The 66,699-nt window shown below is 40.9% G+C and overlaps 2 protein-coding genes across 2 annotated transcripts; both read left to right on the forward strand.

Moving 5' to 3' along the window:
- Positions 1-7,948: 7,948 nt before the first annotated feature.
- LOC145064680 (uncharacterized) lies at positions 7,949-9,394 on the forward strand. Its single transcript, XM_079012083.1, has one exon. It carries the CDS (start codon positions 7,949-7,951, stop codon positions 9,392-9,394), a length of 1,446 nt encoding a protein of 481 aa, XP_078868209.1.
- A 24,197-nt stretch (positions 9,395-33,591) lies between these two features.
- Positions 33,592-34,342, forward strand: LOC145061852 (histone H2A.6-like). The gene is made up of 2 exons (XM_079009429.1): positions 33,592-33,880; positions 33,997-34,342. Exons 1-2 carry the CDS (start codon positions 33,689-33,691, stop codon positions 34,207-34,209), a joined length of 405 nt encoding a protein of 134 aa, XP_078865555.1. The 5' UTR covers positions 33,592-33,688; the 3' UTR covers positions 34,210-34,342.
- The last annotated feature ends 32,357 nt before the right edge of the window (positions 34,343-66,699 follow it).

Consider the following 66,699-nt stretch of genomic DNA (forward strand, 5'->3'; position numbering starts at 1 on the left):
CATGCTAATGTGCATGGGTTTCCTGGATTGTTAGGAAGCTTAGATTGTCTCCATTGGGCATGGGAAAATTGCTCTACGTCATATCATGTGCAATTTACCCGAGGTGATCATGGTCACCCCACGGTCATACTTGAAGCAGTTGCATCACAAGATCTGTGGATTTGACATGCTTTTTTTGGTTCCCCTGGTTCGATTAACGACATCAATGTTCTTAACCTTTCACCTATATTTAACAACATATATGATGGATCTGCACCAGATTCTTCTTTTGAAGTGCGTGAAACGTCATATAAGTACGGTTATTATCTGGTCGATGGAATATATCCTGAGTATGTGTTGTTTGTTAAATCGTTTACGTGTCCACGTGATTCTAGACGAAAAAAATTCAAGAGAGCTCAAGAAAGAGCTAGGAAGGATGTTGAGCGGGCTTTTGGAGCTCTGAAGAAACGGTAGTTCATATTGAAAAAACCAGCAGTTAATTTAGGCGAGGAAAAACTTCAAGAAATCATGTATACATGTCTAATACTACATATTGAAGACGAAGGAAGAACGATATGTGCGTTTGACGAGGAATAAACCATACCAGAGACACAATCAATAGAAATTGGTGGCGAAGAGTATATGAACAGGGGAGCAGAGATATGTTGCACTGAAACATTTCACAATCTTCGCAATGACTTGGTGGAACACATTTACGGGGTTTAAAACATTAACCTTGATTTGGATCCACCGAATGACTTCGAATATGAGTTCTCGGAGAACGGTTTTATGTAGTTTGCTTTAGTTAATTTATTTGTGTTTTTTTTAAGTTTCTAAGATTATTTTAATGTCATGTGTGTTTTTTTTCTTTTTGTAATGCAATGTAATGTTTTTTGAATTTTCAATGTAATGTTTTTTTGAATTTTCAAGTAATGAAAAATAATGTTTTTTATTAAAAAAATAAGTTTTATTAAATTAAAATACTTAAATAAATAAATAAATAAATAAAAGTGTGGCGCCACTCCCTTGGTGTGGCAAGAAACCACACTTGTGTGGTAAAAAATGACGTGGCGCACATGTGGCGGTCAAGGGAGTGCGGTTTCGGTGACACCATTCCCTTCAGCCTTAATGCATATAAGCAAAATAATAAAATTAAAAGAAAAAAAATCGAGTCAAATTAAAAGTAGATGAGATAGCATTGGTTCATGCCTATATTTGAAAGTCAAAAAATATGTAAAATGAAAAAATAAACAAATAACATACAACCAAAAAGGGTTAATTGGTGTTTTTTATTTATCAGGAATCATAAACACTGATAGTTTATTTTATTTACTTATTTTTATAGTTTATTTTAGAATTTTTAGATGTTTTTATTATTAATGCATTGTATATTCTTTATTTTCTTTATTATGGATCGTACCGGGTGCTTTTTATTTTGCATAAGGTATTTTGCAAGTTTTCGGTGTTCGTTGCGGCTGCAGTTTGATTGGAGTTGGGCTTAGTGGGCTTTCTGATGCATTATTGAGCTTGGCGGATCCACCAAATAAGATTTGGGCTTAAAAAGCTAAAGTCTTGGATGAAGTGGGCTTGTCAAGATGGATATTGGACTTTTATTTTGGGCTTGGAGCATCCATATTTGAAGCTAAATGATGATTGGTTGGTTTAAATCACATGGATGTGGAGGGGACCAAAGGAATCTTTGGTAGTGGAAGGGTGGAGTGAAGGAATGAGAGCCAATAGCACTACAACAACACCTGCGCGAGTGGAATTTTCGTCGCACGGGTACCCGCGTAACTGCCCAGTTTGGGCATTTTGGTCATTTGGCACACCATAACCTGGGGGGATCAGATCTATCAACCACATTCTCGATTTTTCACCATTGGAGACCTGTAGGAGGCGATTTTGGAGCTTGAAGACTCATTTCCTTTCATCTTTCCAAGATATTAGTAGTTTCTTTATGCAGTTAGACTTTTGTGATTGTTTTTCTATTGTCATGAGTGGCTAAACTCTCTATATTTGTTAACTTTGGTTAAAACCTTTGAATTCTTGTGGGTTTTTGAAGGATTCATGCTAGATTATCAATTATCTTATGTTTATGGTTTTAGATCATATTTCTTATGCTTGTTTATGCTTTGATCATGAGCTTGGCACTTGAATGAGCAATTGTGACAACTGTCAATTTCGGGTTAAGTCAAAGTCAACTAAAGTCAACAAGTCAAACCGGTCGACTCAATTAACCCTTGTGTACTAGGGCTTACGTTAGGTAATTACTATACAACTCGCTACACTAATGAGAAATCATCAATTGAAAAGTTCGTATATCTAGATTTCCTTAACCTAAAACTATAGTAAGTAACGAACCAAATCGATAAAACAATGTTGCATACTCATCAGGAGTGTGTAAGACCCTTAAACATGGCTTAATGGGGTTTTCAGACCTTGCGTTGCGAATCCAGACACTCAAAAAGGTCACAAACGAAACCTCTCCCAATCTCTTTTACTCTATCTCTCTCTATTTAGAATCTCTCCCAAATCTCTCTAAGTATGTGAAATCTCTCCCAAATCTCTCTCAAAAGTTCCTTTAACTTTTTGTAGTCTTTAGGGTCATCCCGACCCTTAACCGGGTCAAAAACCGCTTAAAACAGGGTAAAAACGGGTGAAATGGCCTTAAGGAACCGAAACCTCCTCTTAAGAAGCGAACCCTCTTAGGGCCGAAGGTCCCCTATAGGGACCGAACCCTGCTGGACCGAACCTCCTCTCGGTCTATTTCGCTTCTCGCCTCGCCTAGGTTCGCTTCTGACAAGCTCGCGCCTGACAAGCTCGCCTTCGGTTCCAGCCTTCTCAGGGCCGAACCCTCGCACCTTCGGTCCCATGCGAGAGGCTTCGCAGACTTCACCTTTTCTTCCCGGTTTTCGACTAGTTTTGCATTTTAAGCCCGTTTTTTTATCATTTTAACGCGGGATTTTCATCCAAAATTATATTTTAACATATAAGACCCCATATTTATTAAATAATCACGTTTTTGGGGATAAATCTTATCCAAGAAGAGTGGGTGAAGTACAAGAGGTGGAGTGTTGACTTTTCTTTGTTTTATGACACAAGCAACCACCACACCCACTCCATGACTAACCCACACACCTCCCCACCATACCTTGTCACTTCCTTGTACCTTTTCCCTCTCTCACAAGTTATTCCCACATTCTTAGAGCTAGACACTCATCCTCTCTCCTCATTCTCACTCACTTGCTCTCATTTCACCAAAGATCAAACTCAACATTTCTCTCTAACTTTCTCCCTCAATTTCGGGATTACAAGGCTGATCATCAAGCTCTCTTACACTCTTGGTAAGTATAATTCATCCTCCTTGTGATGATTACACTTCATTCTACTCCAATCATAGATTTCTTACACAAATACCATCACATTGGTGTTAGAATCTCGAATCTTCAAGGCAATCTTCTTAGTGTTCTTGAGTTGAACACTCCTTTTCTTCAACATCCATCCACTGAAATCACACAAGGTGAGTTCATAACCCTACATTTTCATGTTTTCTTAAGTTTTTAGGGGGGGATACAAGTTAAAACACCAAGAACACAACTAAACTTTTTCAACAACTTTCATCAAGAAAGTTTAACTCTATTCACGGACTGTTTTGGTCAACTTAAACATTTTAGTTTTCAAAATTGTATTAGATGCAAATATTTCAGGTTTATACCTTTAAAATGACTACTTGCACATCTCCTTACGATTTTTCGATGATTTATGGTGATTTTTACAAAACAGCCTATCATTTCAAGAACAAATCCGGACCAGTCTGTGACTACGGATATTTTCACACAAGTTAGAGAGCACTAAAAATCATAATAAAATTGATGAACAAACTAGACTCATTTTCCAGACTCTCGGAATTTACAAATTCTGATTTGGACCTTTGATGATTTCTATGAATTTTCTAAAAACAGAATAGAAATGGTAATACTAGAAAAATGTTTTCAATTTCATTTGCACCTTGTAACTTGTTGAGCAAGGTGTGTACCTTCATGTGATGATATTTTATTTCCATATATGTCATTTTGTCTTGTTATATAGACATACATCATAAAACAAATGGATTCTTACCTTCATAAGTATAGTAAATATATAAATGGTATTACAAGGTTATATCCATTGAAATACAAACATTGGTAAACTATGACAAGTATAGTTTATGCTCACTACCCCAACAATTATTTGATAAACTATAATAGGTATAGTTTTTGATTCATTTACATAATAAACACATTACTAAAGGTATTACATATACAAAAGGGTTACTACCACTACGAGTAATTATGATAAACTATAATAAGTATAGTTAAGTCTATTATACCCCCACAAATGAATATGCTAATTATAATCGGTACAGTTAGGGAGTATATACATTACAAACAATGTGATATACTATAATAGGTATATTTTATGTTTCATCTACACTACGAACTCATTACAAGAAGGGATTCACTATCACCACCACTTTTGATAAGCTATAATATGCATAGTTCATGTTCACTACCACTATCGCTATTTAATGAACTGTGATATGTATGGTTTATGTTCACCATCACCATCACATTTGATAAACTATAATATGCATAGTTCATGTTCGCTACCACTATCACTATTCGATGAACTATGATATGTATAGTTTATGTTCACTGCCATTACTATTATTTCATACACTACACTAGGATTTGGTTTCGGTCTTTGGTTTTAAGACTACATTCTATCTAGAATTGTTATTTTTCAGCTATAATTTCTAAGTGTATATGCTAGAGTTATATAGAATCTAGTCGTGATTGACTTAGAATTGGTGGGTCCGCTTTATTTCCTGTTCCTTGTTTGGTTGTGGGTCTAGGGCAGACCCATTACATTCGACGTTTTATCTAACTTTAATTTTATATAACTTATATATACTTGGAGACTATAGAAGGAAACTATAGAGAATTCTAGGATGCACTATTTCATAACATAGAAACTTTCAATTCACTCTTTAAGGAAAATATCGGATTTTCTGGAACAACTTACAAGGAAAACAATTTATTTCTCAATTAAAACTCTTATGAACTCACCAACCTTTGTGTTGACACTTTTTCAAACAACTTGTATTCTCAGGAAATCGCTAAACAGGTAATCATCTGCTTTCGAGGACGGGGCGCTAAGCCGTTAAATTCAAAACTTATTTTGTCATCATGATGTAATTGATTTTGAAACATGTAAACTTACTCTATGATGTAACTCTTTCAATTATATTGATGATGGTTGTGTTTGCTTTCTTCACTATTACATTCGTTGTTATGATACTATACATGAAGTCATCCACTCCCGAACGTTTCCGTCATTCTGGTTTAGGGGTGTGACAGCAATTGTTAGTTTATTTCTTTGGTTTTGCATTGAATCAACGAATTAACTTAGAACAAGGGCTTTATGATGGTAAAAATCATCTCTAGTTTATGAATCATAACTCCTTTATGGATGTGTAAGTATTGACATCCTCTAGGAATTGGGGATTTCTTCTTTCTTAAGGCTAATTAACTTTTTGGGTTTAATTGCTTCAATTAAACCCTTGATCTTGATTAAGAAGGTGTGTTGTGGGCTTCCCCAACCTCCATACTACCAAAGAGGAATCTTGGCATATCATGCTTCATGATTGCTATAACCAATTTGGGATGAATGATAAGCTTCATGTTGAATCCTAATGATAAACACACAAATGTTCATTGTGTTGAATTGCCTTAGTTAACCAACTCTCTCCAATATTTAAGCATCTCACTATCTTTCTTAATTGCAAGTTTTTAGTTATTCAAGTCTTTTAGTTTTCAAGTAATCAAACACCCCCTTGTAGTTTAATTGTAGTTAGTTAGTCTATTTACAATAGTTCTTTTGGATTGCATTGGTGATTGAATACAACCATTTCCCCGAGGATCGATACCCATTTTTACCATTATATTATGTTTTATTTGCAAAAAAAGGGTGTAATTTGCTTGGTGGACTTGACATCCCATCAAGTTTTGGCGCCATTGTCGGGCAAATTGATTATTGTTATTTGATTGTTTATGCCTAGTTCTACAAGAACCGGTGAACTACTCTACAATTCGGAAATTGAAAAAGAAGAAAAAATATTGAAAAAGCTAGCAAAACAAGCAAAGCAACAACAACTCGTTCAACTTCTTCCTCATCTCCACTAATCAACATAGAAGATCAAGTTCATACTTCAAGTGATACCGACACTGAGCCGAATTCTCCAATTGTTGGTCAATCCTTTGAAGACATTCCATTTGAAAACTACATAGCCATGAACCAAACTCCAACTCATAATCCCAACCCAAACCCAAATAATCAAGATGCTAATACCCCACCCCATCAACCAAGACAACAACCACAAGAACCTCTCATTGATATGCCACCTTGGAATCAAGCCCCTCATCAAAACCAACCCAATTATCAACCACCACTACAACCACAAAACCAACACTTCCACCAAAACAACCAACCTCAAAACAATGCTTTGCAAGTTCAACAAGTACATTACCCAAACCAACCCAATTACCAACACCCTCCAATGTACCAAAACCCAATGTACCCACAACAACAACCTCTCTACAACCAATACCCTAACTACCAACCTTATCCACCACTAATCTACAATCCCCAACAATACCCATATCCACATTACCAATAACCACCCAATTACATGCAACAATATCCCAACAACCCCAATCCACCCAATCCCCCTCAAGAGTTGACACTTATACAAATGATGGAAACGGATGTTACTCATACACCTCTTGCTATTGTTTATCTTGTAAACCGCCGAGGAATTGAATTGAAGTCAAGTTTCATACATCAACTTACCAAGTTCCATGGATTGGATAGAGATGATCCTCAAAATCATTTGAAGTCATTTCATATGATATGTGTTAGCATGTTGCCCGAAAATGTGACATTGGATGATTTCAAGCTAACCGCCTTCCCGCTCACCTTGGAAGATAAAGCTAGAGAGTGGTTATTCAACTTACCATCAGGATCTATTAACACACGGGAAGAATTACTCAAAGCCTTCAATAGCAAGTTCTATCCCACATCCCGGATATCAAGCCAAAGAAGTGACATTTTGGGGATTCGTCAAGGGGAGAACGAGACATTTCATGATTTTTAGGAGCGATTCAACAACTTATGTACAAGTTATCCTCAACACAACATACCAGAACAACTACTTCTTCAACAATTTTATGAGGGTATGAATGAAAAAGATCGAAGGATGATTGATGCTTCAAGTGGTGGTGACATCATCAACAAGACACCTCACGAAATCCGATCACTTTTTGACACCATTTCTCAAAATCAAAGGAACTTTGGGACTCGAAATGAAATGAAGAGAAGTTCTACACAAGTTGTTGGTGAAGTTAGCAACACTCAACACTTGGAATCAAAGCTTTTATATTTGACTAATGTGTTAAGTCAAATGGTGGTGGGAAGTGGTCAACAATTGATGGTATGCGATATTTGTGCAATGACGGGGCATTATACATATAAGTGTCCCTCACTTGGTAATGAACCGGAAGATGTGAATGCAATGGGAGGATATCAAGGTCAACCAAGACCCATGGGATTTCAAAACAATTTCAACCCCAATTAGAGGAATAACCCAAGCAACCCATACCCACCAAAGCAAAATCCACCAAACATTTTGATGAGACCTCAACATCCACAATACCCTTCCCAAAAACCTCCATATCCACAAACTTCTTTTAACCCTCCAAATTACCAACAACCTCCACAACAAGGCCAATCAAGTGGTAACCATCAAATGATCCTTCAAGAACTCGTTACTTCTCTTGCTCAAAGCCAAAGCCAATTTCAACAAGAGACCAATAACACCTTCTCAAACATTTAAGCACAAATCGGAGACTTGGCTACCGCTCTCAACAAGATGGAACAAAGGGGAAAACTTCCATCTCAAACCGAGAAGAATCCCAATGTGAGTGCAATAACTTTGAGAAGTGGGAAAACACTTGGAGAAAGCAACCCTAAAAGAGTTTCAAGAGAAGAAGAATATGAGGTCATCATTGTTGAACCTTCAAAAGTTGTAGCTCCCCTAAAGGAACCGGTTGTGCCAAACTTTGATCAACCTGACTCTTCCAATAAACCCATCAAACCATTGGTCATACCACCACCTTTTCCATCTCGGTTGGCTTCTTCAAAGAAACAAGCGGAAGAAAAAGAATTTCTTGAGACTTTCCGCAAAGTTCAAATCAACATTTCACTGTTGGATGCCATAAAGCAAATTCCGCGTTATGCCAAATTTCTTAAGGATTTGTGCACCAATAAGAGGAAGTTAAAGGCAACTGAAAAGATCCAAGTTAATGCAAATGTGTCCGTGGTTATCCAAGAGAAATTACCACCTAAATGCAAGGACCCGGGCATGTTTTCAATTCCTTGTACCATTGGTGATTTGCATGTCGAAATTGCAATGCTAGATCTTGGAGCCTCAATCAATGTCATGCCATACTCAGTTTTTCAATCTCTCAATGTTGGACCTTTGGAAGAAACCGGAGTCATCATTCAATTAGCGGACAAGTCAAGTGTATTTCCAAGGGGCGTGTTGGAAGATGTACTAGTGCAGGTCAATCAACTAGTATTTCCCGCGGACTTCTATGTCATTGACCTTGAAGAGAAACCCCCTTCCAAGTCTTCCATGATCCTTCTTGGAAGACCTTTCATGAATACCGCTCATACGATAATCGATGTCCATAATGGGAAGATCACCATGGATTTCGATGGAGAGACCATTCACTTCAACATCTTTGAAGCAATGAGGTATCCTAGCAATATTTCTCCATTGTATCGAGTCGATGTGATTGAACCAATCACCCAAGAACTATTCGAGTTATCACATGGAGATATTTTGAAGATGGTGCTCAAATTGAGTCTTGATTATGAAAGTTTGAAGCAAACATTGAATATGTACGTATTGGACTCCGAAGATGAAGAGATTGTGAAGAATTTAGAAGTTACCAATTCCACAAAGAAGGATGTTTCTCAAGTTTCCTTATCTCATTCTCCAAACAAAATGCCCCCTTCCATAATCCAACCACCCACACTTGAATTGAAAGTCCTGCCTAGCCATTTGAAGTATGTTTATCTAGGTCAAGATGAAACTCTTACGGTGATTATCTCCTCTCAATTGAAAGACTTTGAAGAAGATCAATTGGTTGAAGTCTTGAAAGAACATAAAGAGGCAATGGGATGGACAATAGCGGACATTAAAGGGATAAGTCCTAATGTATGCACTCATAAGATCCTCATGGAAGATGATTGTAAACCTAGAAGAGAAGCTCAAAGACAATTTAAATCCCCCCATGATGGACATTGTTAAGAAAGAAATAATCAAACTCCTTGATGCGGATATGATTTACCCGATTTCCAACTCCAAATGGGTTAGTCCAATCCAAGTGGTTCCCAAGAAAATGAGAATCACGGTTGTTGAGAATAACAAAGGAGTAATGGTACCCACTCGAGTTCAAAATGGATGGAGTGTTTGCATCGATTATAGAAAGTTAAATTCAAGCACACGAAAAGATCGTTTCCCTCTTCCTTTCATCGACCAAATGCTCGAGAGATTGGCGGGAAAATCGCATTATTGTTGCCTCGATGGATACTCGGGTTTTCATCAAATACCCGTTGCCCCCGAAGATCAAGATAAGATGACCTTACATGCCCCTTTGGCACGTTTGCCTACAAGCAGATGCCATTTGGATTATGCAATGCCCCCGCCACATTCCAAAGATGCATGGTGAGCATTTTCTCTGAGTATGTTGAGAATATAATCGAAGTATTCATGGACGACTTCACAGTGTATGGCAATTCGTTTGACGAATGCTTGGATAATCTTAAGAAGATTTTGAAAATGTGCATTGAGAAAAAGTTGGTGTTAAACTTTGATAAGTGTCACTTTATGGTCAATCAAGGCATCATCTTGGGTCACATTGTCCAAAAAGGGAATTGAAGTTGATAAAGCCAAAATTGATGTCATCCAAACCCTTCCTTACCCAACATGTGTTAGAGAAGTGCGATCTCTCTTGGGCCATGCAGGATTCTATAGAAGATTTATTAAAGATTTCTTGAAGATCATGTGACCGATGTGTCTCCTTCTCCAAAAGGATGTTGATTTTGACTTCAATGTTGCATGCCAAGAAGCCTTTGACAAACTCAAAGACTTACTCACATCCGCTCCAATAATCCAACCTCCAAATTGGGAACTTCCTTTTGAAATTATGTATGATGCAAGCAATTTTGCTATTGGAGCGGTTTTAAGTCAAAAGGAAGGCAAAGCATCACATGTTATCTACTACGCCTCCAAAACCTTGGATAATGCTCAAGCTAATTACTCCACCACCGAGAAGGAACTTGTAGCTATTGTATTTGCATTGGAGAAATTCCGGCAATACCTTCTCGGGACAAAAGTGATTGTGTACTCCGACCATGCCGCCTTGAAATATTTCCTGACCAAGAAAGATGCCAAGCCACGGTTGATTCGGTGGATTATTCTCTTACAAGAATTCGATCTTGAGATAAAGGACAAAAGCGGTACCGAAAACCTAGTTAAGAATCACTTAAGTTCTTTGAATATCGGTGATTCTTCTTCTCCCATCCTTGATGAATTCCCAGATGAACACCTCCTATACATTTCAAACACTATACCATGGTATGCGGATCTTGTGAATTACTTGGTTACGAAATAAATTCCCCCCGTATTTACCAAGCATCAAAAGGCCAAGTTGAAGAGTGATTCCAAATATTACGTATGGGACGACCCTTACCTTTGGAAACATTGTCCGGATCAACTAATACGGAGGTGTGTTCACCAAAATGAGGTCAAATCTATCTTGAAGTTTTGCCATGAGTATGCATGCGGAAGACATTTTGGTCAAAACAAAAACCATGCAAAAGGTGCTCGAATGTGGACTCTATTGGCCCACAATGTCAAGAGATACTTATCTATTTTGCAAGAGTTGTGATAGATGTCAAAGAATGGGCACCATATCCATGAAGAACGAAATGATTCAAAGCCTTATTCTCATTTGTGAAATCTTTGATGTATGGGGAATTGACTTCATGGGCCCATTCCCCGTTTCTTTCGGTTATACTTATATTCTCTTAGCGATTGATTACGTCTCCAAGTGGGTTGAATCAAAGACTACAAGGCATGATGATTCCAAAATTGTAATTGACTTCTTGAAGTCAAACATTTTTGCAAGATATGGTGTACCACGAGCCTTGGAAAGTGATAGGGGCACTCATTTTTGCAACAAAATGATGGAAGCCATGATGAAGAGATATGGTGTCACACACCGGATATCAACCGCTTATCATCCGCAAACAAATGGCCAAGCCGAAGTGTAAAATCGAGAAGTCAAACAAATTCTTGAAAAGACGGTCAACACTACACGAAAAGATTGGAGCTTGAAGTTAGAAGATGCATTGTGGGCGTATCGAACCGCCTACAAACCTCCAATTGGTATGTCTCCCTTCCGCCTCGTCTATGGAAAGTCTTGTCATTTACTGGTCGAATTAGAACACAAGGCATATTGGGCGGTTAAAAGTGCAATTTCAATCTTGAAGAAAATGGAAAGTACCGAAAAATGCAACTTCAAGAAATATGAGAGTTGAGGAACGAGTCTTATGAAAATGAAAGCATCTACAAAGATAAGACGAAAGCGTTTCATGACAAGCACATCACTCGTAAGCATTTTATTTCGGGGCAAAAAGTTCTCCTTTATCATTCACGCTTAAAGTTATTCCTGGGAAAGTTGCGATCTCGATGGCACGAACCTTTTATTGTTATAAAAGTGTTTGATCATGGTGCAGTTGAAATTAAAAGTTTGGAAACAAATCAAATATTCAAAGTGAATGGTAATCGCTTGAAAGCATTTTATGAAGGCTTTGACACGGGAGAATTTGAAAACATAACATTGGAAAATCCGAATTACAAAGGTTGATGGAAGCGGAGCTATGTCTTGGCAAAGACGTTAAACAAATGCATTGTAAATAAATAATATCCGCTTAAAGTTTTGGGTAATTCTAAGCTTGAAGTTGGCCTAAAATTAAACATATTGAAGTCTAGCAATGATCTTGGTGAAGTTTGAAAAATGCCAAAAATCTGCACTTTGCACGGGTACCCGCGCAGCCGTTGCGCGACCGACCTACAACCGCACAAATCCGAGTCCAAATTACCCCTACATGGGATGCAATCTGTGATGTGCGTGCGGCTGAAGCCCACCCGTGCAGGCTCTGCTCGACCTGAATATCCACCCTCGCAACCACTTGCGCGGCCAGCCTTCACCCTCGTAATCACTTGCACGACCAAGACCAACTTATCACTTCCCTTGCCCGACCATTATACCAGCACATACTATCCATATACGACCCACACCCCGCCCTTAACCGCATTTGGCCCAACCAACTACCCGATCCATACCTGGTGTGACCCAAAACTGGACCCGACCCATTCATACCACTAACCTTATACCCCATTAACCCGTCGGACCCCCCCTTCCCCCCTTGTGCCTCCCGTCTTCAAACGAACAATAGCCACAACGACTCCATCACCTCGCCGCCTGCTGCCGCATCTAGTCAACACTGCCGATCGGCACTGCCAAACCCGCCACCGCGTTGCCGTTCCCCACCCTCATCTGTAATGACCCAATTTTCACGTCCAAAAATTTCGTTATAAAACATTACATAAAAGCATTAATAGTTAAAACATTGTTTGATTAAACCATTTCACATCGAAAACCAAATTGAAAACCACAACATTCGATCAATCAAATATCAGAGTATCAATCCCAGAATAAACTCATAACTGTGGAAACAAGAGAGTGTCTGTGTGTGACATGCTGCTACCGCGCCGGCTCCTTTCCCCTAGCTGAGGAGGTACCTGAAACCAAAACTGAAAACCGTAAGCACGAAGCTTAGTGAGTTCCCCCACTGTACCACATACCATATAATCTCATAACATACACATATTTTCAGGCATATCTGGTTGCCCGACCTACCCCCTTCGGCCCTCTCGACCGGATATTGCCTAGCGTATCTGGGCGCTGGACTCCCCTTCGGTCCTCTCGACCGGATACTGCCTAGCATATCTGGGTGCTGGCCTCCCCTTCGGTCCTCTCGACCGGATACTGGGGAACTATTTCTCCCCTCTACTACTACTACATAACATGTATCACAATATCATAATCTATCTAACATGGCTGGGTATGACTACCCCTTCGGCCCTACCGACCGGATACCTCGGGGACTATCTCCCCCTACTGTCACTAGCACATAGCAACATATCATACTAGCACATAAACACAACACAGGTAGTAGTAATCCCTAGATGAATATCACAGAGACAATCATCTACATACAACTCCTATTGGTGGGCCGGCATTGTGGCCGTAGACCCACCGCTACTGGAAGGTAACTCACCTCGAAGTAGCTGCTGATCTGATCGGGAACTGACTGTCTACTGCTGCTGCTGCTGCTCCGGAAATCCTCCGGCTGCAATTCCCACAACATACTCAATCAAACACTGCTAACTGTCCTTTGGGTAAAATGACCATTTTACCCCTGATCATGCCCTAAGTCAAAGTCAGAGTCAACTTTCAGTTGACCCGAATCGCCGAGTTGGCTTTCCAACTCGTCGAGTCCCTACCCAAACGATTGTCCTAAATCCCGTTTCTACTCGTCGAGTTAGGCGACGACTCGACGAGTTCTCCTTCTAAACTGATATTCAAGTCCTTCATCCTACTCGCCGAGTTGTATGAACAATTCGTCGAGTTCATCTTCATCCGATGAACACTTATGTTAAGACTCGCCGAGTTGTATGAACAGCTCGCCGAGTCTATCTTCATCCGAAGAACACTTATGTTGCGACTCGCCGAGTTGTATGAACAACTCGCCGAGTCTGTTCTTGATCTAAGGAGATTGCCTTGAACTCGCCGAGTCAGGGCATTGACTCGCCGAGTTCCTCCATAGATGAGTTCAGCTTCCGATTCACTGAGTCACACCCCGTGACTCACTGCTCACTCGACACTACGAAAAGGGGACAAACTCAGAGACTCGCGAACCGACTCGCCGAGTCAGATGAACGACTCGCCGAGTCGTTACCATGCAATTACTATATGGTCGATTCTGCTTGAATCCAGTCCATGCCATTTACAGATTTGGGTTCCTAGAGCATGAATGACACGTAAAGTTTCCAACTTTACGTGTAGATACTCACCAATGAGGGATTTAGGGCTCAAAATGCCTCAAAAGGGTAGATCTAGGGTGAACAAGCAACATGGGTCCATAAAGGTAACAGATCTGAGCTCCTGGAGCTCAATCTTTCCTAGATCTAGAGGCCAATCAACTTATTACGACTTATATTGCACATACAAGCTTGGGGATTGGCTCAAGAAGGACTTAAATGAACTAATAAGCATAGAAACATGGGGAAAACGGGTTATACCTCAAAGGAACTACTGAGAGAGCACAAACATGCTTAGATTCTTTCCCTTCCTCTTGATCTACTTCCCTTATGCCTCAAAACCTTCAAGATCACACAACAATTGCTTCAAACTCTAAATGAGCAACTTAGAACGAGGGTTGGAAGCTCTGGGGGTGAATGGGGGCTGGCTTGGGCAGATATGTTGTTTAAATAGGGTGCAAACCCTTGAAACTTAGGGTTTCACCCAACAGCTGTGACTCGTCGAGTCCAGGATATGGACTCACCGAGTCGCCAACTTAAACGTGTCCCAGGTCCCGCATCTACTCGTCGAGTCGGACCTATGACTCTCTGAGTCCAAGGCTAAAAGAAGAGAAATACTCAAATAAGATTTACGTACCAGGAACCAGGTGCTACATCATCTCCCCAGCCGACCGCCGCCACTCATTTTGACCAAAAATTTCAAAAATTTTGTTTCTCATTGGAGTTTCAAAAGATTCAATCTTGCAGGTCACATTTAAGCTTAGGGTACGGTTTTAGCGAATTTCTTTTCGGGTTTCGACACTCGAAATTGGTACATTTCTTTTAATCCTTTTGCATTCAATTTCTAACTTTAGGTTGATTAGAATTAGACTTAGTTTGCTTTGAATTTATTAGATTGCATTGAATTGTACCAAATTACAAGTTTGGAATATTTGCCCGATTTATATTATTGTTATTTAAATTGATTGGATTGGTGTGAGGGATAATTTTGGCCAATTTTTTTTTGTTTGTTAGGTTATATTGACAGGTGCAATGGCAAGGGACAAAACCATTCACGCAACTCATGGTTCTTCCCGTGAGTCTTCATCCTTGCGATCCATAAAAAAGTGTCAACTGAGAATACCGATCGTGAGGGTAACCTTGTCCTCACTAGCGCGCAAATCAAACAATTCAAGTCAAACCTCAAAAAACGTGCAATTCGAGCCACCAAATTTTACCACCAAAAATCCATGACGCACCTTGGCCTTGACGATTGCCTGCAAAAAATGTTCTTCAACATCGGTTGGCACGAGTTCCTCGCTCTTTCCATGTGCACGTACAAACAACCCACACTAGAGTTTCTTTCCACTTATGCACAGGATGACACGATGGGGGTGTTCACATTTAAACTCCAGGGTCGGCAACACCGACTCACATGCGACACCCTCAACACTATCATGGGCACATACGATAGCCACAACACCGACATCTATAGTTATCAGTGGACTCAATTCAAGAGCTTGCCCAAAGTAGAGTTTTGGACTCAAATCACAAGTCTTCCAAACTTCAATCCAAGTCGACAAAAAGATCCTTACATCATCCATCCTTGTTAGAGAATTGTCCACCGAATCCTCTCAACTTCCATCTTTGCCCGTCATGAGCCAGGACAAATCAACACGGTCGAGCTCTATTTCCTCTATTGCATGAGCCATCGGCGTTGGTCTTTGCCCGGTTTCTCCATCTTTTTCCTGGATAAATGTGACAACATCCGCATGAAGACCACTGGCGACATTTGCATTGGAGGTATCATTACCCTAATTGGTTTAGGTGTGGGCCTTCAATTTCCCGATTCTGAGTATATGTCAGTGGATAACCCACCTCTTTACCTCCTTGACTACATCGCTCTCACCCGAATGGAATTACTGATACCTCATCCTACCCGTCCCAACCATTATTATTGGCCCAATCATATCAAGGAACCAGTTTACATCTTGCCTAATCCTAGCATCTCCGCCTTTTCCACCAGTGACCCCGAAACTTGGTTCTTGCCTGAAGAGTAACACGATGATGATGATGCAGGAAATGATGATGAAATTCAGGTTGATAATTCCAATGCTGGTAGTCCATTTGAAGCCGAAGACCATTATGACCTCCCGATCCGACAATTGCCACCACCCCTTTATGGTCAGCCTTCGGGAGCACATTTTGAGCCACAACATGAGTACCAGTCTTATCCACAACGCAATGAGCCCGATCTCGAACACGAGTTTCCTCTTGATATCTACAATCAACTTTCTTCCTTGCGCCTTCAGGGCAATCGGAATACAACCGCCATTCGCCGCATCGAGGAGCAACAAACCCGCACCAACAACTACATGGAGGACCTTTGGTATCATTTTCGGCCCGAAGGCGGTTACCCCCTCATGGGCCTCCTCCACCTTGATCTCGGTATGATCCTTCCATACTCCCATCCCAAGCATTAAGGACAATGCTTCATTTTAAGCTTGGGGTGAGGTATTCTTATATTTTATTTTTTATTGCATTTAGGTTGTATATAGTTGCATTTAGAGTAAGTCATTTAGGTCATTCAAAAAAAATTGCATAAAAATTTCAAAAATATTGCATATTTTGTTTCTTTCTTTTCTAATTTTCATTCTTTTTAGATGCATTCTAGTTTAAGTTCATGCATTTTTGTTCTCTCTTGTCTTCTCATCCCTACATGTACCATAGCGTGGAGTCATAAGTATTGAATCATAGATTGGTCTCGGGTCTTGATATGGAATTCCTTGTATTGGATAAATGAGACACGTTTCGAGCCTCACAAACCATTTTGAGACCGCTTGTGTGGGGGTCAGATGCAGGTAGCTTGATTGGGTCTAGGTGCGTAGGGATGTGGTTGGTCATGCCAATATGTACGAGCAAAGATTAGCCCGGTATGGTATTTTGAAGACATTGAAGACTCACATTTTGGTTTTGGGGGGAGTACCCCTTAGTACTCCCGAGTCTCGTCCGATCCTTACTTAGTTAGATTCTCACCACTTTTTTAAGATAGGTCATCATTTTTTCTAGGGGTCTAAAGTAGATAGTTAGATAGATTTTTGTTTATCACACCTTGCATTGAGGTGCTTGATGAACTTTGAAGTGGGTCCCCCAATTCACATCTTTTGGGACCAAGTTTTTCGGTAACACCAATTTTCGAGTCATATCCCACCCTTTTTAGTTGATCTTGGCACATTTGTCAATGATTATTAGGTGTTCATGTTAGCCTCCATCATATGTTACATGGTGAAATTTCTTAGACCTTCAAAGAAGAAAGACAATAAGAAAAAAAAAATCTAAAGAGAGAGAGAGAAGAAAATTTGGAAAAAGTGAAGACAATAAAAGACGGGGAAGAAGATTCAAGAAAAGCAACACAAAAAGAAGAAGAAGACTTCTCTAAAAAAAGATCAAGCAACAAAGAAGATTGAAGACCAAACATAAGAAGTTCAATATTGAAGATTTAGGTTGTTAGGTTTAGATTTAGGTAAAGTAAATTTTTATTATTTTATTTTTAATTTTTGGTGAGAAAAGGCCCCGACGATGAGACGGTAGACTGTAAAGGACAGTACAAGGGAGAAGCCTATGAAACCGGATGTTTGCCCGGAGGTCGTGCTGCAAAGCCCTATTTCGTTATTATACACTTTAGCCTGAAAAATGTAGGAATTATAGTGTGTGAAAAGGCGCCTTTCCTTCATGCATTATGATATGCATTGGTGATTTAAAGTGCCCCCACTGGGCGTATCTTTGTTTCATTTGTCTTGCACACCGCGACTACATCCAGTCGTGATCTATTCGCCCATCAAGTGGTTGAGAATGTGGTTTATGGATCTAAAGCAAGGAACATTTTGAAGATGCTTAGGGTCCATGAAAGACTAATTTTGACCATGAAAGACTAGTTCATCCCGAGTTCATTTTAGTCTTATTCTAACTTGAGGACAAGTTAGGTTTAAGCTTGGGGTGATTTGATAGTTTATTTTATTTACTTCTTTTTATAGTTTATTTTAGAATTTTTAGATGTTTTTATTATTAATGCATTGTATATTCTTTATTTTCTTTATTATGGATCGTACCGGGTGCTTTTTATTTTGCATAAGGTATTTTGCAAGTTTTCGGTGTTCGTTGCGGCTGCAGTTTGATTGGAGTTGGGCTTAGTGGGCTTTCTGATGCATTATTGGGCTTGACGGATCCACCAAAGAAGATTTGGGCTTAAAAAGCTAAAGGCTTGGATGAAGTGGGCTTGTCAAGATGGAAATTGGACTTTTATTTTGGGCTTGGAGCATCCATATTTGAAGCTAAATGATGATTGGTTGGTTTAAATCACATGGATATGGAGGGGACCAAAGGAATCTTTGGTAGTGGAAGGGTGGAGTGAAGGAATGAGAGCCAATAGCACTACAACAACACTTGCGCGGGTGGAATTTTCGTCACACGGGTACCCGCGTAACTGCCCAGTTTGGGCATTTTGGTCATTTGGCACACCATAACCTGGCGGATCAGATCTATCAGCCACATTCTCGATTTTTCACCATTGGAGACCTGTAAGAGGCGATTTTGGAGCTTGAAGACTCATTTCCTTTCATCTTTCCAAGATATTGGTAGTTTCTTTATGCAGTCAGACTTTTTTGATTGTTTTTCTATTGCCATGAGTGGCTAAACTCTCTATATTGGTTAACTTTGGTTAAAACCTTTGAATGTTTGTGGGTTTTTGAAGGATTCATGCTAGATTATCAATTATCTTATGTTTATGGTTCTAGATCATATTTCTTATGCTTGTTTAATGCTTTGATCATGAGCTTGGCACTTGAATGAGCAATTGTTGGTTTATTTCTTTGGTTTTGCATTGAATCATTGAATTAACTTAGAACAAGGGCTTTATGATGGTAAAAATCATATCTAGTTTATGAATCATAGCTCCTTTATGGATGTGTAAGTATTGACATCCTCTAGGAATTGGGGATTCCTTCTTTCTTAAGGTTGATTAACTTCTTGGGTTCAATTGCTTCAATTAAACCCTTGATCTTGATTAAGAAGGTGTGTTGTGGGCTTCCCCAACCTCCATACTACCTAAGAGGAATCTTGGCATATCATGTGTAACACCCAAAGTTTTGAAGGCCAAGAAAGGAAAGAAAACCCTAACTTTAAGGGGGACTCGGCGAGTCCAAGCGGGATCCGGGTCGAGGAGTAAGTGACCGACTCGGCGAGTCGGCCAAGGAGACTCGGCGAGTCAGGTATGTTCGAGGAAAACCCTAAATTTCGGGACTTGGGGCCTATTTAAGCGCCTCATTCTCTCCCATAGGGTTCCTTTACAGCCCCTCTAACCCATAACACCAAACCCTAGCCGCCATATCCGTTTTTGAGCTAATTATTGTCTTGAGGAGTGCATTTAAGCTTGAAGAATGAAGAAGGATCTTGAAGGTGCAAGGAGGGGGCTATAGATCTGAGATTGGGAAGATATTTCTGAACATCTAAAGGTATTAAGTCATTTCCCTTCCTTTAGATCTATTTTGGTTGTGAGTTTTGGGGCTTTTAGCCATGAGTAGTGACCCATTTGAGTTGGAAGTCGGATCTGGAGTTGCTACTTCAGATCTAAGTGTATTTTGGTCTTGGAAAGCATAGAGTTTCAGCCCTTGAGTTGATTATGGAGCCTCTTTGCCTTAAACCCTAGTTTATGGTGTATTTTGCCTAGATCTCCTTCTCTACACGTAAAGTTTGCAACTTTACGTAAGGAATAGGCTTGGGAAGAGTAGATCTACAATTTGGAGTCCATGCATGACTCAAAAGTCCTCTGCATGTATAGAGATATGAATGGACTCGGCGAGTCCTTTGAGTGGACTCGGCGAGCAACATGAAGACGAGGAGGAACTCGACGAGTGGGATGAACAGCTCGTCGAGTCAGATGAAGTTGGGCAGGTACTCGGCGAGTTGGATGAACAACTCGGCGAGTCTGTTGAAGGTTGTCTTGGACTCGGCGAGTCTGTTCTTGGACTCGGCGAGTCAGGTCGCGAAACCCCAAACCCTTCGAGTTGAGACTCAAATCAGTGAGTCGATTGGAGACTCGGTGAGTTGGACAGGTCAGGACTCGGAAATCGGTAGACTCGGCGAGTCATGGACTGACTTGGCGAGTCGAGTCGCGAATGAAAGGACTCTTAACATATGAACTTGGCGAGTCAATAGGGTGACTCGGCGAGTAGGGTTGACCTGGAAGGTTGACTTTGACCAGGACTTTAACTTTGACCAGAGTTGACTTGGTTGTCTGTCGGGAGTCAGTTAGGCTCAGTGTTGCTTTGATATAGGTAGCTCGGGGAGCGAGTGGAGCAGGAGTTCAGGGAGTTACCGGGCAGCAGCGAGTGGGATCATCAGCAAGTTCAGCTAGTGCAGGTGAGTTTCCCTTTTGTGTGAATGGGTCTACAGCCACAATGTCGGCCCATGTAGTTATGAGTAGGAGACCCGGGGGTTAGCCCTAGGCACAGTATGCTAGTATGATATTCAGGACGAGGTCCAATGATAGCGGGTGGGTTCCCAAGGAATGGTTTACGTAATAGTTTATACTTGTTGTCTGTGTGATACTTGTATGTGCCTGGTAGGGAGGTGAGTGTGGGCGAGGTCCCATAACTCACCAATAGCAGAGTGTGGATGGTGTTCCACATCTCATCAGTAGCAGGACAAGGGCGAGGCCCAGTGCCAGGCGAGGCCTTAGGACAAGATCCGTTAGTATGTGATAATAGTAGAGTTCGGTTGTTAGGACCGAAGGGTAGTCAGACACCCCAGATACGTCTCACAGTATGTGATGATATGTTCATATGTTGGCATGTTATGTTATATGTGATAGTGGTAGTAGGAGGGGATAGTCCCCAAGTTCGGTCATTAGGACCGAAGGGTAGATTGGACACCCCAGATATGTCTGATAATATGTTATGTTATGATATATGTGATAGTAGCAGTAGGGGGTGAAATAGTCCCCGAGGATCGGTTGTTAGGACCGATGGGTAGTCAGTACCCCATAATGGCTTGACATGGGTAGTCAGCACCCCAGAATGGCTTGACATGGGTAGTCAGCACCCCAGAACGACTTGACACGGGTAGTTCGGCACCTCATAATGGCCGTACCGGGTAGGTCGGGCACCCCAGAATTGCCTGGCAGTGTGTATGATATGTGACTGTATGGTATGTGGTAGTGTGGGGAACTCACTAAGCTTCGTGCTTACGGTTTTCAGTTTTGGTTTCAGGTACTTCCGGTAGCGGAGGGAAGAGCTCGGGGTGATCGCATGTCACACACACCATAGATTAGACAGCCTGGGAATGTTTACTCTGATAACGAACATGTATTTTGGAAATTAATACTTTGTTTATGTTTTGGAATGATGAATTTGCTTAAAGAAATGTTTTATTAAAAGAAAATTTTTAGTCTTAAATTTTGGGATGTTACAAGTTGGTATCAGAGCCTTGGTTTGAGGGATTCGGGCATACTCTCGGGTGTGCCTGAACTCAAACTGAGGGGTCGGATAAAAAGTTTTCAAAAATGAGAAGACAGTTTTGTAAAAAGGAAGTTTTTAGAATGAAACAGTTTTAGAAAAGCAAAAGAATTCAGAAAGAAGAGAACTTTGAAAAGAGAAAAAGAGGTGTGGTGCATGCAATCAACCGAGCTCAAGTAAGTACCCCAAAATACCCATACAAGTTTATGTTATGATTATCAGTTGATAGAACAGCATGCTAGATTAGGACTAAGGATCTAGGGATGATGCCTTATGTGCCTATTATATATGTTTTGAGTTGCATGATAGTGTTGATTAGACAGTGGTAGGATAGCCTGTTTAGGTTATGCCTGGGTTTATGAGTTTGTGCAGGTCTATGAGTTTGTGTTGCATGCTAGTTCAGTTTCTTGCTATGTGGATATGATTGCTTGAGTATGTTGCGGTTAGATTTACCCTTGTCTGAATGCTGCTTGCTTTGTGCATTGTGGGATTTCGAGTGATGAAAGTTAGCCATTAGGTGGATACGACGCGTCACATGTGATCAGGGTTGAATAATCTCAGAGTGCTGGATTTGGTCCTATTGCGCAACTCTTGTTTGAGTCCAACTGTTGTAGGGACGAGTCTTTTACTTGAAAGATTATTTGAGCCTTGTCACATGTGATGGTATCCAGGTGATGGCTAATTGGCATCACCAGAAGACCTTCAGCAGCTGAGGACTGGTTTGAGTTGAGTCAGAGGTTTCCCTAGGGTAAGCCTAGGATGAGATAGTGCTGGGAGCAGTATTAGTGGATAAGGGACCTGGTGGAGTCGAAGCAATTCCTGAGGAAAGTACGGATAGATGTGGAAGGTAGTATGGGCCCATACTACTGAAAGAAGAGGATTCGTACTCGATTCGGGAAAGGCCAAGACAAGACCGGAAACCTAGTAGGGTGTGTTTGGTCTCGCATTAGTGATGAGTATTCTGATAATGGTTGTAGTATATTTTCAGCATGGTGACGTTGCGAGAGAGACCAGCGGGTGGATCAGGCGCCGGAGAGGGATCAGGCTCGGGTTCAGGGGCCGAGCAGCTCGAGGAGCGAATGAGGGAGTTGATATCAGCCGAAGTTACGCGCAGTATTCTAGATAAGACTCTTGTGATCTTTGGCACGATTAAGGAGGGTATATTGGAGATTTTGGATGAGAGGCTGGGAGCCTTCCGTACTGAGATGATGGCATTGATGGGAGCGCGTACCTTGACATTTCGGGAGTTCAGGGGTTGCGGGGCACCAGATTATCATGGGGCTAGGGACCCCATCGCTAGCAGCAGATGGTTGGCTGATGTTGCCAACACATTCTGTACGAGCCGGTGTCCTGAGGGGGACAAGGTCAGACTCACTTCATGTCTTCTGAAGGACAGAGCGAGGGATTGGTAGGAGGAGATTGGTCATGCTTTGGGGGATGATGTCGCGTTGGACGCGATGACTTGGAGCGAATTCTCGGCCAGGTTCAGGGCGGAGTTTTCGCCGATTATTGAGGTGCAGCAGTTGGCACGGGAGTTTCAGGATTTGACGCAGACCACTGAGACTGTGACGGAGATCACCGCCAAGTTCAGGGAGAGGGATCTTCTTGTACCGCAGTATGTCATGGATGAGGTGATGAAGAAGGCCCGATACCATGAGATGTCGAGGGATGACATCAGGGAGTTCGTGAGCAGATCCAGTTGTAAGACGCTGGAAGATATGATTTCTCGGGCCAGGGAGAGGGAAATTGATTTGGAGCAGATCCGGAAGAGGAAGCCGGATGAGGTTCAGGTAGCCGCGAGTTCGGGCAAAAGGCCCAAGGGATCGGATTCGAGATCGAGGGATTATCAGGACCGCAGTCGGTGCGGAAAGTGTGGCAGGGCGCATAGGGGCGCGTGTAGGAGTGGTAGCGGTGGTGAGTCTAGCTGTTTCAAGTGTGGTCGGATTGGTCATTTCAGCAGGGATTGTACTGTTACCACCGCGCAGGGATCAGACTTGTTATGCTTTCACTGCAATCAGCGAGGCCACAAGAAGGCCCAGTGCCCCAGTTTGTTTTCAGCAGGACGGGTGATGGCACCTGCCCCTGCAACTTTGAGGATCACAGACGGTCGTCAGGGCCGTGCAGAGGCGCCTACGATAGGAGGCAGAGCTTTTCAGATGACTACCTTAGAGGCACGATCAACACCGGACGTTGCGGGTATGCGATTTCTGTTTTCAGTTCTTTTATTTGTGCATGATTGTATTGTTTTGGTTCTACATCATTATCGGTATGAGTATTTTATTTTTGAGCAATTGATTGTGATCGAGTTATATGCCATCTGCATACCTTGGTTATTTGAATGGTAGTGAGGGGATGTGCCATATTGGAGAAGGTTACATAGGATGCAGTAACGGTAGCATGTTTGGGAGGGACTTGGTATGTCTTGCTAGATCGGAGTTGTATAGTGTTAGAGGTGGATTGGTTAGATCCCTAGCTATGGTGATCTTGGGTTCCTCAACAGGTTGATTATGGAATGGTAGCAAGGATTGGGATTTCTTTTTGAGTATTGAGCAACAAGGGGTAAGCAGGATCGAAGTGGGGGAGAATCCTCCGAGTGTGCAAAGGTAGGAGCACGCAGACCCAGAATGAGTGCGCGACCTCCGAGAAGGAAAAGAAGTGGCTCAGCGTTTGATGGATTGAGGATTTCAGGGTTGGGAGTTTGAGAAACTCCCCATCAGCTAGTGTGTGTGATGGCAATGGTTAGTACAGAGTTGGGAATTCAGGTTGTGAATCACCCGTAGGACTCGAGGGAGTCAAAATTTGGATCTTGAGAGCTAATGGCACATGGGTGCCTTCGTATTTAGCAGCTAGTGGTGGATGGTGACGTAAGACTACGGGTAAGCCATAACATTCCTTAGTAGCTTCGTTAGCGGAGTTGGGGCGAGGCCCTTACCTCCTAGTGGTCAGATAAGGATCAGGAATGGGTAGTGAATGAGGATGATAGGGAGTCTGCCTGTATAGCCCTAGAGAGGTGAGACCTTGGGAGAGGCCGCTCCAGGATATAGTTGGGTGAGACTCGTGGGCGAGGCCCGTATGAGATTAGCAGTGTAGGCGAGACCTGAGAGCAGGGTTGCTCAGTAGTGTGGTTGGGTGAGACCCGTGGGCGAGACCCGTGAGTTTTAGCAGCACAGGTGGGACCTGGTAGGGACCTTAGTGTCAAGTTAGGGGATCGGGGATCCCGGGTTTGTAGTGCCTGAATGGCATAATAGATTGAGCAGTTATAGGTGGTCGAAGTTCTTCGGAAGTCGCTGGGAGCGACTAGTGGTGGTGTTGGGACTAGCTACCGGTGGGAGCCGGTAATCCAAATATTGATAGGTTGGTAGGGACCAGAGTGGTCTCAGTTCATCCGGAAGGCAGATGAGGAATGGCAGAAATTTCCAGTCAGTAGTAGTGCGGGTAAGCGGTTTATGGTGGAATTCAGTTAGTTGAGTCGAGGGGTGCTCGACACCAAGTTATGACAGAGAGGAGTGTCAGTGGTTACTGGCGGTGATGACCCACACTGGATTTAGCGGGTATAATGGATTGGTGAAGATAGGATCTTCACAGTGGCAGAGGAGATAGTTGTTTTTGGAGCATCGCCTTGGGAAGGCAAGGGAATCGCGTGAGGAAAGAAGGGGTGAACCCCTATAGGTTTAGTGCAGTACTCGGGGAGTACCAGAAGGATTGTCGGTGAGTAAGTTGTGCTTCCAGGATGTCCAGGGTCAGGTTCGACCTGAGGTTTTTATCCGCAAGGATTATGTTAGTCAGAATGACCGGGTGGAAGACCAATGAAGGTAGGCAGTTAGTGTTGGGATAATTGGTGGGTTGTGAAAGTAGATCGCAGGCGGTGGGCCATAACAAACTTCGAGGATGAAGTTTAGTTTAAGTGGGGGAGAGTTGTAACACCCAAAGTTTTGAAGGCCAAGAAAGGAAAGAAAACCCTAACTTTAAGGGGGACTCGGCGAGTCCAAGCGGGATCTGGGTCGAGGAGTAAGTGACCGACTCGACGAGTCGGCCAAGGAGACTCGGCGAGTCAGGTCTGTTCGAGGAAAACCCTAAATTCGGGACTTGGGGCCTATTTAAGCGCCTCCTTCTCTCCCCTAGGGTTCCTTTACAGCCCCTCTAACCCATAACACCAAACCCTAGCCGCCATATCCGTTTTTGAGCTAGTTATTGTCTTGAGGAGTGAATTTAAGCTTGAAGAAGGAAGAAGGATCTTGAAGGTGCAAGGAGGGGGCTATAGATCTGAGATTGGGAAGATATTTCTGAACATCTGAAGGTATTAAGTCGTTTCCCTTCCTTTAGATCTATTTTGGTTGTGAGTTTTGGGGCTTTTAGCCATGAGTAGTGACCCATTTGAGTTAGAAGTCGGATCTGGAGTTACTACTTCAGATCTAAGTGTATTTTGGTCTTGGAAAGCATAAAGTTTCAGCCCTTGAGTTGATTATGGAGCCTCTTTGCCTTAAACCCTAGTTTATGGTGTATTTTTCCTAGATCTCCTTCTCTACACGTAAAGTTTGCAACTTTACGTAAGGAATAGTCTTGGGAAGGGTAGATCTACAATTTGGAGTCCATGCATGACTCAAAAGTCCTCTGCATGTATAGAGATCTGAATGGACTCGGCGAGTCCTTTGAGTGGACTCGGCGAGCAGCATGAAGACGAGGAGGAACTCGACGAGTGGGATGAACAGCTCGTCGAGTCAGATGAAGTTGGGCAGGAACTCGACGAGTTGGATGAACAACTCGGCGAGTCTGTTGAAGGTTGTTTTGGACTCGGTGAGTCAGGTCGCGAAACCCCAAACCCTTCGAGTTGAGACTCAAATCAGTGATTTGATTGGAGACTCGGTGAGTTGGACAGGTCAGGACTCGGAAATCGGTAGACTCAGCGAGTCATGGACTGACTTGGCGAGTCAAGTCGCGAATGAAAGGACTCTGAACATATGAACTTTGCGAGTCAATAGGGTGACTCGGCGAGTAGGGTTGACCTGGAAGGTTGACTTTGACCATAGTTGACTTGGTTATATGTCGGGAGTCAGTTAGGCTCAGTGTTGCTTTGATATAGGTAGCTCGGGGAGCGAGTGGAGCAGGAGTTCAGGGAGTTACCGGGCAGCAGCGAGTGGGATCATCAGCAAGTTCAGCCAGTGTAGGTGAGTTTCCCTTTTGTGTGAATGGGTCTACGGCCACAATGTCGGCCCATGTAGTTATGAGTAGGAGACCCGGGGGTTAGCCCTAGGCACAGTATGCTAGTATGATATTCAGGACGAGGTCCAATGATAGCGGGCGGGTTCCCAAGGAATGGTTTACGTAATAGTTTATACTTGTTGTCTGTGTGATACTTGTATGTGCCTGGTAGGGAGGTGAGTGTGGGCGAGGTCCCGTAACTCACCAATAACAGAGTGTGGATGGTGTTCCACATCTCATCAGTAGCAGGACAAGGGCGAGGCCCAGTGCCAGGCGAGGCCTTAGGACAAGATCCGTTAGTATGTGATAATAGTATAGTTCGGTTGTTAGGACCGAAGGGTAGTCAGACACCCCAGATACGTCTGACAGTATGTGATGATATGTTCATATGCTGGCATGTTATGTTATATGTGATAGTGGTAGTAGGAGGGGAATAGTCCCCAAGTTCGGTCGTTAGGACCGAAGGGTAGATCGGACACCCCAGATATGTCTGATAATATGTTATGTTATGATATATGTGATAGTAGCAGTAGGGGGTGAAATAGTCCCCGAGGATCGGTTGTTAGGACCGATGGGTAGTCAGCACCCCATAATGGCTTGACATGGGTAGTCAGCACCCTAGAACGGCTTGAAACGGGTAGGTCGGCACCCCATAATGGTCGTACCGGGTAGGTCGGGCACCCCAGAATTGCCCGGCAGTGTGTATGATATGAGACTGTATGGTATGTGGTAGTGTGGGGAACTCACTAAGCTTCGTGCTTACGGTTTTCAGTTTTGGTTTCAGGTACTTCCGGTAGCGGAGGGAAGAGCTCGGAGTGATCGCATGTCACACACACCATAGATTAGACAGCCTGGGAATGTTTACTCTGATAACGAACATGTATTTTGGAAATTAATACTTTGTTTATGTTTTGGAATGATGAATTTGCTTAAAGAAATGTTTTATTAAAAGAAAATTTTTAGTCTTAAATTTTGGGATGTTACATCATGCTTCATGATTGTTATAACCAATTTGGGATGAATGATAAGCTTCATGTTGAATCCTAATGATAAACACACAAATCTTGCTTAATTGCAAGTTTTTAGTTATTCAAGTCTTTTAGTTTTCAAGTAATCAAATATCCCCCTTTTAGTTTAATTGTAGTTAGTTGGTTTATTTACAATAGTTCTTTTGGATTGCATTGGTGATTGAATACAACCATTTCCACGACGATCGATACCCCTTTTTACCATTATATTACATTTTATTTGCAAACAAATGGTGTAATTTTCTTGGTGGACTTGACATCCCATCAAACACACGTTTCTACGTGGAAATAAAAGTAAAATTTCGATGTATAAGTTTTGTTTAAACTGAAAAGGTTTAGTTTTATGACGAAATGACAAACAATATGAGCAACAATATTACTTTATGAATTTATTCCCATAGAAATTGAATTTATGAGTTTATTCCTATACAAATGGAATAGGGAGAATTTCGTATATACTCTTTCTAAACGTATAAATATCGCATTTACCCGAGCCAAATTGTAAATATCATATTTGCCCTTTTTTAACTTTTTAAAATATCGGATTTGCCAAAATTAATTCCAATTGATTTCTGATTAATGCTTAATTAACTATTTATATTTTCGATTAATATATTAATCATATAATATATAAATAATTCATTTATTTCAATTTCCAATTAATTTATTATTCATAAACTAATAAATTATTTTCTCTCTGCAAATGTCATTCTATTTAGTTTCTAGTTTATGAGGGCAACCCAAAAAAATGCTTTTAATTACAAGTATATACCATTTAGTTATGAGCTTAGACACCTTAATTTAACAATTTTCCACTTTGATAAGTCTATAACTATAATTGCAAGTACAACCTTGAACCAAACAACAAAGTGTGTTGTCTGAAGTAACTGTTGAACTCTGATTCAAATCATAAATTGGCCCTAAGATAAGTGATCAATTATTCATTCGCTCTTAATGATATCATATGGTCATGAGACATGGAATCCAATCAATCTCATTGTCCATGATTTTGCTTCCCGATTCCCTATTTGTGATGACGTCATCAGACTAACAATTAAGCGTGTCAATTTAGTCCTGGTTGGGATCAATACTATAATGTTAACATCAAACCACCGATGTCCCCAAAGATATTGCTTTTTATCATTAGGGAAATAGGAACGACTAAACTTTGACTACATAATTGTAACATTTACTTATCAAACCATACATGATACTATGTTTTATAACATCATGTTACTAATGTGTTTACGCAACACGAATGCACAACCGACTTGTAAATTACAACTTATGTATCTCCGTTTGAACAATAGAAGATATTATCGTCTCATAGTTACTCATTATCGAATCCATGAAGTAATCTCTAAGCGTGGGTTTATCCAATACTCAAAGATCTCCATTTTCTAAGTACCCATGAATATTGCAGCAATCCCTATGCAATGTCTAATCTCTATGGACAATCTACAATCAATTCATAACATTCTTAATTCACTTCTTACTTCCACAAGTATGAGCGACTGTGGAATTTCAAATAATTAAAAATCACTCAGGATGTAAACATACAAAGTGAAACACAAGAATAAATAATTGAAGAGGGCAGTACCTATAGTCATAAATAATTCTTTATCATTCAATCACCAAATCAGTTACATTCATTTTGTTACAAAGTTTCGGTCTATCGACTAACTACTAAAACTAATATCGTTTCTTAAGCCAATGCTCATAGCATGTTGGTTGTGTTTAACCATGATCAAAGCCTTTGTGAAAGGGTCCGCAGGACTGTCTTTTGATGATACTTGTTTCACTAGGAGATTTCCATCTTCAACCCGATGTATGATGTAGTGATACTTTTTGTCGATGTGCTTGGACCTCATATGATCCTTTGGTTATTTGGTCAAAGCAACCGCGCCTTGATTATGAAAAAATAATTTTATTTGGCTCTTGAATGGTCAGGATAACTATGAGATGTACGATAGGATTCTTCAACCAAGCCGCTAACTTCAGTGCCTCGCTCGTTGTGATATACTCTATTTCAGAAGTAGAACTAGCCATCGTTGACTGCTTGGAACTTTTCCAAGACACCATTCCACTATTAAACAAGAATACCCAGTCAAATTAATAACAAAAGTTATCTTAATCTATTTGAAAGTTGGCGTCACTATAACCACTGACTCTCAACGTATCATTGCCACCAAGAGCTAGAAACATGTATTTTGTTATTCGCAAATACTTAAGAATGTTCTTGATTGCAGTCCAATGGGCTCTACCATTATGTCCATGAAATCGACTAACCATGCTCAAAGCATAAGCCACATGTCATAATATACATAATCGATCCTATAGCAGATGCATATGGGACTCGACTTATGTCAGCTATCTCTTTATATGTATTGGACATCGAGTCTTACTCGGTCTAACGGTATAATGAATGGGCATATCCCCTTTCTTGGAGTTGTCCACACTGGAACATTTCAACGTTTTATCTAAATATGTACTCTGGATAAGACCAATTAGACGTTTTTATCTATTCTCGGAAATTCATATCCTACGAATATAGGTTGCTTCCCCTATATCCTTGATATCAAAACATTTCCCAAGCCAAGATTTTACTTCTTGAAAGGTTGGAATGTTGTTTCCAATAAGGATTATGTCATCAACATACAATACTAGGAAAGTCACTATACTCCCACTAGCTTTGACATACACATATGGCTTATCCTTGCTCATATAGGACTTATCCTTGCTCCTAGAGAATCCAAACTCTTTGAATTTCTCGTGGAAGCAAAGATTCCAACTGTGAGATGCTTGTTTTAATTCATGAATGAATTTCTCAAGCTTACACGCCTTATTAGGGAATTTGGCATGTTCAAAACCTTCTGGCTGACTCATATAGACGTCCTCAGTAAGTTTTCCGTTTAGGAAAGCGGTTTTTAACATCCATTTGTTATACCTCGTAATCATGAAAGGAAGCAATGACAAACATTTCCTGATTGTTTTGGTCTTAGCCACTGGTGAGAAGGTCTCATCATAGTCAACCCTTTGGGTTTGAGTAAAGCCCTTCGCATCCAGTCGAGCTTTGAACATGTGTACTTTTTCCATCCATGTCGTTATTCTTCTTAAGGACCCACTTGTAACATACTGTATTTCAACAAGGTACATGATCAACTAAGTTCCATACTTGGTTATTATACATGAATTTGATATCGCTTTCCATAGTCTCAGGGCCTTCCATCGCTTCCATGTAGTTAGGCGGATCATCCAAATTTACCAGTGCGTTATCATTGATAAATGTATCCCCATATGCAGTTATATGGAAACCATAGTGTAACATCCAGACTCCCAGGTATAATTTTAAAAGCTTTATATTCGTTTTAATGAAGGAATTATACGAGTTGGAGGCCCCAACTCGTCGTGTCAAACCTAGTCAGCCCACGTGATTTATGACTTCTACTCGACGAGTTGGATGACCCTGGCTCGACGAGTAGAGGTTGTGCATGGAAACCCTAAATTTTAGGGTTTGCACCCAATTTAAAGAGCTTATGGTCCGTTTCTAGCCTCCCTCATCGTCATTACAGCCAGAGGAAGCCCTAGATCGAGTCCCAAACCCCCATTGTGTGTGTTAAAAGATTGAAAGGTGTTATTTGTTGATTTTGGAAGGGGAACTTGAAGAGCGAGGAGCTTGGATCGAAAAGGAGGAAGCAGATATGTCATCTACTTCGTTTTGGTAACCACTATGAGGTATAAAGCTAATACCTTGACCCTTTCATGCTTAGATCTTCTTTTATGGACATTTATGGTCATTTTTGGGGTTAATGGAGCCACTATTAGGTTTGAGCTTGTCATAAGAACATGGTCTCAGATTTGGACCCCTCTAGGCCCCAAATTCATAAAGCTATCAACTTTATCTTGTATTGGCCATTCTTTATGCCCTAAACCTCGCTCTAGACTTATTTTTGGTGTTTTAAGCCTCTTAAGACCTTGCATGCACGTAAAGTTTGCAACTTTACGTGATAACTTCACTTTAGGAAGCTAGATCTACAATCTGGAGATTTGGGGTAGCTTAAAAATGTCTGAATGGGAAATGGACTGAAGGGACTCGATGAGTTGCACGGTCAACTCGACGATTCAGATGAAGATTGGTCGTTTTTCGGTTTCAGCATGGACTCGGGCACTCGGCGAGTCAATGAGATGACTCGACGAATTAGTTAGGTTATTCCTGACATTTGGACACCACATGGACTCGACGAGTTGTATAGAAACTCGATGAGTCAACTAGGATTTTCACGATTTCTCGACTTTTGGAATAACTCGACGAGTCAATGGGCTACACTCGACGGGTTGGGTCAACATGGACTGTTGAACTTAACCTTTGACTTTGACTTTGACAAAGGGTTGACCACTTTGACTTATGGGGGTATTTTAGTAATTTGGAAATGTATGGAAATGGATCATTGGTGGATGTAGGTGTTTGAGTTGGAGTTGTATCTGGGGGAGTTTGACATTATCATCCCGAACTACTTGTGAGGTGAGTTGTCCTCACTATACTAACATGGTCGAACGCACCAATGCCGACCCTTTTTGGTTTTGTATCCGGGTTTATTGTATGTTTATATGTTAGCGACCTGTTAGGTCGGTATTATGGTATATAGGATGATGCTATGCTAGTGACCTGTATCCTGGTATATAGGATGATGCTATGCTAGTGACCTATATCCTGGTATATAGGATGATGCTATGTTAGTGACTTGTTAGGTCAATATCCTGGTATATAGGATGATGTTATGATTAGTGATCTATTAGTCAGGTTGACTGTCATATATGCTAGCGTATGATATTTATGTGCACATGGTTGTTTGATTGGGGGTTGGGTTGAGGCGGGCGTGCTTTATGCTCTAGGCCAACATACCCAGGGCAGACTGAATAGATTGCAAACCCGGTTAGGGCGTACTAGTTAGGCCGAAGGCCCGACGAGCGATCCGAATAGATTGAAGGCCCTGAGAGGCGGTTCGGCTAGGCTGAAGGCCCTGAGAGACGGATAAGCTTCTGATATTTTCCATCATTTTTTTGAAGATCTGAAGGTTATGGATCATCTCTTACATTTAAAGCATAAAATAGAGTAGGATTGGAAAACACCAACTTCTTTTTTTACACTAAATATAAAATTAACATTATAATAATATGGGGTTGGAGATGATATTTATCCATTTATATTACATCATTTTTGTTATTGAAAAGAATATAAAAGAAAAATGAAAAAAAAAACATTGTTTGAAAAAGCTTTTATTGAACAAAATGCTTGTAACTTGAAAATTTAAGTGAAATTTTTTTGATCGAAAAGAAGTCACGTAACAAGAGGGAAACATTTTTATTGTTTTCTCAAATAAAAAAACTAAAAAAAGAAAAAGAAAAGCTAAGCTAAAATAGTTTTGAAAAAATTGAAATTTGGTTACGACTAAGCCAAGACTTCAAATAGGACGACGACACCTAAGTTGATAGTCTCAATCTAACCGTCAGATTGTCTTCTAATCGAACGGCACCAGCTTACGATCCATGTAGTAGAATCCTATTGGCCCATATCAAACTCTACAAACCACTATATATACAAACTGAGACCATTCTTTCGCACAACCAAAATTCTCACAGCTCGAGATCTTTTTCGTCGTCTCTCCCTTCGTTCGTGTTTCCGATAACTTTTTCCGGCGAATCTCTAAACAGCAATGGCTGGTCGAGGTAAAACAATTGGATCCGCAGCGGCAGCAAAGAAGGCCACCTCAAGAAGTAGCAAGGCCGGCCTCCAATTTCCCGTCGGTCGTATCGCTAGATTTCTCAAAGCTGGAAAGTACGCCGAGCGTGTTGGTGCCGGTGCTCCAGTGTACCTTGCCGCCGTTCTAGAATACCTCGCCGCTGAGGTGATTTCCTTGATCTATTAACGATCAAATATATTGATTATTAGTATGTTTGGAATCTTTAGGGTTTCGTATTACTTTTTGGGGGAATTTCTCATTGTGAAATTGATGCTTTGCAGGTGCTTGAGTTGGCTGGTAATGCAGCGAGGGACAACAAGAAAACGAGAATTGTGCCGAGACACATCCAATTGGCTGTGAGGAACGATGAAGAATTAAGCAAGCTTCTTGGTGACGTTACTATTGCAAACGGTGGTGTTATGCCTAATATTCACAACCTTCTTCTTCCCAAGAAAACCGCTGGTTCTTCGAAGGCTTCTGTTGACGACGAATAGAGAGTTGCATCCATCAAGATGGAAGGAAACGGTTTAGCCTTTGATCTTTCATCTTTCGTGCATCAAAGAAAGTGTTTTGATTAGACATTGTGTTCATATATCCCAATCTAGTGAAAATTTCTTAGCTTTTCTACTTTCCTGTTGTTCTAATTCAATCATATACTATTTCTCTACGTGGTTTTTGTGATTTGTTGTTCTTAAAAAGTCGATCAAGATTTGCTGTTTGGGTTATGCCATTTCAACGGTGCATTCTCCCTTGATATATTCTTTTAGCTATGTAATGGTGGTTACACTACCCATCTTCAAATGATTTGCTTAAGAATTTGTAGCTTGACTGATCGAAAACTAATATTTTTTAATGTATTATTTAGTTTAAAGTTTTAGGAAGTTGCGTTTTGAAAACTGGATTTGGGTAAATATAATTTTTGAAATATGAATTGAAGTCTATGTTTGCACACCATGTATGTTGTGCGTACTTTTACAAGTGCTTAGACTTAGAATGGATTTAATTTATGCTAATTGAAGGGTTTACTTTATGATATTTGATTGAATGCAAATTTGATAGTGTTTTTGGACAAAAAACTAGGACATTTTCGGGTTATATGCACCGAATGGGATGTACTCAAGGTCATATGCGATTGATATGCAATTGGTGTAAAAACTCAAGAACGTGTTCTTGATAAAGAAAGTTTTGTAAATATAAATGACATTAGGACATTGTTGCGCCATGTTATTGGGATTTTGTTGGAATCATGAAATGTGTTAAAAGAATTAGGGAAAACACGAAAATCCAACACCAAATGGAAGTATTGTGAATTGTGATCATGAAAGATGAAGGGTGACAACCGAATTGATGTTAATGGTTCTACATGAAAGCGCTCTCAATGAAGTTATAAAAAAGAAGCATTATTAGGTTATTCAGTATCATCACAACATAATTACTAGTGAAGTGCATGCTATATTAATGTAGTTACTCAATAACATGTTACTAACATCGGGGTCGATGTTCACCAAACATGGTTTTGGGTGATGTTCACTAATGAAAATCCCTCTACATAGGATTCGATGTTCACCAAACATGGTTTTGGGTGATGTTCACTAATGAAAATCCCTCTACATAGGATTCTTACCGGTGAAAATGTTCACATACCAGAAAGCCTAAGTTGTTGATAAAGATTGTGATGGACAAACAATTGACTTTTTTGATGTGATTAGGGTTACAAGGTGTACCCATCTTTTAATGTAGAGATTAGTAAAAACAATCTCCTTACGCATGGTGACAACATTAAGAATCTCTCTCGTATACTAAAGTGTTTTCATATATCCTCAGGGATAAATGTTAATTTTCTCAAATCTCGATTATTTGGGACTAGTATTCTTGATCAGGAGATTCGTCGCATGGCTAATGTCTTGGGTTGTGTCAAATCGTTTCCTTTCAGTTACCTGGGTGTATCCGTGGTGGCTAACGTTGCCTTAAAGAAACACTGGGAGCTCATCATCGATAACTTTTGATCCAAACTATCAAATTGGAAAGCCAAATCTCTATCGCTTGCGGGCGTCTCATTTAGGGGTGGCAAATCGGGACATCGTGTCGTGTGTTTTTTTTTTGGAACGATAACATGAACATGAGACGACACGATGTCGTGTTTTTTTTAACTAACATGAAAACGAACGGATTAATAAAATCACAAACACACACGACACGACGAAGATAACATAAAATAAAAAATAGTTTATTTAATTAATATTAATACTTAATAATAAATAACATGACACACAGGAAAAAAACGACAGACAAATAGTAAATCGTGTCGAATTTTGAACACGAACACGACATCGTGTTTTTTAAACTTGACACGAACACGAACACGAATACGAATTTGCATTTTAATTTTGTCCAAATTTCGTTTCGTGTTGTGTATTTTTGTCATGTCGTGTCAACATTCAACAATGCCACCCATAGTCTCACCTTAATCAAATCTGTTCTCGAAAGTCTTCCAACCTATTTCATGTCACTTTTCAAAGCTCCACAAGACATTATTGATCTCCTTGAAAAGATCATAAGTAAGTTTCTTTTTGAGTGGAGATGATCTAAAATCCAAAAGCCTTTGGGTTGATTGGTCCAAGGTCGTTGTAGAAAAAAAGACGGTGGCCTAGGTGTTGGCACGTTAAAAGCCCATAATGTCGCTCTATTAACCAAATGGAGACAGGAGACTGTTAAATGAAAGTGATAATCTATGAGGAGGTGTCATTGTAACTATTCATAATCTCATAAAGAAACCTGCCTCATACATTGCTCGCAAATCATCAAATGGAGTATGGTGTAACATTTATAAGACTGTAAACAGTCTTGACGTGCTTAAACTTGACCGTAATGAGATCTTCAAGCTTATCCCTGAATCTGGTATGTAAATTTTATTTTGGAAAGGCGATACCCCATTTCAATTCCGTTTTCCTGCACCATACAACAATTAGGTCGTTGACTTGAATGTTGTAGACTCGAGGATCGTCTATCCTTCTCTGGCTTCTCTTAGAACTGGAAATAGGAACCAAGTGATGTTGTTTCACTAAATGAATTGCTGGAGTTGTATTCTGTCATCGGGAAAATGGAGGTGTTGAACAATTCGTCATATGGGTTCTGTTACACTATGAACCCTGACGACGACAGGTACACCGTTAATTCTTAGCAGTGTTTAATCGATTAAAAACCATTCATTCCAAAGGACCCACAATTTGTTGGTAAAAAACAATCTCCCTAAAAGCTAGGTGCTTCGTATGGCGGTATCCTTAGCTGGGCAATGTTCGTTATGCTATAAAAATCCTGAGATGGTTGATCATCTTCTAGCTAGTTGTGAGTTTGCTCAAGGAGTGCGAGAATGGATATGTAAATGGTGCGGGTTATAACCGAAGCAATTCTCCAATGTAGTTGACTTCATTGACTTCTCTGCTTCTTGGGGAAACTACCATAAGAAGAAGCTGAAACTATCATCAATACGATAATGTTCTGTTTTATGTGGACCATTTGGCCGTCAAGGAATGATAAGGTGTTTAAAAATATGAGAGAACCCTTTACCAAAGTGGCGGACAATATCATTTCTCTTTCATACATCTAACACACGAGCAATTCAATATGTGGTAATTGGGTTGAATGGAGCTGCTCTCCATTTACACACTTTCATTGATTTGTTTTTGTAACTGCTTTTCTTCGTTCTTCTTTTCTTTCTTTTGTATATGCTCTTTGTTTCTTGCTTGCGACTTACCCTTTTGCTAAGTGTTGTGCTTTTTATATGATTATTTGCCGTTTAAAAAAAAAGATTAGTAAAAACGATCAACTACATGGAATTAATGAGACTGGATAAGAGATTTCAAATTTGTTTTATTAATAAGTTAGAAACATAAACAACATGACATAAAAATTAAACGTGTAAGCGAAATGGGTATCAATAAATTTGTAAAAAGTTAATAAGCAAAGAGGGTATCAATTAAATTAATCATAAACCAACCATACGACATTTATAGAAAAATACATTTAGTGATTTGCATGAAAGCTTTGATAAAAACTTTGTGATTAAAAGTATGGTTATCTATAAGACATTCACACCAGCATCATAACATCATAACATGAATGTCCCGTAGATCTTCAATCAACAAACAAGAACACATTGTTCTTTCATTCTGATGAGGGCCGACCTTATTGTTTTGTTAGTAAAGATAGGGCTTAGGGCCCCAGATTGTAAGGGCCTCGTTTACTTTTGATCCAAGGTTAGTAGTTTCCAAAAAATTAGGCGTAATTGACTAATTGTTGATCGATTCTTCAATCAAGCGACGATACGGCATAAACATTCGTTCTTTTTTCCATTCTCGTTCTTGAATACAGGCCCTTCTCCAATCGTTTCTTCTAGTCTACTCTTCTGTTGAGTTGTTGTCTCGCTGAATCGCTGCAAGCTACTGTTGAGTTCAATTCTTTCTTCCTTCTTCATTATTGGTTTCTCCTTATTTGATGATATGCTGCTGCTAATGCTATTATATTGTGATTGAATGATTGAAAGGGTAAGTCGGTAATATGCTTTGTATCTTCACTTTTTAGTTTAGATTTTTCTATCATCTGTGATTAACTAATTGTGGTTAATAGAATAATAGCCAATTAATTAGGTTTAGCCAATTGTGAGCAACAACAACTATTATATACTTTTAAAATCTTGTCATTTACTTTATAATATTTGTGTTGGAATCTCTTGAGCTTTCCATATGCTTTCAATCATGATTTTTGTATTAAGTAATCTTGATTTCAATTGTTTAAATTATTGAGAATTTCGACAAATGAAAGCCCAAGTGGCCAAGTATAAAAAGTTTTATTGTGTTTTTATAATAGGTTTGGTAAATTAAATATCATAAAAGTAAAAGTGCATGGAGAGTAAACCGGAAGAAGTGGTCCCAATCACAATAAGTGGTCCAATCATTCCAATCATTCCAATCATTCCAAACCGGAAGAAGTGGTCCCAATCACAATAAGTGGTCCAATAATTCCAATCATTACAATCATTCCAAATCACAGTGAAATTGTTTATAATTTTTTTTTTATATTTATCTTTCATTTGCATTGTTTCAAACAAGAGGTGGTCCTAATCATTCCAAATTACATTGCAATTGCTTGTAATTTTAATTTTTTATATTTATCTTTCATTTGCATTATTTCAAAACAACTTTCAATTTCATGCGTTTGAAAAATGTTTTAGAAAAAGAAAAACACGTCAACAATATAAAAATCTATAAAAGACTATTTACCCTCCACGTTTTCCTATATATTCTATTCAACCTTAACTGTGGATCTATGCAGGAATGAACGTCCAATAACTTATTCCAGATTGGAAGATTTCATCGTTTTTGAGCTTTTCACTATCTCAGGGACGGTATAATTCTAATCGATATCTTCTATAGTTATAGTTATTGTTAATCAAATAATTAATAATCATGTCAAAGAGAAAATACGAATCTGGTGCCTCAAAAAGGAAACGAAAAATGCAAGAAGAAACTTTTATAGATAAACAAAAAGGGAAGTTTTTAAAATATTTAACTACAAACAAAAATGTTGATAATGAACAACAACAAACTAATGTTGATAACGAACTACAAGCTAATGTTGATAATAATGATATGAACCAACTAATATTGAAAATGATAATGAACCAACTAATATTGATAATGATAATGAAAAAACTAATATTGAAATTGATAACGAACAAACTAATAGTGAAAATGATAACGAACAAACTAATATTAAAATTGGTAACGAACAAACTTGTAACACCTTGAATTTAGAAGGCTTGGAAAGAGAAGGAAGTCTCTTTTGAGGAGTGACTCGTCGAGTGGATGGGTGACTCGATGAGTTGGGACGCGATTTGGTCGCGAGTTTAGTGACCTACTCGACGAGTCAGAAGACTGACTCGACGAGTTGGCCAGGTTTTGGGAAAACCCTAAATACGGGACTTGTACCCTATTTAAGGATCTCTTCCTCCATCTATCAGCCTCATTTGTAGCCCCCATTGTCCAGAAGCTATCCCACGAAACCCTAGTGCTCTCTTTGAGTGTGTGAGCCATTATTGGAGGATTTTGAGTGTTCTTGGAGTCTAGAAGAAGAAGAAGGAGTTGAAGGTTCAAGAGGAAGGTTGTGGATCCAGAAGATTCGTCTCTTTTGCTGCTCATTTTGGTAATCAAGTTCCTTCCTTGCTTTTTTATTTGATAGATCTCTCCATGTCCCTCTTTATGAAGTTATGGACTAAGAATGATGCCTTGTGCGATTTGGATGTCCCCAAGCCGGATCCCTTCAGATCTAGAGGTGTTTAGAGAAGGGAAAGCATAAAGTGGGAGCTTTATGCCCCTAGGACTCCCCAGGCAAGGTTAAGGGGTTGTTTTGGCCTTTTGAGCAAAAAGGGCCATGCATGGGTGCAAAGGTGGTGACTTTGTGTGATATCCTGACCCTTAGAGACTAGATTTGGATCTTTGATGCATTGAGCTTGTCCGAAATTGTCTGAACAGGGTTGGACATAGAAGGGCTCGGCGAGTCGGACCAGTTTCTTGCGCCGAAACCCCTCTGTTAAGGGTGTGAGTTGAGTTGGTTAGGGACTCAGCCAGCCTGAGTCCATAATGGTCTTGATGTTCATCGTACTTGACGAGTCCATGGCAATATCCTTAGTTATGAAGGCGGAATCGACGAGTTCTTCATACAAATCGGCGAGTCATGGTCTAGACATCCATGGGATGATGATGAACTCGACGAGTTCAAGGATGAACTCGGCGAGTCGGTTGAAGTTAGTCCCGAGTGTATGGTTGAAGGAGGACTCGTTGAGTTGTTGCTAGACTCGACGTGTAGAGTCGGGGTTGTTTTGGAATTGGAGGAGTAAGGACTCGACGAGTTGGTAGGACAACTCGGCGAGTCGAGTCAACTTGAAGTTGACTTTGACCGTTGAACTTGACCAAGTTTGACCAGGGTTGACTTTTGGATTATTGTGGTCTAATGTTGTTTTGGGTATTGATAGTTCGGGAAGCCGAAGGGTCAGCGGCTAAGAAGTGCCGGTTAGCAGTCAGAAGTGTTCAACAAGTCTTCAACAGTGCGAGGTGAGTCTCCTCACTGTTTGTATGGGTCTATGGCCACAATGCCGACCCATTTAGTTTATGTATGGTAGGAAGACCCGGGGGTTAGCCCTAGGCATTATGCATGGAAGACCAGGAGGAGGCCCCTGGCACTCGGTATGTTATTATGTAGGAAGACCCGGGGGTTAGCCCTAGGCGTTATGCATGAAAGACCAGGAGACGGCTCCTGGCACTCAGTATGTTATTATGTCTGGTACCGGGGGGTTAGCCTTAGGCAACATGAATGAAAGACCGGGAGGTGGCTCCTGGCGCACTGTATGTTATTACGTATGAAAGACCGGGAGGTGGCTCCTGGCACCCTACATGCTGAGTAGCCTAGGAGAATGGTATGTATAGTTGTCTTTGTGATGCTTGCATGGAAGACCAGGGTTGGCCTTTGGTATTTGTCTGTAAGACCCAGGGAGTGGCCCCAGGCTTGACCAGGGCCCGGGGCATAACACCAAGACTATGTTTGGCACATAGCACCTTAGCAAGACTATGTTTGGCACACAACACCTTACTTGATTATGGATATGTTTGGCTCATGGTTATGAATGACATGTATGGATCAGTTGATATGTATGGTATGTGGTATCTGGGGAACTCACTAAGCTTCGTGCTTACAGTTTTCAGTTTTGGTTTCAGGTACTTCGTGTTATAAGGAAAGGAGCCGGCTGGATCGCAGCGCACCATACTATGTTTTCCGCACATGAGATCTTTGGGATTACACTTTGATATGGTTTTATGATAATATGTTTTGATTACCGACACTTTGGTTTGACACAAGATATTATTATGAATGTTTTTATACTGATTGTTTTATGTAATAACTTATTTAAAAATGAAATTTTTGGCGTTGATTTTTGGGATGTTACAAGTTCGTATCAGAGCCCTGGTTTGAGGGATTCGGACACACCCTTGGAGGTGTCTGGACTCAAATCTAGGGATTAAAAGTTTTTACAAGAAAATGGTTTTCTAAAGGATAAGTTAAAGGAGTTTGAAATAGAACAAAGTGTGTGATGTGCGCGACCGGCCGAGCTCAAGTAAGTATTCCCTAAAGTACCCCGATAAGTTTATGTTATGTTTAACAGCTTCAGTAGAACAACATGCTAGAATAGGACTAAGGATCTAGGAATGATGCCTTATGTGCTTGCTTTATGTGCTTCAGCTTATGAGAATTGCCTGCTAGTATGGAGTAGACAGTAATAGGATAGCATGTTTAGGTTATGCCTGGTAGTATGAGCTCAAAATTGTATGCTAGTACAGTTTCTTGTCCCGATGATAGGATTGCTTAAGATCGATCCCTTTTGTCTGAATGCTTCTTGCTTTGTGCTTTGTGGGACTTCGCGTGTTGGGAGTTAGCTATTAGGTGAATACGTTAAGTCACATGTGATAAGGGTTGAATAATCTGAGAGGATTGGATTTGACCATATTGCGCAGCTCTCGTTTGAGTCTAACCGTTGTAGGGACGAGTCTTCTACTCGAAGGATTATCTAAGCCTCGTTACATGTGATGGTATTCAGGTAATGGCTAATTGGCATTACAAGGAGGCCTTCAACAACTGAGGACCGGTTTGGGTAGAGTTAGAGATTTTCCCTAGGGAAAGCCTAGGATGAGAGTAGAAGAGATCAACAGCAGTAGTAGTGACTTGGCGGAGTTGAGGCAGTTCTTGAGGAAAGTACGGATAGATATGGAAGGTAGTATGGGCCCGTACTATTGAAAGCAGAGGATCCGTACTTGAGTCGAGGAAGGCTGAGACGAGACCAAGAAACTTGTGATAGATATGATCCCTCTTGATGTATCAGTATCGCTGACGGTTGTCTTTTTGTATCACAGAATGGTGGTACTACGTCCGAGGCCAGCAGTTGGCAGTTCAGGAGAGGGATCAGGTTCGACTTCAGGTTCCGAACCAATGGATGAGAGGCTACGCGAGTTCGTCGCGTCCGAGATCACTAGAGGCATCCCTTATGCGACCCAGGTCATCTTTGGTTTGATCAAGGAAGGGATTATCGAGTTGATGGAGGATCGCCTCAGGGCGTTCAAGAGTGACATGGCGACCAGCCAGTCAGGATTACGCATACTGTCCTTCAAGGACTTCAGGGGCAGTGGTGCGTCGGACTTCCATGGGGTGAAGGACCCCATTATTGCTAGGAGATGGATTGCAGACATTGAGTCTGCACAGTTGACGAGTTTCTGTCCCGAGGGGTCGAAAGTTCGATTTGCTGTAGGATGCTTGAGGGGCAGAGCTAGAGACTGGTGGGAGTCAGTTGGTGATCCCTTGGGAGCCTCAACCATTGAGGCTATGACTTGGTCCGACTTTGTGACCAGGTTTAGGGCGGAGTTTGCACCGGCTGTGGAGCTTCAACAGTTGGCCAGGGAGTTCCTAGACATGAGACAGACGACGGAGTCGGTGGCGGAGATTACCGCCAAGTTTCGGGAGAGGGCCTTATTGGTGCCTCAGTACGCAAGGGGACGAGGAGATGCAGAGGACCCGCTATCATGACATGTTGAGAGCTGATATTCGAGAGCATGTCAACTTCTCGGCATGCCCGACCCTGGACTCTATGATTTCCAAGGCGCGAGAAAGGGAGATTGATTTGGAACACATTGAGAAGAGGAGGTTGGATCAGATCTGTACTTTGGAGGGTCCCGGGAAGAGACCCAAGACTTCAGATCAACGATTACTAGGTCGGCAGGGCCGAAGTCAGTGCAACACGTGTGGGAAACTGCACGGGGGAGTTTGTCATTCCAGGGGTTCAGGCTGCTACAAGTGTGGCGGTGATGGTCACGTCAGCAGGGACTGCCCATAGGGGGCAAGCCCATTATGTTTTCACTGCAATCAGGTGGGCCACAAGAATGCCGAATGTCCGACGATGAGGGGAGGAGAAGGGAGTGCGTCTGCCCCAAAAACTGTGAGGATTACGGATGGGTGAGAGGGTAGGTCCTTGTAGTGATAGATGAGGGAAATCTGGATTACAGCAAGGAATGTTGCAGGTATGTACCAATGGCTATTTTCGATTCTACATGTACCAGGATTGTTCTTACCTCGGTCTCAGGTGATAGTATGTATGAGTTGTCTCTTTGCTTGTATTCAGATTGTATTTTTAGAATTGTCATATGCCAATTGCATACCAGGAACTATTAGTAGCTAGTGTAAGGTCATCTCTCACTTCGGGTTCGGAGTGACCGGTATTGTCTCGGTTACGGCCGAAAGCGGTTCCGAAGCGTTACGTGGAGGATGGTGGGCAGGGTCCATGGAGTAGTCATCCACCATCATCAGGGTTCGGTGGTTCTAGTCTTAGTGTTGGGGATAGCTTTTGGAAGCATCAAGGGAAGTGGTCTATCACAGATAAGGTTGCTCTGAGCATTAGTTATTCAGACCTTAAGGGCGTTAGTTTCAGCTCAGGGGATTATCAGTATCGGGGATGTAGGGGGTGTTCATCTAGTATTCAGTAATCGTACGATATTTGGAGTAGGCTAGTGATGGATCGCTAGCAAAACCAAGGTGATGGTAGTTATCATGCCCATTGTGCAAGGGAGGAAGGAATGGAAATCCTCGGATTTTCGCGTACCGTAAAGACTTAGCCAAAGCTAAGTGGGGGAGAAACAATCATGTTATGGGAGCAGAAACGGTTTGAAACTAGGATAAGTTTCGCTCTTCTGTCAGGAAGAAAGATGGCACAGACGACTGTATGAATTGAGGACAATGTGAATTGGAAGTTCGGAAAACTTGCCAATTGTGAGATCGCATTCTCGGGATGTCCGATAGCAGATCGCAGAAGAATCGGTTGGGAGTTTCAGATAGGACATGAGTACAACTTGGGGATACTAGATTGTGCTGGTATGCTTGATTATGGGCTAGTCGTAACATCCACGAGCAGCTAGTTGGTGTGGAAGGTGTTGTCAGACTACCGGATGGCCGTAGCATTCACTAGTGGTCAGATAGTAAGAGGAGTATGGTAAAACTACGGGGCGGTCCATAGCAATGGTTAGCAAATAATGTAGGAGTGTTGTAAGACTTCGGGGTGGCCCGTAGTGTTCACTATGTTAGTACATAGAGTAAGGGAGTTGTAAGACTGCGGTGTGGCCCGTAGCAATCGTGTTTTAGTATAGTAAGACTGCGGTGTGGCCTGTAGCATTAGTATAGTTAGACTGCAGTGTGGTCCATAGCATTAGTATGGTAAGACTGCGGGGTGGCCCATAGCATTAGCCGGCAGATAGCAGGGAATTGTGGTGAGACTGCAGGGTGGTCTGTAGTAGGGATGAGATTTAGAACCGGAAAACCGGACCGGAACCGGAATCGGACCGGAACCGGAACCGTTAGAACCGGAATATATAGAACCGGAATATATCGAACCGGTTCTGGTTCTGGGTTCAAAAATTGGCTTTATCCGGGTTCCGGGTAATCCGGGCTTTGGGTCCATCGGGTCCGGGTAAACCGGGTCTAAAAACCGGAACCGGTTTTTGGAACCGGAGCCAATTTTAGGGCCGGAACCGATTTATTGTGAAACGTTTAAAAGATGCATATCTCATTCGTTTCAACTCCGATTGACATACGGTTTTTTCCAACATGTAGTTTAGAGTTTGTACATGATTTTAGACTATAAATTTGCCATTTTTAGTTTTATATTCATTGTCTTACAGTCCTCCAAAGTTGATATATCAAAGCTGGAAGTTTTTAATTTTTCAGTTTTTTTGTATTCGGTGAAAGTTTTAAAACATACATATCTAATTCGTTTGAAGTCGGATTGACATGTGGTTTTTTCCAACTTGTAGTTTACAGTTTATACATGATTTTAGACTATAATTTTGTCATTATCGGTTTAACATTCAACGATTTATAGTCCTCCAAAATCGTGATATCAAAACTGAAAATTTTCAACTTTTCAACTATTTGTTTTTGTACTTTGTATTATGTGAAAATGTTAACACATGCATATCACATTCGTTTAAAGTTGGATTGACATGAGGTTTTTTACAGAGTGTATTTTAGAGTTTGTACATGATTTTTGACTATAATTTTGTTAATTTTGGTTTCATATTCAATGAGTTACAATCCCCCAAAGTCGGGATATCAATATGAAAATTTTCAAAGTTCAACACACTAAGTAGTAAGTAATTACCAAAAATTTCCGGTTTTTTCCGGTTTTCCGGTTCTAAACCCACTTTATCCGGTTCCAACCTACCCACTTTGATGTTTCCTGGTTTTCCGGTTCTAGACCCACTTTACCCGGAACCATACCCGGAACCGAACCGGAACCGGTTCCTATATACCGGTCCGGTTTCCGGTTCTACAAAATCCCGTTAACCAGTTCCGGGTTTTCCGGGTCCGGGTCCATCCGGTCCGGGTTTTCCGGGTCCGGGTCCATCCGGTCCGGGTTTGGACCCACTTTCATCCCTAGTCTGTAGCATCAGTTGACTGGTAACGCAGAAGTGTTGCAAGACTACGGGTGTGGCCCGTAGCATTTATCGGTTGGCAAAACGGGTATAGTATGTCTACGGGGTGGTCCATAGCATTCGTCGGTCCCTATGCGACAGCACGAAGGTATTAGATGCGTGATTCGCTGGCAGGGTTTTTCAGATAGTTTAAGATGGGGCGGGGGCAGCCGCCCGGATGTGAATGGGCCGCCATACGATTGGATTCGGAAGTTGGTAGATCATTGAGGATCCTAGATCTTCTAGAGCTAGAGTGGTGTCACACCCCAAAACCACGAACGGCGGAAACGTTCAGGGGTGGAGGACGTCATATACAGTATCATAACAGTGTAATATAATAGACAAGCAACAATATCATCCATTGCATTATAAGTAAAGTTTTAATACATGTGTGTTCTTTCATTGTAGTAAGACACCAAAAAAATATACAATCAAAATAAAAGACGAGACTTGTCTGCTCCGTCTTCTCAAAACCTAGCCATCGTACCTGTCTACTGCTGACCTGATAATACAAGTTATTTTGAAAGCGAGTATCAACTTTAAAGCTGGTGAATTCATAAGAAATTAAGTGTCGTTGTCTTGCTTATGAAAATCTGTTATGAAGGCCATGTAAACCTTTAAATGAAAATGTTGAGGTAAGTATGAAATCCCTAGAAAAACCCTTATTTTCTATAAGTATGAAATGTAGTCTTCTACCAAGACCCGAATGTTTTGTTATGACAATGTAGTCTTCTACCAAGACCCAAATGTTTTGTTATGACAATGTAGTCTTCTACCAAGACCCGAATGTTTTGTAAGTAAAATGATAGTTTTCCTTTGGTTGTTTAGTACTAAAGTACTTAGTCTAACTCATCGTTTATGTGAAGGTATCACAAAATAAAGTAAACAGGAAAAATCACTAATGTAAGTGTTATCCCGAGGAACTAGGGCTAACACGACGAACCTAAATGTTATCCCGAGGTACTAGGGCTAACATAATACATATAACCTAATGAACATACGAAGATTGTCCACTTGTCCTCTGTAGCAGCAGCAGGGCGGAGGAATGGTTAGTCCTTGTAAAGGTACTCCTAGTATAAGTAATAACCGTAGGCATCCGTAGATGTTCATCACCCACTGTTGCTAGCAAATGGGTTCCGGAATGGTTAGTCCCGTACGTATATCCCGAGGTACTAGGGATAGAGGCCCATCTAGGTATCCCGAGGTACTGGGGATAGGGTCCTGTCTAGATATCCCGAGGTAGTATGGATATGCAGGAAGATTTACACAGAAGGTACTAATAAATCATCCTCTCAATTCGAGATACAAGTATTCATGTTAATGTACACAGTTAAGTGTATCTACGTAAAGGTACTCATGTAATGCGTTCATGTAAGCGTGTTCATGTATCATGTAAGTATATGTAAACGTATTCATGTATCATGTGATCAAATGTAAATGTACTCATGTATCAGGTAATGTACTGGTATAGACTCATGAATGAACTGACTCTTGTGTGATTCCTTGTAATAGGAATTATGTTTGAAATCTCCAAATTATCCATATGATAATTTACTGGAAGGTAATTGGTTGTTCAAGTAGGTTTATACACTCTTACTACTCAAGAGTGTGAGAAATTAACGAAAAGTTGTAAACTATAACATCAATACATATATAAGAATATAAGTGTACATGCATTAGTTCAAGAATGTAAAATGGTTTTGTAAGACATCTTATGGGTTTTGAACAATAATTAACAATGACTTGATGTCATTTTAATATACATTTCAAAGGTAAAACATTTGATAACAATGTGTTTTTAAGATTTAAAACCATTTCATGCATCACATTTTGTAGTATGTGAAATCTGTTAAATGACAAACACAGTTATAAAATACATATCAATGATTTAATAACATGTTTGTTTCTACTTGTATTCCCCCCCCTTTAAAGCATTTAAAAATCATTTAAAACATTGATTAGGGGTATGAACTCACCTGTAGTTGGTGATTGGGATGAACTGAACGGTATAGGATGGCTAGGTGTCAAACGAGGACTTGTACACGCACTACGATCCTAATGAACATATAATCACACATATATGCACTCAATTAGACTCAAATCACTAATTGATAATGTTAAGACATCCTAGACATAATAAACACTTTATATAAGTGTTTTAAGCCCTAAGGATTGCATCTAAGCTATTGTGGGACAAGGTACTTGTGTTTAGGGTTCCAAAGGACCCCATATATGAGTTTACTCCTCATATACTAACACACATGGAGTTTACGGTTGTAAACTCTTGAGTTTACGGCCGTAAAATCCCAACCATGGGGTATTTGTGTGTTTTGAAGTCCCAAATGATTTCTAGAATTATTCTAACTTGGTGGTTCCATCCTTGAAGGGGTTTAAGGCATAGAAACACTCCATTTAGGAGTTTACGGCCCTAAGGCCATTTCCTTTGCAGTTTATGGCCATAAACTCCATTGGAATGGTGTTCTTGTTGTTTTCAAGCCTCATGCATTTGAAGGATAGGTTCTAGACATTTGTTTAAAGCAATTGGGGACCCTAGGCACACTTTGGTGCCCTTGTTGGGTGTTTACGGCCTAGGAGCATTACCAAGGCCGTAAACTCACTTCAAGAGGTGATTTTGATGCTTTCAAGTCTCTTGCACATGTGGTATAGGTTTTAGGCTTTTATTCCAAGCATATGAAGACATTAGGCACACTTTGGTGCCCTTCTTTCATGTTTACGGCCCAAGAACCAAGTCTTGGACGTAAACTCACTTTGATAAGTGATTTTGATGTGCTTTGGTCCTTCAATTAAGTGGGAATCAATTTCATGTAAAGGTCTAGGGCTTTAGGTGTCTTAAAAACACCCTTTGGTCCATTTCTATGGAGTTTACGGCCTAAGATACACTTGGGCCGTAAACTCTCATTTGTTTGTGTTCTTTGATTGTTTTCTTGTCCTTAATACACCTACAATTGAGTCTAAGGCAGTAGCATAACACAAGGAACAAGCTAGGCTCGGTTTCGGGAGTTTACCGCCCAAGAACACCTTGGGGAGTAAACTCCTAGATCTAATGATTTAGCCATCTAAATCATGTTATAAGCACATAATAAGCTTTCTAACACTACTAGAAAGAGTTACTCACGTTTTGGTATAAAAACCCGAAGATCCGTGAGAGAGAAAATGGCTTTTCTCTAGTTGGAAATGTGAATAATGAATGAATTTGGTTCAGAAATCTATTTATAGTCCTGAGATATTTTTGGCAGAAAATATTTTGATTCCTGAAATGATCTCTAATATAATAGAGTGTTGGAATAACAGTGTTGCACAAAACCCTAGTGCACCCACTCTCCTGATATTTCCTGAAGTGTAAACCCTGAATTACTCAAACTTACGCGAAAAGTTTGAAAATTAACTATGATTGCTATAACTTCTATTGAAGTGATATAGTTTATACATAATGGAAATTTCGGGTTGTCACATCACCCCCCCGTTAGAAGGAATTTCGTCTCGAAATTAGAATTTAAGCAAATAAGAAGTTACAAATAACTAAGCGAAAAGGTGAGGGTATTTCAGTTTCATCTGATCCTCACGTTCCCAAGTGAATTCTGGCCCACGCTTTGCGTTCCAGCGCACCTATCGGGATACGGCTCTGCTTTGTTTGCTTGACCTCTCGGTCCATGATCTCTACTGGTTCCTCCACGAAGTTGAGGCTCTCGTTGATCTCGATCTCGTCGAGTGGAATAACAAGAGTCTCGTCGGATAGACACTTTTTCAAGTTTGACACATGGAAGGTAGGATGTACGTTACTGAGTTCTTGCGGTAGATTGAGTTTGTAAGCCACAGGGCCGATTCTTGCAAGAATCTTGAAAGGCCCTATGTATCTTGGAGTGAGCTTCCCACGCTTTCCAAAGCATATCAAGCCCTTCCAGGGTGAGACCTTCAGTAGGACTCGATCGCCCACCTGGAACTCCAATGGTTTCCTACGCTTGTCAGCGTAGCTTTTCTGTTGGTCCCTAGAGGCTTTCAATCGTTCACGAATTTGAACGATCTTCTCTGTCGTTTCCCGAATGATCTCTGGACCCGTGAGAGTGCTTTCGGGAACTCGTCCCTTAGCTAACTGGGTATCACCCACTTCAGCCCAGCACAGAGGGGATCTGCACTTTCGGCCATAGAGGGCCTCGAATGGAGCTACCTTTATGCTCATATGATAACTGTTGTTGTAGGAAAATTCAACAAGGGGTAAATGGATATCCCAAGCTTTTCCAAAGTCAATCACACAGGCACACAACATATCTTCTAAGGTTTGGATAGTTCTCTTACTTTGCCCGTCGGTCTGTGGATGGTAGGCTGTACTCATATCCAGCCTAGTTCCTAGGGAACTTTGTAATGACTGCCAGAACCTCGAAGTGAATCTACTATCTCGGTCCGAGATGATAGATAAAGGAACACCGTGCAGCCTTACAATCTCCCTAATGTAAGTTCTGGTAAGTTTCTCCATCTTGTCTGTTTCTTTGATCGGTAGGAAGTGTGCAGACTTGGTCAGTCTATCGACGATGACCCATATGGAATCAAGTCCACCCGTCGTCTTGGGCAACTTGGTTATGAAGTCCATAGCGATCCGCTCCCACTTCCATTCTGGTATCTCCGGTTGTTGTAGAAGACCGGAGGGTTTCTGGTATTCGACCTTGACCTTTGCACAAGTAAGGCATTTACTCACGAAGGTAGCAATATCTGCTTTCATGTTAGGCCACCAGTATAACTTTTTAAGATCCAAATACATCTTATCTGAACCCGGGTGGACGGAATAACGAGTGTTGTGAGCTTCGGTCATGACCAAGTCTATGAAGCCACCATGTTTCGGTGTCCAGATCCGATCCATGATGTATAAGGCTCCGCCACCCTTGACTTCCAAGTTCTTATCCATACCTCTAAGGGATTCACCCGTCACGTTTTCAGGTTTCAAAGCGTCGAGCTGAGCCTCCTTTATTTGCGTGGACAAGTGTGAATGGATAGTTAGAGTCAAAGATTTGACTCTACGATCAATATATTCTTTCCGACTTAGGGCGTCAGCTACTACATTGGCTTTACCTGGATGATAACGAATTTCGCACTCGTAATCACTAAGTAGCTCGACCCACCGTCGTTGTCTCATGTTGAGCTCTTTCTGGTCGAAAATGTGTTGTAGACTCTTATGGTCTGTAAAGATCGTGCTTTTTTTACTGTACATGTAATGTCGCCAGATCTTTAGAGCAAACACAACTACTCCTAGTTCAAGATCGTGGGTTGTGTAGTTAACCTCATGTGTCTTCAGCTGTCTCGAGGCATAGGCGATGACTTTACCTCGCTGCATCAGAACACATCCAAGTCCTTGATTGGATGCATCGCAATAGACAATGAAATCTTCTATCCCTTCGGGAAGGGATAGTATCGGGGCGGTGCACAATGCTCGTTTGAGCGTTTGGAACGCTCTTTCCTGTTTCTCTTCCCAGTCAAAGGCCACGCCTTTCTGGGTCAGGGTTGTAAGAGGTTTCGCTATGCTGGAGAAGTTCTGAATGAACCTGCGATAGTAGCCAGCTAGACCTAGAAATTGACGAATTTCAGTAGGTGTCTTTGGTGCTGACCAGTTCTCGATGGCCTTAATTTTGGAAGGGTCCACGTGTATTCCCTCTTTGCTAACAACATGGCCCAAGAATTCGACTCGCCGAATCCAAAACTCGCACTTTGAGAACTTCGCGTAGAGCTTCTCCGATCGTAATGTTTCTAAGATTTTACGGAGATGTTGACTATGCTCTTCCTTACTTCGAGAGTAGATGAGTATGTCATCAATGAAGACGATGACGAACTGATCCAAGTAAGGACGACACACCCTATTCATCAGATCCATGAATACTGCGGGTGCGTTAGTTAATCCGAACGGCATCACTACAAACTCGTAGTGCCCATAACGAGTTCGGAAGGCTGTCTTGGGAACATCCTCCTCTAACGCTCGTAGTTGGTGATATCCGGATCGCAGATCTATCTTCGAGAAGTAGTTGGCTCCTTGAAGTTGATCAAATAAATCATCAATGCGGGGCAAGGGATAACGATTTTTAATGGTAATTTTGTTGAGTTCTCTATAGTCGATGCACATGCGAAACGATCCATCTTTCTTCTTGACGAACAAGACCGGTGCTCCCCATGGTGAGAAGCTTGGTCGAATGAATCCCTTCTTGAGAAGTTCGTTAAGTTGACTAGAAAGTTCCTGCATTTCAGCCGGTGCCAGACGATAAGGAGATTTGGCTATGGGGGTAGCCCCTGGCACTAAGTCGATTCTGAACTCGACTTGGCGTTGTGGTGGTAAACCGGGAAGTTCTTCTGGGAATATGTCGGGAAAGTCGCGTACTTCTGGGATTTTCTGGATGTCTTTCAGTTCTTGATTGGTATCGACGACGTGTGCGAGAAATGCATGGTACTCCTTCCGCAAGCACTTCTGGGCTTGAATGCACAAAATGATGCGAAGGCTCGTACTAGGTTTGTCGCCGTAGATAACTAAGGTTTTGTTGTTAGGAAGGTTAAGACAAACTGCTTTTTCGAAGCACATAATGTCGGCACGAAGAAGACTCAACCAATCCATACCGATGATAACGTCGAAACATTTAATTGGGACTGGCATGAGATCTATCTTGAAAGTATGGCCATCTAAAGTTAAGGTACAACCTACGTATATGCAGTTTGTACTCTCTGTTTTCCCGTTAGCCATTTCTACCGTGAATGAATTATCTAATGGACATGGTTTTTGTTTAATCAGGTGTGCAAATTTTTGACTTACAAAACTTTTCTCGGCTCCACTATCGAAAAGTATGCAAGCATATGAGTTATCGAGGAGGAACGTACCAGTAACTATCGTAGGATCAGCTACTGCTTCCTTGTGGCCTAGGGCCATAACTCTTCCCAATCCTCCAGCCATCCCCGCTTTAGGGAAGTTCCTCTTGTAGTGACCCACCTCGCCACAACCGTAGCAAGTTTGGCCCATACCGGCATTAGGGACCTGGGCAGCTTGAGCTGTTGGAGCCTTGCAGTAACGGGCTGTATGCCCCTTCCTGTTGCAGTTAGTGCACTGCATCTCCTTGCAAGGTCCGTGGTGGTGGTAGTTGCACTTGGTGCACTTCGGAAGAGTTCCAGCATAAGTTTTTGCTGGTAAGGGGTTCGCAGGGACAACAGGAGTCACTGTGGCAGCATTGATCGCCAGAAGTTGTTGCTTATTGGAGGATCCTTGCGGATCCCCTCTTTTCCTCTTATTCCACCCCTTCTTGTTGTAGTCGGGGTTGGACTTTTGTGGTACGGGTGTAGGGATTGTTGTGTTCTGAGGTTTCCAGTGATTGATGAGAGATTATGCCAGTTCCTTGGCGCTATCGAAGGTAATAGGCCTGGAAGTGATCACACTTGACTGGATCTGGGGCGACAGTCCCCAGATATACCTCTCTATCTTTTTGCTCTGGAGAGCAACCATGTCAGGGCATAAGTTTGCCAGATCACAGAACCTATTTGTGTAGGTCGTGATGTTGGATCCAACCATTTGTAGACCCCAGAATTCTGGCTCGAGTTTTTGTATTTCACCTCGAGGACAGTATTCTTTCATCATCATGTCTTTCAACTTTTCCCAGCCAATGGAATACGCCACCACCAAAGTTAGATAGTTAACATGGCTGTTCCACCATGTTAGTGCTCTGTCAGAGAAGGTACAAGCTGCAAACTTGACCTTGTTGCCTTCTTGGCATCCACAGATCTCGAAGACAGATTCCATCTTTTCAATCCATTGTCTCAACACCATAACACCCTCAGTTCCATTGAAGCTGTGGGGTTTGGCGTTTGTGAAGTCCTTGTAAGTGCATTCCCGAGGGTGTCCATGGCTTTCGCCGTGGTTCGAGGGTGGTGCACCTGTTCCTGATCCACTAGGGGCAGGAGCGTTGATTTCTGACACAGCAGCTGCAACTGCTGCTATGAAAGCTGCCTGGAACATGTTGGCATCGAAAGGATTAGGTGGTTGAAGAGGTTCAAGTGGTGGTGGAGGTGGTGGTATTGGTGCTTCGTTGTTTGGGTTTCGCCTTGGATTCCTGCGTGGCGGCATCTTTAACTATACGTTTAAAAGATGACGAAATGGATAAGAATAAATGATTAATGAATGTGTCTCATGGACTAAATCCCCATAGCCCAACAACAGAAAGAATAGTATCTCTAAATGAAGAAGATAGCATTTGGATAATAATTTCCATAAGATTAGATATCCGTCAATAATACTGGAATTACAGATGTAACAAGTTCGGGAAAAATGGCCTAGAAGTAGGCCTTACATCAACCAAGATGGAAAATTTTTGACAGAATTAAGACTAGATCAAGACCTAACAGGTCTAAGATTTATACAGATAGGAAATTAGACCAAAGTTTTACATAAACTAGGTTATATCCAAAAGATGAGTCGACGAGATTCTATCGGCGACGAGAACTGCTAGCATAAGTCCTCGATCTCGACAGTAGACGTTCAATGTCCCTTATACGCCTGTCCGACCTTGCTTGCTGAGCTCGAAGTTCTCTAACTTCAGCTTGGGTTTCAGCAAGTTCCCTCTGTAGATTTGCATTGCGGACGAGAGTCCTTTCATGAGCAGACTCTAGTTGGCAAATGTGGACAGTGTTAACACCAGAGTTGGCGTCAACTTCCAAGACTTGATTGATAGTCGCCTGAGCCATTATCAAGTTCCGAGAAATCCTACGCACCATGATCGGTAGGACTCTATCAGCAGAACCTCCTTCAGTGAGGTTGTAGAAACTTCAGTCTCCATTGTAGGGAATGGGCTGAACCTGTTCATGACTCCAAGTAATCAAGTCAGTGGCCCACAGAGGTGTGGGTCCTTGAAACACAGGGTGGGGGTTCAGGTTTGGGTTTTGAGCATCTGGGGGTAGGTTGTTGACTTCAGGCTCTGAGTCAGAACTATCGGAAAAACCCTCAGCATGGTGATCATCCAAAGGGATTGGGTGATCAACTTCTGGTTCTGCCTCTAGCCAACCAGCATTGCCTTGGTTTGGGAAGTACGGATCGCCATGGTGAAATCCAACCATTTTAATCTACGCGAGAAAAGGGATATAAGAAATAGCTAAAATAGACGAACTAACTAGGATAATTACAGTAAGATCAAATACCCATATGGTATTTCTTTATGGTTGTGTTTGTAAGTTTTTAGACTTGTTGCCATATCACAACCATTCTTGGGCATATGTTAATCACTCCTCGGACCAACATAGTTGATCAGGCTATGCCATTCCCAGGACTGACCATACATCCCCGAGCTCACTTGTGATATTTAACAATCGTAATACTTTTGTTCTTGTCATTGTGACACTGATTTTAGTATGAATGCAGACTAGTATACTTAATTAAATATTTTAATATTTAAAGTATACACTCTTGGTCAGAGTGTTTTAATCCCTTTTGGGTTTATAGATTAGTATATCTTTTATGGGTTGATATACTTGATTCACTATAAACAGAGCTCTGATACCAATCTGTCACACCCCAAAACCAAGAACGGCGGAAACGTTCTGGGGCGGAGGACGTCATGTATAGTATCACAACACAGTAAATGTAAATAAGCAAACAACATCATCCATTGCATTAAATATATAATTTCAATACAAGCGTGTTCTGTACAGTTATAGACACCAAAATAATGTAAAACAAAATAATATGAGATGAGTCTTGAATGCACTCCATCTTCTCAAAAGCTGGCCTCGGTACCTGTCTACTGATGACCTGAGAATACAAGTTATTTTGAAAGAGTTTATCAGCATTAAGCTGGTGAGTTCATAAGTATTTTAGTGTCAATGTTTGTTGTCAAAACGTTTGAACCTGTCGCAAGTATAAGTTGAAAAATGTATGTAAGTGTTTGAAAGTGTTTGTAAAAGTTTGAATCTCTCAGAAAAACCTATATTTTCTATTAAAGTAACCTTCTACCAAGGCTTAGCTGTTTTATATACTCGTTTGTTGTAAAAGTATGTAATTTCCCAAGTGTAACTATCATTTAATAAAATATAGTATGTACATTAATGCTTAAGTGAGGTTATCACTAAAATATGTAATGGGTAAATCATTGTAGTACTGTAGTTTTGTATAATAAGAACTACTGTTGTACTAACTACCTTAAACCGGATTTATATTAAGGTAAAATGTGATAAATTGCACCATGCTATCGACTGGTAACAACGACATACGAATGGTCGTAATAACGGAATGACGTTTGGCACCCACAGACCTGCAGGTCCGGCTGTAGCTAGCAGCAAGGTGTAGGATAGTCAATCCAGTATAGATCTATACACAAACTCACGCTCTCCCTCCAAGAGAATTCTGGCTACAACTCGGTCCATGACATTTAAGGCATGCTCCGACACAGTGGATCACAATTGTTAACGTATTCATGTATATGTAATGTTTCTTGTTCTAGTATAGTTGTATATGTCCTGTTTCTAGTACAGATGTATATGTACATGTTTCTAGTATAGTTGTATATGTTCATGTTTCTAGTATAACTATATATGTACATGGTTCTGGTATAGCTGTATACGTACTTGTTTCTAGTATAGCTGTATATGTACTTGTTTCTAGTATAGCTGTATATGTTCCTGTGTTACCCCGATGGTAACTAACTATTGATGTACTGATAAGTATAAATATGGAAGTACTTTTATGTTTATATATGTATATATGATATATAAGTAATATTGAAACGGCCTTCGGATGGTCACCCGAAATCCCACCAGACCACATCCAAATCGAGAAAAAGGAAATAGGGCGGATGGCCTTCCTAAGCCCTTTAAACATTATTTATACATCTATACATATATGGGCATGCAATTGAATATATGAAAGCATAAAATAAGTTTTCATAAAACATTTGAAGCATAAATATTATTTCAAGAAAAGATCGACTTGATGTCAATCTTTAAAACAATTAGAAGGCATAAGTTAATAAAACAGTTTAAGTATAAGAAGCATTTGTTTGAATCACAGTCTATAAATAAGTTTGGATAGTAAAAGAGTTTGTAAAACATTTTAAAGTAAAGCAGTTTGATAAACAGTTTGAACAGTGGTAAACATCATCGTTTTCCTAGTTATTAATCACATGTGATTAAATGCAATCACATGTGATTGAAGCAATAACTATAAGTATTTGACTTGTATTCCCCCCCATAAAGTATTTAAAACATTTAAAATCATTGCAAAGGTTGATTAAAGGGGTATGAACTCACTTGTGGTGAGTTGTACGAATTGCAGTGTCGGATACCGTGCTAGGTGGCAAACGGAGACTTGTTTACACGCACGAGCCTAGTTATCATATAATAAGCATATATATAACTAATTAGCCAAATAATAACTTAATAAATAAGTTAATACACTTAGGAACATGAAAACACTTTTTATAAGTGTTAAAGGTCCTAATGGTTGCATCTAAGTTGCTACGGGACAAGGCAAAAGGGTTTGAAGCATCAAATGGCCTTGCATAAGAGTTCACCACCCAACAAACCCCAACCTTTGGAGTTTACGGCCGTAAACTCATGGGTTTATGGCCGTGAACTCCTCACTTGGTGGTTTTGGGTGTCTTAAGGTGTTAACTTGATCCTAGAACACTCCTAGCTTTGTTGGAATAATACATGAAGTAGTTTAAGGCCCTAGAATGCTCCATAGGGGAGTTTACGGCCTATAGTCCATATCCCCTAGAGTTTACGGCCATAAACGCCTATGGGGTCTTGGATTTTAATTGTTTTGAGGCACTTGCACATCTAGGATAGCTTCCATGATTTTATCTAAGGCTAAAGGGGACAAGAGGCACACATTTATGCCTTCACTTGGAGTTTACGGCCCAAGAGGTGTTCCTTTGCCGTAAACTCCCTTTAAGGGATGTTCTTGATGTCTTTTACTCCCCATTCAAGTCCTAGGTGTTCAATGGTAATTGTCTTAAAGCCTTAGGGGTGTTTGTGGTGCATTTAACCCTTGGAAAAGGGGTTTACGGCCCAAGAGAGGTTCTTGGCCGTAAACTCCTATAAACCTATGATTTTGAAGTGTTTTGATGTCCAAAATAGGTACAAGCATTTGAGGGTTAAAGTACTTAAGCTTTAGGGGTAGTTTTAGGGCACTAAATGCCCTTGAAAAGGGGTTTACGGCCCAAGAAAAGTCCTTGGCCGTAAACTCCTATTACTTGGGTTTCTTGGATGCTTTCTAGTCTCTAAAGATCATACACAAGGTCCTTTACAAGTTGTCTACCAAGGGAATGGGACTAGGAAGCCTTAAAGTTCCATTTTGGAGTTTACTCCCCAAGAACGTTCTTGGGCGGTAAACTCCCGGATCTTGTAATCTAAACATGTAATTGATGTTATAAAGCATCTAACAAGTATTGAAACACATTTAGTAAAGTAGACTCACAATCTGGGATGAAAACCCGAAGATCCGTCAGAGAGAAAATGGCTTTTCTCTATTTGGAATTGTGAATAATGAATTAATTTAATTAAGAAAACTATTTATAGTCCTGGAATATTTTGGCAGAAAATATTTTTATTCCTGATATAGGACTGCAACATTATGAAACTTGGAATGCTCAAATTTCACAAAACCAGGAGCATCCACTCTCCTGATATCTCCTTAAACGTAAACCCTAATGTACACAAACTTGTTCGGAAAAGTATGAAAATCACTGAAACTGGACTAGCTTCTATTGAATAGATAATGTTCGTACAAATGGAAATTTCGGGTTGTCACACGTATATCCCGAGGTACTGGGGATAGAGGCCCATCTAGGTATCCCGAGGTACTGGGGATAGGGTCCTGTCTAGATATCCCGAGGTACTAGGGATATGCAGGAAGATTTACACAGAAGGTACTAATAAATCATCCTCGCAATTCGAGATACAAGTATTCATGTTAATGTACACAGTTAAGTGTATCTACGTAAAGGTACTCATGGAATGCGTTCATGTAAGCGTGTTCATGTATCATGTAAGGATATGTAAACGTACTCATGTATCATGTGATCAAATGTAAAGGTACTCATGTATCAGGTAATGTACTGGTATAGACTCATGAATGAACTGAATCTTGTGTGATTCCTTGTAATAGGAATTATGTTTGAAATCTCCAAATTATCCATATGATAATTTACTGGAAGGTAATTGGTTGTTCAAGTAGGTTTATACACTCTTACTACTCAAGAGTGTGAGAAATTAACGGAAAGTTGTAAACTATAACATCAATACATATATAAGAATATAAGTGTACATGCATTAGTTCAAGAATGTAAAATGGTTTTGTAAGACATCTTATGGGTTTTGAACAATAATTAACAATGACTTGATGTCATTTTAATATACATTTCAAAGGTAAAACATTTGATAACAATGTGTTTTTAAGATTTAAAACCATTTCATGCATCACATTTTGTAGTATGTGAAATCTGTTAAATGACAAACACAGTTATAAAATACATATCAATGATTTAATAACATGTTTGTTTCTACTTGTATTCCCCTCCTTTAAAGCATTTAAAAATCATTTAAAACATTGATTAGGGGTATGAACTCACCTGTAGTTGGTGATTGGGATGAACTGAACGGTATAGGATGGCTAGGTGTCAAACGAGGACTTGTAGACGCACTACGATCCTAATGAACATATAATCACACATATATGCACTCAATTAGACTCAAATCACTAATTGATAATGTTAAGACATTCTAGACATAATAAACACTTTATATAAGTGTTTTAAGCCCTAAGGATTGCATCTAAGCTATTGTGGGACAAGGTACTTGTGTTTAGGGTTCCAAAGGACCCCATATATGAGTTTACTCCTCATATACTAACACACATGGAGTTTACGGTTGTAAACTCTTGAGTTTACGGCCGTAAACTCCCAACCATGGGGTATTTGTGTGTTTTGAAGTCCCAAATGATTTCTAGAATTATTCTAACTTGGTGGTTCCATCCTTGAAGGGGTTTAAGGCACAGAAACACTCCATTTAGGAGTTTACGGCCCTAAGGCCATTTCCTTTGGAGTTTACGGCCGTAAACTCCATTGGAATGGTGTTCTTGTTGTTTTCAAGCCTCATGCATTTGAAGGATAGGTTATAGACATTTGTTTAAAGCAATTGGGGACCCTAGGCACACTTTGGTGCCCTTGTTGGGTGTTTACGGCCTAGGAGCATTACCAAGGCCGTAAACTCACTTCAAGAGGTGATTTTGATGCTTTCAAGTCTCTTGCACATGTGGTATAGGTTCTAGGCTTTTATTCCAAGCATATGAAGACATTAGGCACACTTTGGTGCCCTTCTTTCATGTTTACGGCCCAAGAACCAAGTCTTGGCCGTAAACTCACTTTGATAAGTGATTTTGATGTGCTTTGGTCCTTCAATTAAGTGGGAATCAATTTCATGTAAAGGTCTAGGGCTTTAAGTGTCTTAAAAACACCCTTTGGTCCATTTCTATGGAGTTTACTGCCTAAGATACACTTGGGCCATAAAATCTCATTTGTTTGTGTTATTTGATTGTTTTCTTGTCCTTAATACACCTACAATTGAGTCTAAGGCAGTAGCATAACACAAGGAACAAGCTAGCCTCAGTTTCGGGAGTTTACCGCCCAAGAACACCTTGGGGAGTAAACTCCTAGATCTAATGATTTAGCCATCTAAATCATGTTATAAGCACATAATAAGCTTTATAACACTACTAGAAAGCGTTACTCATGTTTTGGTATAAAAACCCAAAGATCCGTGAGAGAGAAAATGACTTTTCTCTAGTTGGAAATGTGAATAATGAATGAATTTGGTTCAGAAATCTATTTATAGTCCTGAGATATTTTTGGCAGAAAATATTTTTATTCCTGAAATGATCTCTAATATAATAGAGTGTTGGAATAATAGTGTTGCACAAAACCCTAGTGCACCCACTCTCCAGATATTTCCTTAAGTGTAAACCCTGAATTACTCAAACTTACGCGAAAAGTCTGAAAATTAACATTGACTGCTATAACTTCTATTGAAGTGATATAGTTTATACATAATGGAAATTTCGGGTTGTCACAAGTGGCTAAGCTGGTGGAGCAATCCAGGTGGTCGTTGTATCCTCTTAAGTCGCTGAGAGCGACTGGGGGAATGTTCTTGCGTTCGGTAACCGCTGGGGGACCGGTATTTCGGGTAATGGTAGCTCAGTTGGGACCAGGATGGTCTCGCTTCATCCGATAGGCAGATGGAAGTCAGGAGGACTTCAGTCGGGAATGATGTTAAGGGAATTAGCACAGAAGGCAGTAAGCTGAGTGGGTGACGCTAAGTTGCTCTCGGTGAGATCAGGTAATCTCAGAGAAATTGTATGGACTCTGTGGTATAGTTCCCAGTTGAGTCTCATCGGTAGCAGAGAGGGATCTGCTACTCGAAGGAAGTAATCCATGAGTGTTGGAGTGGTGGCCAACACTGGGAGTGGCCGGGATTGCGATTTCAGCAGAAGGTTTGTTATTAATGTAGGTCGGAAAGGTTGTTTGCTAGTGGGAAGTTCCTTGGAAAGGCCGGTGACAGTGCAGGAACTAGGGGTGAACCCCTTGTGTAACAGTGCAAGTGTACTGGGAGTGCCGGTAGGGTTACCGGTTGGGTGAAAGGGTTGTACTCGGGAGTAGTGGTAGTGGTATGTAGTTTGAAAGGAAGTTAACCGTGGTGGACTTCAAGGACGAAGTCTAGTTTAAGTGGGATAGAGTTGTAAGACCTTGAATTTAGAAGGCTTGGAAAGAGAAGGAAGTCTCTTTTGAGGAGTGACTCGTCGAGTGGATGGGTTACTCGATGAGTTGGGACGCGATTTGGTCACGAGTTTAGTGACGTACTCGACGAGTCAGAAGACTGACTCGGTGAGTTGGCCGGGTTTTGGGAAAACTCTAAATGTGGGACTTGTACCCTATTTAAGGATCTCATCCTCCATCTATCAGCCTCATTTATAGCCCCCCTTGTCCAGAAGCTATCCCACGAAACCCTAGTGCTCTCTTTGAGTGTGTGAGCCATTATTGGAGGATTTTGAGTGTTCTTGGAGTCTAGAAGAAGAAGAAGGAGTTGAGGGTTCAAGAGGAAGGTTGTGGATCCAGAAGATTCGTCTCTTTTGCTGCTAATTTTGGTAATCAAGTTCCTTCCTTGCCTTTTTATTTGATACGTCTCTCCATGTCCCTCTTTATGAAGTTATGGACTAAGAATGATGCCTTGTGGGATTTGGACGTCCCCAAGCTGGATCCCTTAAGATGTAGAGGTGTTTAGAGAAGGGAAAGCATAAAGGTAGGAGCTTTATGCCCCTAGGACTCCCCATGCAAGGTTAAGGGGTTGTTTTGGCCAAAAAGGGTCATGCATGGGTGCAAAGGTGGTGACTTTGTGTGATATCCTGACCCTTAGAGACTAGATCTGGATCTTGGATGCATTGAGCTTGTCCGAAATCGTCTGAACAGGGTTGGACATAGAAGGACTCGGCGATTCGGACCAGTTTCTTGCCCCGAAACCCTTCTGCTAAGGGTGTGAGTTAAGTTGGTTAGGGACTCAGCCAACCTGAGTCCATAATGGTCTTGATGTTCATCGTACTCGACGAGTTCAAGGAGGAACTCGACGATTCCAGGGCGATCTCCTTAGTTATGAAGGCGGACTCGACGAGTTGTTCATACAACTCGGCGAGTCATGGTCTAGACATCCATGGGATGATGATGAACTTGACGAGTTCAAGGTTGAACTCGGTGAGTCGGTTGACGTTAGTCCCGAATGTATGGTTGAAGGAGGACTCGTTAAGTTTTTGCTAGACTCGACGTGTGGAATCGGGGTTGTTTTGGAATTGGAGGACTATGGACTCGATGAGTTGGTAGGACAACTCGGTGAGTCGAGTCAACTGGAAGTTGACTTTGACCGTTGATCTTGACCAAGTTTGAACGGGGTTGACTTTTGGGTTATTGTGGTCTAATGTTGTTTCGGGTATTGATAGTTCGGGAAGCCGAAGGGTCAGCGGCTAAGAAGTGTCGGTTAGCAGTCAGAAGTGTTCAGCAAGTCTTCAACAGTGCGAGGTGAGTCTCCTCACTGTTTGTATGGGTCTACGACCACAATGCCGACCCATTTAGTTTATGTATGGTAGGAAGACCCGGGGGTTAGCCCTAGGCATTATGCATGGAAGACCAGGAGGAGGCCCCTGGCACTCGGTATGTTATTATGTAGGAAGACCCGGGGGTTAACCCTAGGCGTTATGCATGAAAGACCAAGAGACGGATCCTGACACTCAATATGTTATTATGTCTGGTAGGAAGACCCAGGGGTTATCCCTAGGCAACATGAATGAAAGACCGGGAGGTGGCTCCTGGCGCACTATATGTTATTACGTATGAAAGACTAGGAGGTGGCTCCTGGAACCCTACATGCTGAGTAGCCTAGGAGAATGGTATGTATAGTTGTCTTTGTGATGCTTCCATGGAAGACCAGGGGATGGCCTTTGGCATTTGTATGTAAGACCTAGGGAGTGGCCCCAAGCTTGACCAGGAAGACCACGTGCGGCCCGTGGCATAACACCAAGACTATGTTTGACACATAGCACCTTAGCAAGACTATGTTTGGCACATAGCACCTTACATGATTATGGATATGTTTGGCTCATGGTTATGAATGACATGTATGGATCAATTGATATGTATGGTATGTGGTATCTGGGGAACTCACTAAGTTTCGTGCTTACGGTTTTCAGTTTTGGTTTCAGGTACTTCGTGTTTTAAGGAAAGGAGCCGGCTGGATCGCAGCGCATCACACTATGTTTTCCGCACATGAGATCTTTGGGATTACACTCTGATATGGTTTTATGATAATATGTTTTGATTACTGACACTTTGGTTTGACACAAGATATTATTATGAATGTTTTTATAGTGATTGTTTTATGTAATAACTTATTTAAAAATGAAAATTTTGGCCTTGAATTTTGGGATGTTAGAAAACTAATAGTGAAAATGATAACGAACAAAATAATATTGAAATTAATAACGAACAAAATAATATTGAAATTAATAACAAACAAACTAATAGGGAAAATAATAACATGCCTTTAAACATATATGATCCAAGTAGATGGAATAATATTAGTACTAATTTAAGAGATTTAATCATAGAAAAAGGTCCTATTAAGATTTATGATTTTAAATTTCCAAAAGATCAACATTTAAGAAGCTTTAGTACATCTCTTTACATGCAAAAAATACCAAATGGAGTAAAATACGAACGAACATGGTTGGTTTATTCCATAGATGTAGATAGAGTTTTTTTGTTTTTGTTGTAAATTATTTAATGTGAATACATCTACATGTTCATTAGCACATCAAGGTAATAATGATTGGAACAATATTTCTAGTATATTAAAAAGACACGAAGTAAGTAACAGACATATTCTTAATATGAGGTCATGGATTGACTTAGAAACTAGATTAGCAAATAATAAAACAATTAGCAAGCAAATCCAAGAACAAATAAATAAAGAAAAAGAACATTGGGAAAATGTATTAATAAGAATCATTGTTGTAGTAAAAACATTAGGAAAAAATAATTTAGCATTTCGTGGAACAAATGAAAAGATTTATGAAGAAAATTATGGTAATTTTTTAACTATAATTGAAATGATTGCGGAATTTGATCTTATTATGCAAGAACATATTAGGAGAATTAATGACAAAGAAATTCATAATCATTATCTTGGACACAATATGCAAAATAAACTTATTAGTTTATTAGGAGAAGAAGTTAAAAGTAAAATAATTAAAAAGGTAAAAGAGGCTAAATACTTTTCAATAATACTTGATTGTACTCCCGATACAAGTCATAAGGAACAAATGTCAATTATCTTACGATGTTTAGATGTAACATCCATAAAATTTACGCCAAATTTAAAATTTTTAATCATAAATAAAAACCAACACATGATTTTTTTACAAAGTATTTTCAAAGCATTATCCATCAGAGTGTCCCAAAATCATAGCATAAGGATGAGGAGCGGTACGGTCACGCCTTCGCTTTGCCATGGTCTCCTGAAGTACCTGAAACAATAAACTGAAAACTGTAAGCCCGAGGGCTTAGTGAGCTACCCCCAAAATACCAATACCATACTGACAAAACCATTTCAGTAACAATCAATCAATCAACATGCATACTGGGCCATCGGCCTGATTGGTCCGCCTTACTAGGCCTATAGTCTATCTGGATCTCACCGAGCCTTCGGCATGAATGGTTCGCCACGTGGGCCTACAGTCTCCCCGGACCGCTCATAGGGTATGTTGGCCTTTAGAACGAAGCAGGACCGCCTCAACTCGACCAACAAGCAAATAATCATGTGCGCATAACTATCATATACGAGCATATACAAACATCAAGCACATCTATCTTACTGATCATCAATCATAGAATTCTCTAGAACACTGACCTAGCAGGTCACTAACATACCAATCCCTACGGATCATAAAGCATAACATACTGTCTACCCTGATTCCAATCAAGCAGAGCATAATCACATGTAGCATACCATAACAATAACAACTAAAGGGTCAGCCTTGGTGCTGTAGACCCTATCGATATAGTGAGGATAACTCACTTCGCAGATGTCGACTCGACAAGTAAACTCCAACTCTCGTATCACTCGACACAGGCTCCACCACCTATGATCATAGTTCAATATACTCATGAGTCCTTAACCTTATAAGGTACTCTATGACCCACTAGTCAACCCCTGATCAAGGTCAAAGTCCTCAGTCAAGGTCAACAATCCATGTTGACCTCAACTCGCCGAGTCCGTTGAAGCACATTCCAACTCGCCGAGTCATCGGGGTGACTCGTCGAGTTCCTTCGATTCTCGATCAAAACTTAAGGCCACCCGTCGAGTTCCCTCCTTGCAACTCGACGGATATACATGCAAACATATCCTGGTAAAAACTCATCCGACTCGCCGAGTTGTTCTTCAACTCGTCGAGTCTTATGGAAATCTTCATCGGACTCGCCGAGTTGTTCGTACAACTCCTCGAGTTTAATGCACATCTTCATATGACTCGCCGAGTCCCTTCAGTCATTTTATCATGCAGACATCTTTAAGCCATGGCAAGGCCCCAAATTGCAGATCTAACTTCCTTAGGCCTGCTTATCACGTAAAGTTGCAAACTTTATGTGCATGCAAGTCCCCATTGACTCAAAAAGCCCAAAATATGCTTGAAATGGGGTTTCACACTTAGGGAGGGGATCAAACTTGCCAAGGCTAAGAACTTTATGGTCCTACAATCCATAGAGAGTTTAGATCGGAAGTTACAACTTCAGATCTTGGCTCATACTCCAAAAAATGACTTTATAACCCAACCAAGAATCCTAACCTCCAACCAAGGAGGTCTAG

The sequence above is a fragment of the Lactuca serriola genome, chromosome 7, assembly GCF_051521515.1.
Source record: "Lactuca serriola cultivar US96UC23 chromosome 7, Lser_US96UC23_V15, whole genome shotgun sequence".
NCBI lineage: Eukaryota > Viridiplantae > Streptophyta > Magnoliopsida > Asterales > Asteraceae > Lactuca > Lactuca serriola.

Bases quoted from the DNA above. Each gene is read 5' to 3' on its own strand.
- LOC145064680 (XM_079012083.1), top strand. From the start codon at position 7,949: ATGGAACAAAGGGGAAAACTTCCATCTCAAACCGAGAAGAATCCCAAT.
- LOC145061852 (XM_079009429.1), top strand. From the start codon at position 33,689: ATGGCTGGTCGAGGTAAAACAATTGGATCCGCAGCGGCAGCAAAGAAG. The intron at 33,881-33,996 runs GTGATTTCCTTG...GATGCTTTGCAG, and splicing joins TAGAATACCTCGCCGCTGAG to GTGCTTGAGTTGGCTGGTAA.